Here is a 72,089-nt window from a genome sequence, read left to right as displayed (position 1 = left end):
ACTCCCAATGCCTGTTAATTTTGTCCTGAATTTGCGAAAACAAAAAAGTTCAGTAAGACTCACTTCAGTTGTCATATGGGGGGTTGTACCGTAAGCCAAAAGAAATTCCTGAGAACTGAACTGGGCCCCATTATCACTCACAAACCATGAGAAGCAAAACTGCGTTCCAGACCATCAATTATTGTCAATGAAGTTGCTTCAATAAGAACCACCATCTCTTGCCGCATTGAATAATAGTCTATGACAACTAAGAAATGATATCCAGATGGAATGTCACACAGATCAATAGCCACCTCTTTCCATGGTCCCTTTTCCCATGGCAGAACAGTGTGTTACTGTTTCTGGCTTAGGTTTTGTGCCCACCAAATGACAGACTCGACATGATGAAACCAATTATCCACATCCTTTTCCATTCTTGGCCACCAAACTTTCTCACGTAATCACTGTTTGGTGCTGCCAATTCCTTGATGGCCCTCTTAGGCTAAGTGCAAAGCTTGTTTCCCTAGTTCATCAAGATACGATTCCCATGTAACATTAGTTGTCCAGCAATACTCAGTTCATGTTTGATACTGTGCTATCCTGGGTCACAATCCTCCCAAGTTTCTTGTCTTGTGGTGTCAATGCTTGGGGAATGGCTTTAGCGGCAGCAAAGCGAAAGTACTCTTCTGCTACATTATGAGATGACAGTCTGGAAAGTGCATCTGCCATGTTAGTAGGTCCAGGTCTGTATTGCACTTTAAGGCTATGTTCACACTACGTTAAAGTACTATGCACATGTATGCACATTGCCTTTCCTTCTATGGGATCCCGGACGGAGCGTATACACATAGGGAGGCATTTATTAAGTCCGGCGTTTTTTACGCCGGACGTAAAAATGCCCCCGCAGCTCCGGCGCTACGGAGATTTATGTAGAGGCGGACTGCCTGTACATAAATCCTGTGCGCGCCGGTGCGCACCGCCGAAAACCTACGCCAGCTGAGGACTGGAGTAGGTTTTCGGCGTAGAATTGGGCGGAACGGATGATAAATCGCGCGGACTCTGAGTCCGCGCCCTCCGTTCCGCCCACTTCCCGCCTACTTTCCGCCCCCTTTCCGCCCCCTGGCGTACTCGGCGGAAAGTGGCGATTTGCGATTATTTTATTCGCAAATCGGCCATTTGCGTATAAAATAATACGCAAATCGGCACTTTCCGCCAAAAATCATCCGTCCGCCGGATGATACATGTGGCCCATAGTATACTGTCTGGCCGGGATCCCATGCGGCACCGCAAAGAACTGACATGTCAGACCTGTCAGTTCACAAAATGTAGCGAGCGGCTCTGTCCGCTTCCTTCATTGTGTGCTATAAGAGTTCTGATGTGGGCGCGCGGTGATGCGCCCGCATCAGAACACTGCTGCCGGAAAGATCATCCGGCCGGTACTTGATCTTACATCATGTGAACATAGCCTAAAACAGTATGGTAGCAGTCAAAGAACCCATCTTTTCATTCTGGCTAATTGGATCAAGGAGACTATATCACCTCCAGTGGCTTGTGATCTGTTACAATTTCAAAATCAAGTCCCCAGAGACAGATGTGAAACCTTCACATCCTGTAACAGCCAAAGCTTCTTTCTCTGTCTGAGAATAACGTCTCTCCACATCAGTGAGGGATCGGCTTGCACACTGAATAGGTCTATAGTCGCTGTGTGTTGCCTCTGCACTAAAATGGCCCCTAACCCCACAGGGCTGGCATCAACAATAATTTGAGTTTGTGCATTAGGATTAAAATAGGCTAAGGTTGTGGCAAAGGTAAGCCGCCTTTCTAGCTCAATAGATGTATCTTGTTGCACAAAGCCCCACTTCCAGGGGACTGCTTTGTAAGTTAACTGTCTCAGGGGTTCACTGATAGTTGCCGTATCTGGAATAAACTTAGTAAAGTAATTTACTAACCCAAGAAAGCTTTGTAGTTCCTCCAGGTTCTGAGGATACCCCAAACACCAGTCTCTTATATGTAAAAAGGCCTTTATGGCTTGAAAATGTTGTAATGACTCTAGATGCTGGGGTCTACTCAATAACCCCATTTCAACCCTAATTTACTGAAGACACTTACCCCATACATTTAATGTAAAACATCTTCAATAGTGGGTATTGGGTGTCTTTCTCCGAGAACGGCTTGGTTACAAATCTGAACGTCATTCCCCTTTGGCACAGTGACTTATGGTGCGTTTACACAGACAGATTTATCTGACAGATCTTTGAAGCCAAAACCAGGAACAGACTATAAACAGGGATCAGGTCATAAAGGAAAGACTGAGATCTATCCTCTTTTTAAATCCATTCCTGGCTTTGGCTTCAAAAATCTGTCAGATAAATCTTTCTGTGTAAACGCACCCTAAGAGCCAAATTACACAGGACGATTATCGATTGAAAAATCATTAGATTGTTCGGATTTAAACGATAATCGTTTTGTGTAGCTTGCAACGATTAAACGACCAACGAGAAATCGTTGATCTTTTGACAGAATCCAGACCTATTTTCATCGCAGATCATTCACAAATTGTTCGAACATGATCCGGTGTAATAACATGTCGTTCGGTCGTTCCCTGGTCTATCAGCCAGGAAAGAGTGAGCGAAAGAATGACCGTAAGTAACAATCATCGTCCCTTGTAATAAGGTGAATGATATAAGGTCATTGGTCATTGCATAGGTTGTTTGAGATCATTTATCGTTAATCGCCAAAAAAATCGTCCAGTGAAATACCACCCAAAGGGAGATACCCAGGTTCAATGATATCAAGTTCCAATAGTTTTGTAAGCTTGTGCTCTACAGGTGATCTCAGGCTGTCTTCATGTTGGCTGTGCAATAGGCTTCATGTGGGTCAATGTGCACCTCAAACTGAAAATCCTTTAACTTTTCAAACCCAGAGAAACCTTCCTTAGAAACAACATATTCACATTTGTACTGTCTGCATTAAGTCCAATCCTTAGTACCCCTAGTTCCTTAGCAGTCCGCCAGCTTAACAGAGGAGACACTGTGCCATCCACAACATAAAATTCAATCTACAATGGAGATCTGGTCCGATGTGTTTGGACAGAGGTGCAGAATTTGCCCTTAACTTGAAATGGCAGACTGGAGCCATATGTATAAATCTGTTTATTTAAGGTGATTTATTTCTGCTTTTTATAGTGTTCCAAGAAGCTGAGTTCATAGCATTGCAAGTAGCAGAGAGGTTGTAACAGGGAGACATAATTTTCATGTCTCTTTTCAGTTTGCATACATGTGTGTGTGTGTGTGTGTGTGTATATATATATATATATATATATATATATATATATATATATATATATATACACATGCATTTAGACCTACCTATACCTATTGATTACTGTGTTATATCTATGTCTGTGTATCGTTTTTGTATAGATTAGCTGGCCGTGTATGGCTATGTGTGTGTAACCCATTGTAGTTTTGTTCGTGTGACCCCATATGTAAACTCATTCCCTTTGTTGTCAATATGTTTGTGTAAACTACCCTACCTATTTCACTTGTTCAGCTGTGCGCCTCCCTGATAGCATTAACAATGGAGGATACAATTGGTGGTGTAACAACTGTTTAACCAGCTGGACCTATTCTGCCTTATTATCTAGCTGCTCAGTTCTGGGAAACTCTTAGCACTACCAGAAATGGTTATGTGTTAGTCCCCTCACCCCTAGTAAAATTAGTATAAAAACTCCTAGTTTGGTGCAGTCAGGAGCCTCAACTGGAACAGAACTGCTACCAGAGCGCTGTGTCCAGCCAGACTGCTGATTCGACTTCTGGGCCACATGACCTTGTGGAGGGGGCTCCCCACACTGACCTGAACTCATTTTCATCACCCAAGCTAAGTATAATAAACATTCTTTCTACTTTTTCATTAATTGTCTAGTCCTTCATTATATAGTATTTAGGTTAAAAATATCCAATTGGATACATAATGGTGTCAGAAGTGGGATACTGTATAATGAACCTTGCATAATTATCGTGTTTGTGGGAAAGTAGGGTTGTTAGTCCTAGCTATTGATTGTTGCTTTGTTTGTTGGGGGTCTTGTGCTATAGCATAGGTCCAGGTGAAGGGATTAAGGTTGTGGCTAGGATATGATGGCTGCTAGATTTGGTAAAAAGGGGAAGAATCAGCACACGGGTCCACTTCCCTTGTTGGTGCATAGTTCCGGACACTGGGCTCCCATCGCCCGTGAGTGCAACAAATATGTTGCGCCACAGTGCTTGGCTGACCCCTGTCAAGCAGCTGTGGGGTTAGATCTATCCCGATATAATTCTTCTGAGCAGAAGGCCGCAGCAAGTGTGGGGTGGATTTGCTTGCAGGCGCTACAGGAGGAGACAGCAAAGCGAGAAGCAGTTGAGAAGACAACTGACTCTCTTGTGGACCTGTTTAAGGGATATTGAAAAACATAATGGGGAATTAAGTACTCAATTTTCCAATTATGTTGTCCGTACTGTACAAACACGCAGACGGAGAAAACAAAGACCACCCCCGGGCAAAGGGAGTACATACAGAGTCAGAACTTTGATACAGCAAAGTAATTGGGATGCAGTGGGGGATTGGTCGGGCTCATCTTCATCTGATGAGGAAATAGAAGAGGAAGAAGTGCGTCCCATAGTAACAACAAAATCAAAAAGAGAAGTGTCTCAGAGGGCTGCAACTTCTGGGGAACATGATTATACTGAGGGAGCTCAGCAACATTATGTAGAGGAGACACGTACTTATACCGCAGGAGAGCTCACTGAGCTGGGTAATAAGTATAGACAGAAACCAGGAGAGGGATTATTGTCATGGCTCTTAGGGGTATGGGACCTAGGAGGGGATGGTGTTCAATTGAGTAACAGAGAAGCAGTCGGTTTGGGTAGTTTGTGCTTGGACGCTAGAGTTAGACTCCAAATGCGTAGGGCAAGGACTACTGGGAGAACCTTTTCTTTGTTACATCTGATAAGGGATTCCATAGTGCAAGTACATGAGACTCCTTCAGAGCTCATTGATGCTTCACCATGGCATACCCTATCTGAAGGAATCACTAGACTCAGAGAGATAGGCTGTATTGGGGGTCTGCTTACCGAGCCTTTGCCCGTTGATGGTGTGTATGCTGTGGTAGCTCAATGGAATGGGCCTGACATGGAAAGATTTACAAATTTAATGAAACAGAAAATTTTGATGAGTGCCCCTCCCCCCCTTAAAGCAGCTTTGTTTACTATGCTAAGTGCTATTGATGCTCGGAGAGAAACTGTGTATGAGGCAGCAGCACTGCTAGGACGGCTGGGGGAGCTGGAGAAAAGCAATAAAATGCAAAAATCTAGGAAGCTTGATTCAACTACAAATGCAACTGGGAAAGGGAGAACAATAATTACCAGAAAGCAAATGTTTTTTGATCTCTTGAACAGTGGGGTAAGCAAGGCAGACATCGATGGCATTTCCACACCTGACTTGCTTAAACGCTGGAAGGATCTAAAACAAAAGGGTAAATTGTACCAAGTGAGACCAAAAAATGGAATTAGGGACAATTCACATTTTATGCCTGGGAAGAATTCAAGCCCATATGATGCTGCACAAACCGCACTTTCTGAACATTTGAGGCAGGAAAAAGAGGGGGTGGGAAGTACCACAGCCACTAGATTGACATGAAGGCGAGTCCCCTGCCAGTATGAAGAGAGTGTGTGTGATGAAGCCAGGGGACAGACGCCCATATGCTTCAGCTGAGATATACTGGCAGGAGAAAGGCACACCACAAAGGGTTACAGCTTTACTTCATACAGGGGCTGAGGTTTCACTTTTTCAGGGACATCCTAGGGGGGAATCACAATCCTGGGTGGCCATTGAAGGGTTAGGAGGACAAAAAACTTGGGCTAAAAGGGTACAATGCAGGTTGAGAATAGGAAAGGGTCCTATATTTAAAGCAAAAGTTCTTGTTTCAGATTTACCTGATAATATCTTAGGCATGGACATACTTAAGGGACAGACTATACACACAATGTCTGGGACTTATGTTTTTGGTACCTCAGTCTGTTGTTTTTTCTATGTCTGCAGTTAAACCTATCGTGCGCGGCCATGCCAAATGGACCCCAGTGTACATCCCTCCGCCTGACACACCAGTGTACCTGAAACAGTATCGCCTTCCCGGAGGACACAAGGAGATTTCAGAGACTATACAAGCTTTGCTGTCTTCAGGAGTACTCCGACCAGCTGTTAGCCCTTTCAACGCCCCCTTGTGGCCAGTCAAAAAACCAGATGGCAGTTTCCGGATGACAATCGATTATCGAGGACTTAACAAGGTGGCCCCACCTTTGGCATCAGCTGTTCCAGACATGGTATCCCTTGTGGAACACATCACCCATACTGCAGGGGAATGGCATGCTGTATTGGACTTGGCAAATGCATTCTTCTCGATACCTATTGCCAAGGAATCGGAGGACCAGTTCGCTTTTACCTGGGATGGACGACAGTATACTTTGACAGTGGTGCCACAAGGATACCTGCATTCCCCAACTATCTGTCATGGACTAATAGCCAGAGACTTACAGCAATTGCCTGTGTTGACTTGTACCTTATACCATTACATCGATGACATCATGCTTTCAGGTGCCACCAAGGACGATGTTGCTAAAGACTTACACACTGTGATGAAACATATGCAACAGAGAGGATAGGCCATAAACCCCAATAAAGTGCAGGGACCTGCACAACAAGTAAAGTTCTTGGGGATGATATGGACAGGTCCACAGAAGGTCATACCCGAACCAGTGCTAGACACAATTGCCAATTTGAAAGTTCCATCGTCTGTCAAAGAAGCACAAAGCATTCTGGGTGTGCTGGGATTTTGGCGTTCATTTGTGCCACATTTGGGACTGATTTTGCGGCCTATCTACAATGTTACTAGAAAAAAGACTGTCTTCACATGGGGACCTGAACAAGACAAAGCATTGGAGCAAGCTAAAACTGCAGTGAGAGCTCCTAATGCTTTAGGTCCTCTCCTGCCTGATCAAGCGATGTGACTGTGACTGAACATGGCCTGTCCTGGGGCTTGTGGCAGAAGGCTGCAATGGCTGGAACTCACAAAACACCTATTGGGTTCTGGTCTAAGCAGTTTTCACCTGCACAGAGAAAGTATAGCCCTTTGGAGAAACAGCTTTTAGCTGCTTACACTGCGTTACAACATGTGGAGCCTACCACAAAGCAACAACCTGTCACTATAAGAACTGACCTATCTATTGCAGGATGGGTTCGACAGGAAGGACTAGGTGCTCGAACGGCTGTGGCGCAAAAACCAACGCTACAAAAGTGGAAGTGGTACCTAAGTGAACGTGGTGGACTATCAACTCAGGAACCATTATTGGTGAGTCAACAGCTGGCAGGCCATGTGACTTTCGAGGCCACAGAGGAGGAAGCACCACCTTTGCAGATAGGTGGAGGCCCCTGCCAAGAGGCCCCTCCATGGGAACAGCTTACCCCAGAAGAGAGAAAAGAGGCTTGGTTTACAGATGGGTCTGCTACAATCACCAGCCATGGCTGTGTCTGGGTAGCTGCAGCATATCAGCCTGCTACAGAAACAATCATTCATCAAACAGGAGAAGGAGGATCTAGCCAATATGCTGAACTACAAGCCGTGCGAATGGTGATAGAAGAAAATGAAGGATCTATCATTGTTTACACAGATAGCTGGGCTGTTTTTAAAGGTCTGACAGCATGGATGGCTACATGGCAAAAAGATGGCTGGACAGTCAATGGTAAAGAGATCTGGGGTGGCCCAAGTTTGTGGGCATTTGTCTGGGAACAAGCCCATCTAAGATCTATTCGAGTAGGGCATGTTGATGCTCACAAAAATGAACTTGACAGATGCCTTGACACATGTTTTTTCTTGTGAAGAATCCACTGAACTACAATGTTTGGGAGAGTGGGCTCATGCTCAGTGTGGCCATAGGAGTGCAGAAGGCACCTATCACTGGGCACAGAAGAAAGGGATTCCCATGGTGCAGAGAGGGACAGGGAGGGAAAAAAAGGGTTAGGGGCAAGAGGTACAGAGAGACACAGAGAGGGGCAGATAGTGACAGAAAGGGGCAGAGAGTAGCAAAAAGGGACAGAGAGGGGCCAAGAAGTACAGAGAGAAACAGAGAGGGGCTGAGAGGTACAGAGAGAAACAGAGAGGGGCAGAGAGAAACAGAGAGGGGTAGAGAGGGACAGAAAGGGGCAGAGAGGGACAGAAAGGGGCAGAGAGGGACAGAAAGGGGCAGAGAGGGACAGAAAGGGGCAGAGAGGGACAGAAAGGCACAGAGAGGGGCAGAGAGAAACAAAGAGTGACAGAAAGGGGCAGAGAGTAGCAAAAAGGGACAGAGAGGGGCCAAGAGGTACAGAGAGAAACAGAGAGGGTCCGAGAGGTACAGAGAGAAACAGAGAGGGACAGAGAGAAACAGAGAGGGGTAGAGAGGGAAAGAGAGGCACAGAGAGGGGCAGAGAGAAACAGAGAGGGGCACAGAGAAACAAAGAGTGACAGAAAGGGGCAGAAAGGGGCCAAGAGGTACAGAGAGGGTCAAGGAGGGGTAGAGAGAAACAGAGAGGGAAAGAGAAGGTCTGCCCCACTGGTCGCACAAAACCCTGCTATTTTGGGATTATTCAGCAGAAGTTGCCAAGAAACAGAGAGCGTTTGCTCCAATTTGTTCAGTTTTAATACGTCACCAAATATGCTTCTTACAATTCCCGGCTACCCTTCGTGTCTACAAAAGTGATGGCTGCAAATGGATGTCTTTCCAAAATCCAGAGGATGCGCAGACCTTCCTACAACTGCTCCAAGACAAGATGGACGAACAGGAGGACACTAGGAAACGAAAGCGCTGGGGAGATACTGATGCACCACCTATAGCGGTGGACTGAACCCGATGATTTTATTACTAACCTCACGTTTGTCCTTGGGATAGGCCAGAAACACCTAACTTGACGGGAACCTTCTGTACTAGGTGGTCTACAAGGAACTATATACAACCATTTGTGATTTTAAGGGGCAATCCGATTCTGAAACTCGGAAACCGAGATACTATTGCTCCTTTCTTCTCATCTCTTATTTTTTCTATTCAAATGTTTGAATCTCTATAGATGTCAGCCAACTTAGGTCATATTTGACTCTATTTTTCTATTATAATACCTAGCTTCTAACATAGGCTGATAAGTTCTCAGAAATATGTTATTCTATGTAGTAATACTGAAGCTTGCTTAGTTTCTACATTAGTTTATAGAGCTTCCTATGCAATACTTGTGGTGGGGGGGGGGGGGGGGTAGGCGGCAGTTTTGTTACTGTTTAAAGAAAAGATTTGTGAATGATTTCTGACCATGGGAGTAAGCAATGGCTCCTAACTTGCGTACATGAAAAAAGTGAAGTCCAGACATTTACTGCACTGACATTGCATATGGTTGCATGATTTGCCATTCAAAACTAGCGGTAGCTATATGGATTTCCATGTTAATACGACATATTGCTTTACAATAGATTATGAATATTATCACATGGAATGTAAAGGGGCTTAGATCCCCAAATAAAAGAAAGAAAATTCCACTTAAAGCGGCTAAACGCAGACTGTGCAATTTTGCAGGAAACCCAGCTAGAATTGCAAGATTTCTCTAGAATGAACAAACTATGGATAGCACATGTTGTCGGTTCCCCTGCAAAAAATGGCAAGGCGGGTGTGCTATTACTCCTACACAAACGTCTGAATTGCTCTATAATCTCTTATAACATATATGATGAGGGCAGTTATTTAAAGGTGGTGTTGGAAGGACAAATGGGACGACTTAGCTTATACTGTTTATATGGACCTAATGACTCTAATTTTTAGTTCTTCCAAAAGGTGGAACAAGACATCTTAACAGACCCGGAAAAGAACATTCTGGTCGGTGGCGACCGCAATACGGTCCTGGACACAAAGGATGATCGTAAGAGATCTAAAGACGTGGCGGCACTGCCAAACAACACGTGGCGCCTTATAAATCCGGCAGAGAGATCTTACACTTGTTACTCGCCTGCACATAATGCATGGTCTAGAATAGATTATTTTTTAGCTTCCTTACCCATGTTAGATAAAATTTCCAGGGTCCAGATATTAGATATTGTAATTTCAGACCATGCACCTCTCAAGTCCCTAACTAATCCTTACCCCAATGGGACAAATATTTTGTGGCGGTTCCCAACATACCTGTCAATTGATGAGACATTTGTGGCGCTAATGAAAGGTTGGTGGCTAGACTATAAGATGACCAATGCCCAAAAGGGGAACCCTAAATATACTGGGAAGCTGCCAAGGCTGTAATGAGAGGACGCATTATAGGTTATGTAGCATTGTTGAAAAATACCTTGAGGCAAACACTAACTTCTTACAAACCCCGACACCAACCATGAAAACTAAATGGTTGGAAGCAAAGGAACATTATGATTTATGGGCTGATCGGGGAGAAAGATTCAAGGGTGATGTTTGGAAAAATGAATTTTTCAGGCATGGCAACAAGGCTGGCACCTTGCTAGCAAAATTGGCTAAAGGTAGATATAATCCTCCATATATTAAGGGTGTTAATTCTGATGCTAAAGGCTTCATTTAACATCCCAAAGATATAGCTTTTGAGACTTATTACAGAACATTGTATAACCAAGCCCCCACAGACATGTCAGTTGGACAGGCTTTTCTAGAAACAATGGAAAGCAAAAAAATGGAGGTCAGCTCACCTTGTTGTTGTGTAGTTCGGATTTCAATGCATTGAGGGAGGGTGCACGGTTCCAGGCGGTGGCTAGCCGTCAATAGATAAATGGAATGGAAAGAAGGTGCGGATCCAGCACTCCAAGGTAAGTTAAAAATCTTATATTTTATTCAATCATGTTAAAATACAGCAGAGCTATGTGTGCTGTGTGGCCCAGTAGATTGACGCGTTTCGCGCATGCACGCTTAGTCATAATCTGGTGAATGATGTGCAAGTGTGAGTTTAAAAACAAGTTGAGGCCAATGGGAATATTCCCAGCGCTGGCACTAGCAGGTGGGATGGGTGCATGTAGTTAATGTATTAACCCTGTGTTAGCATCACTTCAGGTATTAGGCGGCTGGTAACATTGTGATATGTTATATATAGTAAAATATGTGTAAAAATATATATACTACATATGTAATGCCGCGATTTCCCTGATGGAGACAATGAGAAAGGATATGATGATCTAAAGAGCTGTATATGCTGTGAATTGGCGTGGAGTGGGTAAACTCGGAAAAACGCCTGTAAATGAATAATGTGTGGTGTGAACATGGTTGTATGTTCATGATGGTGTGATGCGTGTCAAGCTGGTAGTCTGCCTATATGAGCGCCTGAATGGTAAAGTCATATGGTGCTGCAAGTATCTGTGTGCAGACATAAATAAATTTTGCAAATATCTGTATGCAGACATGAATAAATTTTGCACTAAAAATGCATGCAATAATTATTAACCAGAAACAAAGGAATAACGATGAATATTAATGAAAGTCAAAAATCAGCGAGTAAATGAAATTAAGGTTAAATTAATGAATAGACTATAGTAATGCATATGAGGTGTGATGCCCGTATGTACACCGGGTGGCAGTGTGATACCCAGGCTGTAAATAATAATAACCAAAACTCCATTTTTTAGGGGGATAGCGATATCTGAATAATCTGTAGAGGAGCTATGAATTATTGTGTTCAGCTGATAAATGGAAAAAACAAGAGAAAAGAATGAAATTAAAATATGAAAAAATGTATGAAAAAACAATAATGAAAAAAGATAATAATGAAAATAGAAAAAATTATTCGAACTATGAAAAACATTCATACTGTAAATTAAATCATGTAATGATAAAGAAGGTCATTTTTATAATTAAGTCCATGTGGAATTCTTGTATCCAATTTGAAAATACATTCCGCTTCGTTGTTGAAGAGTTGTTTTGTCCTATCGCCTCCTCTTACTTCTATGAATTTGATGCCATAAAAAGAAAAGTAGGAAATGTCTCTATTGTGAACTTCAATGAAGTGTTTCGCTGCACCCGAGCAGCTGGATCTCGTATTGTTTTTAATGTCAGTGATATGCTCACTGATTCTCTTCTTTAATTTGCGGGATGTGCAGCCAACATACTTGAGATCGCACCTTCCACATTCGATTATGTACACTACGTGATCTGTTTCACAATTAATAAAGTCTGTGATGTTATATGTTTTGGTGTGATCGCTGTTGGTGTACTCTTTGATGTTTTTACAATAGTTACACATATTGCACCGTGACCCATTGCATTTGAAGTTACCTTTTGGTTTGTTTCTTGTTATTGCGGAGGTTTTCAGTGCAGGTAGAGTACTAGGTGATAAATCATCTCGCAAGGTGCGACCTCTGCGTGCCACGCAGCGCACTCCTTCATCTAGTATTTCATTTAGAATGGCATCTTGCCTCAGTATATTTATGTTGCGTTGTATCATTTTAGTGATTTCTTGGTATTCCAAGGAGAAGCGCGTGGAGAAAGTTATTGGTGTTGGTGATATTTGTTCTTTTTTCATTTTTTCTTAATAATTCTTCCCTGTTTTTGGTTTGTACAATTTTTACAGCTCGTTCCAGATGAAATTTCTTATACCCTCTCCTTTCCATTCTTGTACAGGCTTCCTTGGATTGTTTAGAGTATATGTCTGGTTGGGAGCATGCTCTTTTTATTCGAGTCAATTCCCCCACTGGTATTGCCTTAACAGTGTGCAGGGGGTGATTGCTTTGGGCATGTAGTATCGTGTTGCCCGCGGTGGGCTTGCGATACAAAGATGTATGGACCATATTTGTGTTTTTGTCCACCTCTAATTGGATATCCAGAAAGGAGACACATGTTGGATGTGTGAAATGGGTGAACCTGAGATTGTTGTCATTAGCATTACAATATTGCAGGAAGTCTGAGAGAGCGGAATCTTCCCCCTGCCATACGATGAGTACGTCGTCGATAAAACGACCGTACCACCGTATGGCAGGGGAGAATGGATTTGTGCATGAGAATATGTATCTCTCTTCCCACCATGCGACGAATAGCCCAGCTAGAGTGGGGGAAAATTTGGCCCCCATGGGGGCGCCCCTAATTTGTAGAAAATATTCACTGTTAAAAGAGAAATAATTATGTTTTAACAAAAAGGCTGTCACCTCCAAAATATATTCTCTCAGCTCACAGCTATAACTACTGTATCTATATAGATGGTAAGCTAGGGCTTCAAGGGCTTGATTGTGGGGGATAGAAGAATACAGTGCAGTTATATCGCAACTAAGCCACTTATTTTCATTGGACCATTCAAATTCCTTAAAAGCTCTCAAGACTGCTCTTTAGATCATCATATCTTTTCTAGAAACACTCTCTCTTCCCACTAATTACTAAAAAAAATATGAGAATTAACTCATTGGTCTGATTTGCCCCTTTCTCTTCTGGAAAGAGCTAATCTCTTGAAGATGGGCTTCGATCGCCTGTTGTATCTGCTACAAACGATACTCCTTTTGTGAGGGGACTTTATGGGTTGCCTTATAGTCTAAATTCTAAATTCATGCCACTCTGGGATAATCACTTATTGCCTCAGCACAGTCGCAACAAATGGGGATACTAATATTGGGGGACTTACTACAAAAGGATAAGGGACAATATGAGAGGTGGGAAGTCATATCTTCAAAATTTGGGCTAGGATCCCAACATTTTCTAGCATTTGCACATATCAAAGATTTTGGGGGAGATTTATCAAAGGGGGTAAAATTTAGACTGGTGCAAACTGCCCACAGCAACCAATCACAGCTCAGATTTAAGCTCTGTTGAAAGGAAAGAGGAGCTGTGATTGGTTGCAGTGGGCAGTTTGCACCAGTCTAAATTTTACACCCTAACCCGATAAATTACCCCCTTTGTCTTTCCAGGGTTAGACTCTCGCCAAAGCGGAAAGCCCAGGAGACTTTGATAGCCTATTCGGCTTGAAAGACATACAACTTTGTAATGTATATTATGTTAGTGAATGGCCCCCTTCCCTTTCCCCCCACACACACCACCTCCGGAAGTGTAGTGCTCTATACTCACCTGATTCGTGTCGACCCCCGTCCTCCATCTTGAGACAATTATGTCTCGTGCCGACCGCCCACTGCCGCGTCATCAGCTGCTCAGCCGCGATTGGCTGAGCCAAAGTCCATAGGCTGCCCCACTGTCCTAGTAAAGAAGAAAGACGGGACTATACATTTCTGCGTGGACTACGGAAAATTTTACATCATCCACAAAGATGCGTACCCTCTTCCATGTATAGAGGAATTATTGACTTATTTGGGCTTAGCATCCTACTTCTCCACTTTTGAGTTAACCAGCAGATACTGGCAAGTTCCTGTGGCACCAGAAGACTGTGAAAAAAAGCCTTCACCACTCCTATGGGTCTGTATGAGTTCACAGGTATGCCATTCAGACTCTGTAACGCTCCTGCCATGTTCCAGCTATTCATAGAAAGAAGCCTGGGTAATGTCAACTTCCAAAGCAAGTTCTTTGCTCTTGTTTGGGTCGTCACTGAAAAGTTTAAAGACTTTGTCTGACTGCATCTTCCTTTGTGGTGTACTTGGACAATAACCCTTTGGCACATTTGCATATCACTTGACTAGGCACCTTGGAACAAAAGTAGGCCTCAAGGTTTGCTAACTATACCTTCACATTCAAGTATCGTAGTGGTAAGGCTAACGTCAATACTGATGCCCTATCCTGCGATCCTTGTGAAGACATCTGAGATATCACCCTTCCAGATCTCTGTGTCAGAGGCTGAACATTCTCCTAAGTCTGACCAATTTCAGGACGGATCCAGATGGAAGATTCTTCAGAATGAGAGCCGTGTTCTTGGTGATCTCCAAGAATACATCCAAACTGGGAAGACCCCTATCTGACTGCGCAAGGCTCACACCAGATTCTAATCCCAAGACGTGATGCCAAACTCATCTTGGATGCCTATTACGACCAGTGTGGATGCTCTGGTATGCACAAGGCTGAAGCCACTATCAGAAGGTGTTTCTTCTGGCTTGGTATGAGGATTGATATTGAAAACTGGTTTTCCAACTGTTTAGCGTTTAACCTGGCCTAGGTTGGCAAGGAAGATGCCAAAGCTACTCTTTATTCCATCTGTACTCACAAGCCCAATGAAATTGTGGCCTTGGATCACATGAAACTTGCACCCACTGGTTATTCTGATTATTCATATGCCCTCACCCATGGTAGACCACTACAGCAAGTGGACTGTTGTTGTATCAGTCAGAGATCTCAGAGCCAGAACAACTGCCATTATGTTCTACAGCCACTACATTTAAAACTTTAGTTGTCCTGAAGCTGTCCTGTCAGACCAAGGCTTTGCGTTTGAATCCCAGCAGTTCCAGGAAGTATAGCAATTCGACGAATGAAAAAGCTGAGGACAACAGCCTACCACGCCTAAGAGTGGCAGAGTGGCCTGAACACCTAAGTCAACTAGTGGAGATCTATAACAATATGACTCACTGTTCAACTGGCTACTCGCCATTATACCTCATGTTCGGAAGACAAGGTCAACTACCCAAGGGCCATGCGCTTGGGATCCAGGTACCTGTCTCCATTAACCCCTTGCCAAAATCATTATTCAGGAAAGTTGGATCCTTTATGGCAGGGGTGGGGAACCTTTTCCATGTCGAGGGCCGGTCGGGCATTAATAAAATCATTTGAGGGCCGCATACCGTGTGCGGCAGTTAGTAGCGTGGGTTTGCAGCACCCGGGGCAAGGCAAAGTATTGTTCCCCTAGTGCCCCTGCTATTGTAGTTAACCCCCAGTGATGCCCCTGCTATTGTAGTTAACCCCCCCCAGTGATCCCCTTGTAGTCTAGTTAACCCCCAAGTCATGTCCCTGGTAGCCTAGTTAACCCCCCCAGTGATGCCTCTGGTAGGCCTAGTTAACCCCCATCAGTCATGTCCCTGGTAGCCTAGTTAACCCCCATCAGTCATGTCCCTGGTGGCCTAGTTAACCCCCATCAGGCATGTCCCTGGTGGCCTAGTTAACCCCCATCAGGCATGTCCCTGGTGGCCTAGTTAACCCCCAAATAATAAAAATAAACATCCCACTCACCTTACCTCGGCTCCCACGCTGCCCATGTCCTCTTCTGTCCCAGGTCCTCTGTGCCGGTCTTCTCCTGCAGGCGGCATGCGATGAAATGACGTCATCGCGCGCGGCCCGCAGGAGACTGAAGACACGCGCCGCTCTGCTGGGGAAGAAGCCGGCACAGACAGCATCCTCCTGTGTCCGGCAGCTGTCACAGACACCGGAGGATGCTGTGTATTCCGGCTCCTTCCTCCTCCAGAGCGGCGCACATCACAGGGGAGCTGCGGTTTCAGGGGCCGGATGCGGCCCGCGGGCCGGAGGTTCCCCACCCCTGCTTTATGGGAAGTGAAGCCATACACAATTTTGCCATTCCATAACCATCAGCAGACGTGTATGAGATCCAGAAGTCTGAAAGGACTCCTCAAGCTGTGCAATGCAACAGTCTAAAACTCTGCACTAGTGATGGGCCATTTCAAAACCAGTTCCTCAGCAACAGGAAGTGCTATCTTGTACTCCATTGCACAGAAGATTACCTACTATTGGCGAGGCTCTGCTCAGATCAAGATTTAAAACTCCAGGCAGGTACCAACTCTTCTATTTACCTGCTGCTGTACCCTGTCCAGAGCTTTTATCTGCACCAGAGTGTCCTTAAAGTGACTGTACCACCAGGCCCAGGCTGAAGCACTGGAGGCGGGCCGACCCACCCTTAGTGGGAGGAAACCCAAGCCCCTCTATGATAGGGTTCCATTGATTTAAATGCAGTCACGTCATGGAGGGGCTGGGGTTTCTTCCCACTAAGGGTGGGTCGGCCCGCCTCCAGTGCTTCTCCCTGGGCCTGGTGGTACAGTCACTTTAACCTGTCTCAGCTCCAGTTCCTGTTGTCATGGACTCCTTTTGTCAGGGCCCCTGCCCCTGTTCTTGTACAAGAAGAGCAATTGCTGAGACGCTCTGAGAAAAGCACCAGAGGTCAACTTCTTGCCCGCCATCGCGGGTAGCACTCTCATATGCTTTATGGTGTTAGCTATTATTGTTTATTGTGTACATGAGCACTTATATTGCTAACCTTAGTTTCCTTACCACTGTTTCATGTATGGACATTCTTGTATAAGTTACACACTCACAGACTTTCCAGAGAGATACTCAGTATAACAATGTTCACATGCATATGGACTGATGCACCATATGCAAGTATTGTGCCGCACTATGCACAATGTGCTGATAGGTCTCTATGTGTACATGCCAATTGACTTCATTGGACATTTCCCAGTTTGTACTTTTATAAAAGGTTTGCTTCTATTGCTGTTCATACTTTTACAATGTGAAAGTGATATTTGTATTCCATTCTGTGCCTAACCTAGCCTTTCCTTTTATAGTATATTTTGCAGATACTCCCCTATAAGTATGTGGGGGTCGGCTTCTTTTCAGTGGGGGAGTATGCAGAGTCCCGGAGCAGGTGTCCACTGCTCCTTTCTAAGTATAGGTTGGTACTATGTATGTATATTTTCTGAGACTTAGGACTGTAGTATGCTACTCCTTCCACTTGGTGTCACTGTTCCACAGTACACTATTTAGGTATTCAGGACTCAATGGTTGGTTTTCCCCAAATCCCAGTGCTCCCTGGGGATAAGGGGTTAGGTAAGTTTCATTTAGTCAGAACTGCCTAGTCTGAGGAGAGAGTGTGAGGTTTAAGTGAGTGAGTTATCTAGTTATAAAAAAAAGAGTTCCAGAACTAGCTATATCTGGCTAGAGATATCCTAGTGAAGAAAAAGAGATAGAGAATAATTTTATTCACACAGTGGGGCTCGGACTCAGAGGAGTCTAAAGGACCATTGTCTAAGAAACTGTAAAGTCAAGCCAGCAGTTAGCTTAGTGCACTATTCAAGCCGAGACTCTGCTGCAAATCGCAAATATTCCTAAAGGGTCACATGATGGCTAGCTTACCCGGATTTGGGGCCTGCATCCCTGATTATGTGTCACTTAGTGCCCACAGGATAGCCAAGGCAGATGTTCATCCCAGTGGAAGCAGGTATTTTTTCTATCGCCACTCCCTAGATATACCTAACAGCGTCCAGCTGCCACTTACTCTGCAAACCTATTCAAGTATACATAAAGATCAACCCCCAAGGGATCTCTTATAGCAAGTGAACTATCTACTGTGCCGTTTACACTTGTATTCAAGAGATTAATAAGCTGTATTGCACTACAATGTTTTCTTCAGTAAAGACTTTAACTGCCTAAACTCTGTGCTCATTACAACACTTTGCCTTTTGCCATACAAATCTGTCCTACCTAACCAAGAAGCCGCATGTCAGTGAATCCAGTGCCTCATTTGGTACTACAACAACCAGCCCTGCCACACAAAACCTGTCCCCTCTGGGTCGCTGCACTGCCCCTAGGTGATGTAAAAAGTGATGTAAAAAGTTGGTGTTGTATTAAAAAAAAAATTATATTGTTACGGTTTGACTTTGATTATAAGGGAAGTTACCTCCAGTAGGAGGCACTGTATAGCTAAGCCATTAGCTGCTTTGCACTTCTAATCTTGAAATCTTCACGAGGCTGAAGTTGGTTTCTTATTCGGCCAGTTTCTTATTCGGGGCTGAAGTTGGTTTCTTATTCGGCAGTTTCTTATTCAGAGGATTTTTCTTTTTCCTGTTTTAGCTATTATTCTTACAGAAAATGTATAATATTCATACCCTACCGTAAGTGAGGGGCCCTGAGAGGACTGGTGATAAAAATGGCAAAAAAGACCCCACGGTTGGCATAAAAATGGGCATGAAAGTCAAACCACAAAATTATTATTTAAAAATAAAATTGACTTTGGGCCACTGATCTCACACTGATAATACACAGAGAGGGATGCCCCGCATCACATCCAAGAGAGTCCAGCCTGGCCCAAAGTGGTTCTGGGTATAAAAACTGGCATCAAAGTGGGCACATAGCCATTTTTCATGATTTGAATAAGTAACAGCTATTTTCAAAGGGTTAAATGAGTTTGGGCCACTGATCTCACACTGATAATACACAGAGGGGGATCCCCCGCATCACATCCAAGAGAGTCCAGCCTGGCCCAAAGTGGTTCTGGGTATAAAAACTGGCATCAAAGTGGGCACATAGCCATTTTTTTTCCAAATTTGAATAAGTAACAGCTGTTTTCAAAGGGTTAAATGAGTTTGGGCCACTGATCTCACACTGATACTACACAGAGAGGGATGCCCTGTGGGTCCTTACCAGACTTTGGAGCAAATGCCAAACTTTACTGAAACGGTAATGAGGATTAAGGTAAAACACACCTTTATCCATGGTGTTTTTGGTGCAATAAGGAGCTATCAGCAGTTTAGATTAATCTAACTGGCTGACAGTTCCCCTGTAATAATGGTCATTATTTGCCCTTATTTTTACTTTGTTTAAACATAGCCTAAAGGGGTATTCCTGGAAAAATTGAAAAAAAAAAGAACCAAAATTAACCCTTAACTAAAGAACTTATATATTCCTTGTTGGCTTTACTCGGAGATTGCTGGTCCAGTCACATGATGCAACCTTTCTTACAGTGATGTCCTACTTCCTATCATCTTCTTGGGTATGGTGACGTCAGCACTTGGGGGCAAAGCCATCTCTCGTACCCAGAACGGCCTTCCTACACGTGCGCAGTGCGATCATTAGTATTGCAGCATGCATCTGCTAATCCCACTGGGTACAGGGACATCAATGCTCCCGTAATCAGGTTCTGCTGGCTACAAGGGCGGTCTTACTGGCTACAAAGGGGTCCTATATGGCTACAAGGGGACCCTGACATTGCAGGCAACACATAGGACAAATATATTTCAATGGCCCTGTTCACACATCTGTACAAGTGTTCAGGTCCACGTCCACGTCCCGCGCTACAAAAAAAAAAAAGAAGGATAGATTATAGTGCGGACTTGGATTTGCGGCACGAATCATTGTCTTCTACATAGTGCTCCGTAAACTGCATAGCACTGTTACTGCACATTCATAGTGCGGTCCACCATTACAGGTCCGTATTCACTGACTGAACTATGGATGTGTGAATGAGGCCTAACATAGCCTAAAGCAGACCTGTCAGCAGAAAACATTGCTGCAGGTATTGTTATTATAGAAATGTATTCAGGGTTAGCCGAGAAATGTTTAATAAGACGAGATGGGACAGCGAATTCTGGGATCCTGTTATGCTGACAAATGCCTCCTGAGTACTTTAGCCCTGTTTGCTTAAAGGGGTAGTGCGGCGCTAAACATTTATTCACAAAATACCCAGAACCACTTTGGGCCAGGCTGGACTCTCTTGGGTATGATGCGGGGCATCCCTCTCTGTGTAGTATCAGTGTGAGATCAGTGGCCCAAACTCATTTAACCCTTTGAAAATAGCTGTTACTTATTCAAATCATGAAAAATGGCTATGTGCCCACTTTGATGCCAGTTTTTATACCCAGAACCACTTTGGGCCAGGCTGGACTCTCTTGGGTATGATGCGGGGCATCCCTCTCTGTGTATTATCAGTGTGAGATCAGTGGCCCAAACTCATTTAACCCTTTGAAAACACCTGTTACTTATTCAAAATAGGACAAAAATGCCCATCTGCCCACTTTGATGCCAGTTTTTATACCCAGAACCACTTTGGGCCAGGCTGGACTCTCTTGGATGTGATGCGGGGCATGCCTATCTGTGTGTACGTAGTGTGAGATCAGTGGCCCAAACTCATTTAACCCTTTGAAAACAGCTGTTACTTATTCAAATCATGAAAAATGGCTATGTGCCCACTTTGATGCCAGTTTTTATACCCAGAACCACTTTGGGCCAGGCTGGACTCTCTTGGGTATGATGCGGGGCATCCCTCTCTGTGTCTTATCAGTGTGAGATCAGTGGCCCAAAGTCAATTTTATTTTTAAATAATAATTTTGTGGTTTGACTTTCATGCCCATTTTTATGCCAACCGTGGGGTCTTTTTTGCCATTTTTATCACCAGTCCCCTCAGGGCCCCTCACTTACGGTAGGGTATGAATATTATACATTTTCTGTAAGAATAATAGCTAAAACAGGAAAAAGAAAAATCCTCTGAATAAGAAACTGGCCGAATAAGAAACCAACTTCAGCCTCGTGAAATCTTCTTACTTTGCTGCATTTTCCCACACCTGCCTCAGGCCTCATGCACATGTTCTGTGCAGCTGGATCAGTACAGTCTCACAAAGATGTAAAACCTCTCCTGACATCATACATGGTTGATATATATTATACGTATATTGATACATGATGTCAGGAGATGTTGAGTCCACTGTGCAGCTTCATGGTCCGCTTGTTCCGTGATTCATGGAAGGTGTGGGTTGAATAGATGATGTCAAGTGTCAGCAGATTGTGAAAGTGATCCCTGCAATTGCCTGGTAATGAAGGGGTTACCACAGAACTGAGAGTTTTGTGCCCAGATTGGGGGACATTCATCAAGACTGGTGTATGAGGACGCCTCGCCCCCTTTTCCCGACAGGATTTACTAAGGGGTGCACGCCTCTAAGTAAATCCGGCTGACCCTGACCTGGTCCAGGCATTGCGAAACAAATATAATCTACCGCTCCAGTCTGTCACACTTAAAGCCTATGGACACATTTGCACTTCTGACTTTTTGCTCACTCAGTGTCAGTAATAGGGAGAGGAGCCGGGTTACACCAGCTCAGTTTGTAGCTGGAGAGAGCAGATGCAGGGCGGTTATATAGGCTGTGTACACACGTGGAGAGTGTATAGGGCTGTACAAGCCTCAGATGGCTGCGGTGTATAAGCGGAGCTCACAAGGTAGCGGGGGAACCAGAACAAAAGGAAGACAAATCACATGCGGTTTTAATAGAAAGGATGCTGACTACCTAGAATAATATATGATCTCTGACCACTGTGCACAATATTTACAGCAAAAGAATCATGTATATTCCCTTTTAATTAGACATCACAGACAGCAATACATTTACAATAGACACCGTATACACATGACTGAGGCGCAGGAGCTGACACATTGACTTCCACTGGAGCGTCACTTCCTGAGGACAAGACTTGTAGATGTCAGACTGGAGGTAAATGAGTTCATTGTTAATTCTGCTTCTCACTGAAAACCATTTCTTCCCAGTGGCGGCTTCCTGGGAAATGCGGAGTACTCGTACCCAAACTCTAGAGATTTACGAATAAGATCTTTGTTCCTATAACATGGAAAATATGGGGTAGAACACTCATTGGGTCTGTGGCCCATCTCATTGTTCTCAGGGTAAGAGTCCGGGGATCCTCTGTATTTGGAAATCCAGGTTTCAAAAATCCTGTGTACAATATGGAAGAAAAATACCACAGGTTAGTTTTAGTGAAGTGGTGAAAAAGGCAACTCTGCAAAATTATATTCTCCATCAATTGCAGCAGTGACTCAAGTTCTGGGGTTCAAGGTCAAGATGGGGTCCAACTGGTTCTCATTGTAATGTAAGAAATATCCTAGTGATTTATATATGTTACAGGAGGAAGAAGGGAAAGGGAGGACATGATGGAAACCTTTATATATGTTACAGGGGGAAGAAGGGAAAGGGGGGACATGATGGAAACCTTTATATATGTTACAGGAGGAAGAAGGGAAAGGGAGGACATGATGGAAACCTTTATATATGTTACAGGAGGAAGAAGGGAAAGGGGGGACATGATGGAAACCTTTATATATGTTACAGGAGGAAGAAGGGAAAGGGGGGACATGATGGAAACCTTTATATATGTTACAGGAGGAAGAAGGGAAAGGGGGGACATGATGGAAACCTTTATATATGTTACAGGAGGAAGAAGGGAAAGGGAAGACATGATGGAAACCTTTATATATGTTACAGGAGGAAGAAGGGAAAGGGAGGACATGATGGAAACCTTTATTTATGTTACAGGAGGAAGAAGGGAAAGGGAGGACATGATGGAAACCTTTATATATTTTACAGGAGGGAAGAAGGGAAAGGGAGGACATGATGGAAACCTTTATATATGTTATAGGAGGAAGAAGGGAAAGGGGGGACATGATGGAGACCTATATATATGGTACAGGAGGAAGAAGGGAAAGGGAGGACATGATGGAAACCTTTATATATGTTACAGGAGGAAGAAGGGAAAGGGGGAACATGATGGAAACCTTTATATATGTTACAGGAGGAAGAAGGGGTAAGATATATTATTATTATTATTATTTGTAATCCTGTGTGGGATAAACAGGTTGTAGTCAGTAGCAGTATGGTAGTAATATTTATGGTGATATCTCCTCCTTGCTTACTGGTATTATTGGTCAGTATGTTGGATTGATCAGTAACAGTATGGCAGTAATATGTATGGTGATAATATTACTACTTGCCAATATAATTTGCCTGGCATACACACTGACTAAAAGCTGGTCTGATGGGTGGACAGGGGACTTGTCTAGTATATTGTGTGGTCCCTGGTGAGGAGTACACAGTCCTTGTCTAGTATAATATGTGGTCCCTGGTTAGTATTATAGGGTATTATCTTCAGTCAGTGTATAACAGAACCTGCCACAGTGATCAACCACCTCTTGTATTTTATGCCAGGGGAGAGCTGCGCTGTGATTGGTTACTAAAGGCAATTTACACACTTTAATAAATCTGCACCATTTATTGGGTGTAGATGTGTAAGAACTTCCTAATCGTAGTTTTCCTTGGACCACTCACTTGTCTATGAAGCCGTGATGCAGGATAAATATTGGGTCATTGGCGGAAATCGGGATCTGGGACATGGTGCCTCCCATGTAGATATGGACCAGGTTGTGTATGCTCCTCTTTAGGGTTATCCCATCTGGCGCCAAGAAACCTGAAAAAAAAATGTTGTCTTAGGGTTAGTGAAATAACAAGTTACGAAGACACATCCAAACCATCTCCAGAGACAGAGAGATATGGGATAGAGAGGGTTGAGATCCAGGTATATATAGATATATAGAGAGAGGACGAGGCATGGACAGGGTAGTCATCAGCTCCTTACACACCCAGTCAGTCTCTCCTGTCTGGAAGGCCCCCCCCACCACCACCACGCACATGTAGTGCCACGTCTCTCTAAAATCACAACCCGACCTTCACCCCACACACAGAAATGTGTACCTCTAACTTTCAGTCATACAGTTACCAAATAATAGCAGAAAACCAGGAACAAATAATCTCACAATACATAAACCAAAGAATGACACAGAGCACCGACCCCCCTCCCCAGTATACAGGGAAAAAATACACTCACTATAAATATACCACCAAACCAGGGGGCGAGTGCTAGGAAGAAGCAGTGTGTGTATTATGTCTTAGAGCAGTGTTGCTCAACCTTTTCCACCCCGGGGCACCCCTTCCCAATGTTCTTCAAAATACAAAAAACTTCATTCAGTGACTCATAGGTGACGTCTTCTTTGATCTGAGGCGTCATTTTTCTTTTCCAATACAGTAGTAATTCTGCTGTTTTGTGTTATGTGCAGTAAAGTGAGTAGGTATGTTGGTTGCCCCCTATATATAGGATACCCTGCTGTACCCCCATATAGTAGTAATGCCCCCTGTCCTGCTGTCTCTCCATATAGTAATAATGCCCCCTGCTGTGCTCCCATATAGATATAATGCCTCCTGCTGTTCCCCATATAGTAATAATGTCCCCTGCTGTGCCCCCATAGTTATAGTGCCTCCTGCTGTGCCCCATATAGTAATAATGCCCCCTGCTGTGCCCCCATACAGTAATGTCTCCTGCTGTGCCCCCATATAGTAACGCCTCCTGCTGTGTCCCCCATATAGTAATAATGCCAACTGCTGTGCCTCCATATAGTAACGCCTCCTGCTGTGTCCCCCATATAGTAATAATGCCAACTGCTGTGCCTCCATATAGTAATAATGCCTCCCGCTGTGCCCCCATATAGTAATAAAGTCTCCTGCTGTGCCTCCAAATACTAATAATGTCCCCTGCTGTGCCCCCATATAGTAATGTCCCCTGCTGTGCCTCCATATAGTAACACCTCCTGCTAAGTCCTAAATAGTAATAATGCCTCCTGCTGTGCCTCCATATAGTAACACCTCCTGCTGTGTCCTAAATAGTAATAATGCCTCCTGCTGTGCCCCCATATAGTAATAATGCCACCTGCTGTGCCTCCATATAGTAATAATGCCTCCTGCTGTGCCTCCATATAGTAATAATGCCTCCTGCTGTGTCTCCATATAGTAACACCTTCTGCTGTGTCCTAAATAGTAATAATGCCTTCTGCTGTGCCCCCATATAGTAATAATGAAAACTGCTGTGCCTCCATATAGTAATAATGCCTCCTGCTGTGCCTCCATATAGTAATAATGTCTCCTGCTGTGCCCTCCATACAGTAATAATGTCTCCTGCTGTGCCCTCCATATAGTAATAATGCCCCCTGCTGTGCCCCCATATAGTAACGCCTCCTGCTGTGTCCCCCATATAGTAATAATTTCTCCTGATGTGCCCCCATATAGTAATAATGCCAACTGCTGTGCCTCCATATAATAATAATGTCCCCTGCTGTGCCCTTCATATAGTAATAATGTCTCCTGCTGTGCCCTCCATATAGTAATGTCTCCTGCTGTGCCCCCATATAGTAATAATGTCTCCCGTTGTGCCCTATATATTGTAATAATGTCCCCTGCTGTGCCCCATATAGTAATAATGCCTCCTGCTGCTCCCCCATAATAATAATGTCCCTGCTGTGCTGTCCATATAGTAATAATGCCCCCCTGCTGTGTCCCCAGAGAATAATGTCTCCACTCCCAGCTGTCTGTACCTACTGTACCTATAGTAATAATGTCCCCTGTTGTGCCTCCATATAGTAATAATGCCCCTGCTGTACCCCCCATATAGTTATAATGCCCCCCCGGGTGTCCCCCCATATAATAAATTATTACAGTGGTACCTTGGTTTAAGAGTAACTTGGATTGAGAGTGTTTTGCAAGAAGAGCTTACAGTTTTTCACAATTGTAACTTGGTTTAGGAGCATTGCTTTGGTTTAAGAGCTCCCTGGGTGGGATGGGGAGGGGCATGGTCTGCATAGCTGGGTCTACAGCACTGTACTCACCTTCCAAATCATAGCAGATCCACTTCAGGCTGGGGCTTACATCAGGGTACAGGACTGTGGAGGTAATCTCTCCATAGCTTTAACCCCTCTCTCTCCGCTTCCTGCTGTCTGTACCTGTGGAGTGGCCATTGTCTCCGCTCTCCGCTGTCTGTACCTATAGTAATAATGCCCCTGCTGTGCCCCCCATATAGTTATAATGCCCCCGGCTGTGCCCCCATATAGTTATAATGCTCCCGACTGTGCCCCCATATAAAAATGATTACAGTGTTACCTTGGTTTAAGAGTAACTTGGATTGAGAGTGTTTTGCAAGAAGAGCTCACAATTTTTCAAAATTGTGACTTGGTTTAAGAGCATTGCTTTGGTTTAAGAGCTCCTGGTATTGGGTGGAAGGGGGAGTAGAGGAGGGGCATGGTCTGCATAGCGGGGTCTACAGCCCTGTACTCTGACCCAGGAAGTCTTCATCACCTTCCAAATCATAGCAGATCCACTTCAGGCTGGGGCTTACATCAGGGGACGGGACTGTGGAGGTAATCTCTCCATAGCTGTAACCCCTCTCTCCCCGGACAGAGAGTGCTGCATGTATGTGTCCACATCTGTCCTGCTCATTCCTTCCTGCTCCCTGCAGTCTTTGTCAGCCCTTGTGTTTCCCATCCTCTCCATTCCTGTACAATAAATTATATCACAGATTCTGCTGTTTCTGAATGTTTGTTTCATTTGTCTTACATGCTATTCAGAGTAAAAAAATATTATTTTTGGGGTGTGGAACCAATTGTCTGCATTTCAATTATTTCTTAAGGAAAAATTTGCTTTGCTTTATTAGTGATTTGGATTACAAGCACAGTCCCGGAACGAATTATGCTGGTAACCCAAAGCACCACTGTATATAACAATGGGGAGTGGCCCAAACAATCTCTAGCTGACTGCATTATGGCAAGTGAAGTGAACGGGTCCTGCTGCACTACACCACACTATATGTCAGCATCTCTTTGGTGGTGGGATGCTGAAAGTGTACCTGTCATTATAAAAAAAAAAAAAAAAAATTTACATGTCATAGAGACACCATAGAGCAGGGGTCCTCAACTGGTGGAGGCCAGCTGTCTGGACCCCTGCTGCAGCTCAGTATACCTGTATACTGAGCTGTGCTGCTCCCCTCTGCACAGTAACTATGAGCGCTCGTAACGCATTCTCATAGCTACCGTGCAGCAGCACTGACAGAGAGGGAGCCCCCTCTCTGGCTCCCTCCCTGTCAGTCACCCCTCACTGGCCGCAGCGGTCACAAGAGTGAAGAGGGCCCATGGTAAAGTTAATCCACCCCTGTAAGCACCATTGTCTCAGCTCCCTGCTGTCTGTACCTGTGGAGGGGCCATTGTCTCAGCTCCCTGCTGTCTGTACCTGTGGAGGCCATTGTCTCTGCTCCCTGCTGTCTGTACCTGTGGAGGCCATTGTCTCTGCTCCCTGCTGTCTGTACCTGTGGAGGCCATTGTCTCCACTCCTTGCTGTCTGTACCTGTGGAAAAACCATTGTCTCAGCTCCCTGCTGTCTGTACCTGTGGAGGGGCCATTGTCTCAGCTCCCTGCTGTCTGTACCTGTGGAGGGGCCATTGTCTCAGCTCCCTGCTGTCTGTACCTGTGGAGGGGCCATTGTCTCAGCTCCCTGCTGTCTGTACCTGTGGAGGGGCCATTGTCTCCGCTCCCTGCTGTCTATAGCTGTGGAGGGGCCATTGTCTCAGCTCCCTGCTGTCTGTACCTGTGGAGGCCATTGTCTCCACTCCCTGCTGACTGTCTGGAAGCACAGATGGATATATGAAAGATACCATGTGTCTCCATGACCTAACAGCATTTAACAGTGTCAGCAGTTTGGAACAAGAATTAACATTTTCCCCTGTAAGGTCTGCTTCTCCATTGTCCAGATTCCAACAGATCATTCTCCATTTACGCCAACACTCTTTCGTTGAGATTTTCTTCAACAGGCTAAAGGGAACAAATGCCATCCATGTGGCCGCTTCTCCAAAAGGTGTTCCCCATGCTACAACTACTCTACGCAGGATTGTGATATCCCAACTGGGAAGCTTGCTATGAAATAATGGCATCAGCTCTTTCAAGGAGGTAGCTTTCTAGTGGAGATGAGCGACCCTGGAGCAGCTGGAGTCCATTCGAACCCGATCGTTCGGCATGTGATTAGCGGTGGCGGCTGAACTTGAATAAAGCCCTAAGGCTATGTGGAAATCATGGATATAGTCATTGGCTGCATCCATGTTTTCCAGACAACCTTAGAGCTTTATCCAACTTCAGCCGCCCCCGCTAATCACATGCCGAACGATCGGGATCGGATGGACTGGAGCATGCTGGAGGTTCGCTCATCTCTACTTCCTAGCGTAGAACATAGAATAACTTCTGTAAAAAGTAGGATAGTGTGGCCCTAGGCTGAAACCACTCCACTGCCCCTACCTGCTCCACCCCAACCAGCGGCGATGGTCTCTATGGGGACTAAACGCACAGGACTTCAACTACACACAGATAGTCAGACAGACCAGGTCAAAGCTAGGAGAGGCTGAATGGTCTCGCCGACATATAATTTACCGCAAGGGCATATAATGATATAAATCACTCTCTCCCCCAGTGCCTCTATCTTACCAATGCATTATGTAAGAGCAGATAGAGGCACTGGGGGTGAGAGGGACGACCAAAGGACACTTACACAAAGAAAACAAGGTACTTTCCCGTGTCTTAGATGTGCCCAATGCACTAATGTTCAGAAAGGGAGCTCATTTACCCATCCCCCTCACAGGTAAGAGTTATCACATCAGGGACAGTTCGCCTGTGACAGTAAGAACGGGATTTATATCATCATATGCCCTTGCGGTAAATTATATGTCGGCGAGACCATTCAGCCCATTAAAGACAGAGTTTCCAAACATAAACTATCAGGTGCGGTAACTGGTTTTTACCCATACCCCATCATTTCAGAGAAGCCGCCATAACATTGCACAGTTACGATTTCAAGTGACAGAAAAAGTGCAGATACCTAGGCGAGGCGGGAATATTAAAAAACTATTACGCCGTCGGGAAGCGTTTTGGATCCATACCCTGCAAACCCTCAAACCTATGGGTCTTAACAGAGACTATGATTTATCTATACTCACTTAGGCTATGTTCACACTACGTAAAATAATGGCCGTTGTCTGCACCACAAAACTACGGCCGTTGTTTTGAGGTTCCCTATAATGACTGCAATGCAATGTAACTACATCCGTTGAATTCACACTACGTATCAGATAACGGCCGTTGTTTATATGGCCCCTTATAAAATGAACATGTCAATTATTTCCGGCCGGTAATCCTGCAACAACGGCCGTGGATTCCAATGCGGCCGCGAACGTAAAACTTATATCTGCCGAATTAAACTTGATTTTGATGTAATTAATTGGTTAAAGTGGTTTCTTGGGCTGGGCGCAGTATTTAAAGTAAATGACCTGTTTCATCCCGTTTATAATCATGCTAGGAATCAAAATTAAACAACGGCCGTAGTTTCACAACTAGCCCGTATGATCGTAATTCTACAGCCGTTGTTTTGGCCTCAAAATAACGGCTGTTGAAAACAACGGCCGTTATTTATTGTAGTGTGAACATAGCCTTAAGCTGTATTTTATATGATCTGTTAATTGTTTTTTATCTAATTTTATGTCTTGTCTTTTCCAGATATGTCTTATTGAAAATAATGAAAACGAGACGGTGGAAGGTTAATGTAAATTCATGTGATACTAATTCCACCATTTAGATCTGGTGTTACTAACACAATGTGTATGATGTCTATTTTGTGTTTGTAAATGTCTAGCTAATGTCTCTTTATAGTCTATGGGGGGCATTTATTAAGTCTGACGTTTTTTACGCCGGACTTATAAATGCCCCCGCAGCTCCAGCGCTACGGGGATTTATGTAGAGGCGGACTGCCTCTACATAAATCCCGTGCGCGGCGGTGCGCACCGCCGAAAACCTACGCCAGCTGAGGACTGGAGTAGGTTTTCGGCGTACATTTGGGCGGAACGGATGGTAAATCGCGCGGACTCTGAGTCCGCACCCTCCGTTCCGCCCACTACACACCCCCTTTCTGCCCCCCTGGCGTACTCGGCGGAAAGTGCCGATTTGCGAATATTTTATTCTTCACATAGTTACCATGGTAGTGATGTGTCCGCTCACGGGACGCCCAGCTGATCGCTCATCCACGCCCGCCATGATGACGTAGGAGGGAGTGTCTTAGTGCTGGCCGAGATGACGTCTGGATTGAGCGCCCCAGTGGTAGTTAGGCACCTGGGTCAGGTCCAAATCTCAGCAACAAAGGTACAAGGACTCCACCGAGGCAATGAAAGCTAATCCCAGGACTCTATGGCCAGCAGACACCTGTGTACATAGTGCAGTAGAGAAAGCACCAATTGGCCTGGTGTTCCTGCTTTCTGGTTAACCCCTTGAGGACCAGGCCCAAAATGACCCAGTGGACTGCGCCAATTTTAATTTTTGCTCTTTTGTTTTTTCCTCCTCCCCTTCTAAGAGCTCTAGCACTTTCAGTTTTCTATCTACAGGGCCATGTAAGGACTTGTTTTTTTCAGGAACAGGTATTCTTTGGCGGCTTTTATTATACAATAACATGTATGACAGCCCCCCCCCCAAAAAAATATTATTTATGAAAATATAAATAAAGAAAAAATAATGCAATATTGTAACTTTGGGGGGTTCCTGTGTCTACTTAATGCACTATATGGTAAATGCGACAAATATTCTATAGGTCAGTCTGAACACAACAACCGTATGTAGATTTACATAGATTTTCTATTTTTTATTTTTAATGAAATCCTTTTGTTATTTGCAATTATTAATAAAACGGCCCTATTGTGACTCCTATAACGGTTTTAGTTTTTCACCTACAGGTCTGTATGGGGGCATTTTTTGCACTATGATCTCTAGTTTTTATTAATACCATATTTGTGTACGTCCGATGTTTTGATCACTTTTTATTTTTTATATAATGTAATGTAACAAAAAATGTGTAATCCTGGCACTTTTTTCCCCTCTTTTCGTTTACGCAGTTCGCTGTACGGGATGGCGATTGTTATATTGTAATAGATCGGATAATTATGCACACTACGGTATATAATATGTTTATTTATTTAATTATTTTTATACGTTTTATTTATATTATGGGAAAGGGGGTGATTTAAACTTTTATTGGGGGAGGGGCTTTGGGGTATTTTTAAAAACATTTTTACTTTTTTTTTACACACTTTAAGTCACCTAGCGAGACTTTTACATGCAATACTTAGAATGCATACACTGTACAATGCTATGCCATAGGCCTAGCATTGATCAGTGTAATAGGCGCTCTGCTCATTGAGCCTGTCTGTGGCCATAGGCCTAGCATTGATCAGTGTAATAGGCGCTCTGCTCATTGAGCCTGTCTGTGGCCATAGGCCTAGCATTGATCAGTGTAATAGGCGCTCTGCTCATTGAGCCTGCCTGTGGCCATAGGCCTAGCATTGATCAGTGTTATCGGCGATCTGCTCATTGAGCCTGTCTGTGGCCATAGGCAAAGCATTGATCAGTGTGATAGGCACTCTGCTCATTAAGCCTGCCTGTGGCCATAGGCCTAGCATTGATCAGTGTGATAGGTGCTCTGCTCATTGAGCCTGCCTGTGGCCATAGGCAAAGCATTGATCAGTGTGATAGGTGATCTGCTCATTAAGCCTGCCTGTGGCCATAGGCCTAGCATTGATCAGTGTAATAGGCGCTCTGCTCATTGAGCCTGTCTGTGGCCATAGGCCTAGCATTGATCAGTGTAATAGGTGATCTGCTCATTGAGCCTGCCTGTGGCCATAGGCCTAGCATTGATCAGTGTTATCGGCGATCTGCTCATTGAGCCTGTCTGTGGCCATAGGCAAAGCATTGATCAGTGTGATAGGCGCTCTGCTCATTGATATACACAGTTCCAAGAGTTCTGCGGCACTACAGGTCCCAGCTTGGAGGTATATAAAAGGACTCTTCTCTCTCCCTCTTAGGTGTAGGTGGTGCTCAGCTGTACAGTGGTTCAGGTAAATCCAAGCATAGAAAGAGGATATTCCAGCGGCACTTCACCATAAAATTTCACATTTTCTTGAGAAAGCGCCAGACAGGCGTAAAAAGTCAGGATAGAGGGGTAACCCCATCATATATAATATAGTATATACCTGTAGGGATCAGGATACAGGGGTAACCCCATCATATATAATATAGTATATACCTGTAGGGATCAGGATAGAGGGGGATTCCCATCATATATAATATAGTATATACCTGTAGGGATCAGGATACAGGGGTAACCCCATCATATATAATATAGTATATACCTGTAGGGATCAGGATACAGGGGATTCCCATCATATATAATATAGTATATACCTGTAGGGATCAGGATAGAGGGGTAACCCCATCATATATAATATAGTATATACCTGTAGGGATCAGGATACAGGGGTAACCCCATCATATATAATATAGTATATACCTGTAGGGATCAGGATACAGGGGTAACCCCATCATATATAATATAGTATATACCTGTAGGGATCAGGATACAGGGGGAGTCCCATCATATATAATATAGTATATACCTGTAGGGATCAGGATACAGGGGGAACCCCATCATATATAATATAGTATATACCTGTAGGGATCAGGATACAGGGGTAACCCCATCATATATAATATAGTATATACCTGTAGGGATCAGGATACAGGGGTAACCCCATCATATATAATATAGTATATACCTGTAGGGATCAGGATACAGGGGGAGTCCCATCATATATAATATAGTATATACCTGTAGGGATCAGGATACAGGGGGAACCCCATCATATATAATATAGTATATACCTGTAGGGATCAGGATACAGGGGTAACCCCATCATATATAATATAGTATATACCTGTAGGGATCAGGATAGAGGGGGATTCCCATCATATATAATATAGTATATACCTGTAGGGATCAGGATACAGGGGGAGTCCCATCATATATAATATAGTATATACCTGTAGGGATCAGGATACAGGGGGAGTCCCCTATAATGCACACCTATAAACTCCTTCCCCACTTCTATCAGTGACCAGATTGGAGAGTGTGCCTAATAGGGTGTCTCCTGTGGCTGTAACCCCATGGCTCCCCCCTTCTTAGCTTTTGGGGTTGAGCTCTTTTCTATGTAGATTCACAAGCTGCTGCCATCCGTTGTCTCTGGGTTTTGTATGTAGAAGAACATAGACAATTTAGGATTTCCTGACTGGGAGACACCATGGGGGGGATTTATGAAGACCGGTCTTATAATAGGCTCCGCCCCTTTTTCCCAGGCAGGGAAAGCTCCCCAGCCCGCCCATCGGGTGATCGGGGCATGCGGCAGGCGTCCGTTTCATTAATCTCCCCCCTAGTGTATCCGCTGCCCTGTATACGCTGTGCAGGGTGACGCCCACTCCGCTCTCCGCCAACCATTGCCTATTCCTACCTGCTGGATGGAGAGATCACTAGATTTCAGGACAGATTTGCCTTCACCATTTGGTCCCGTCTGACTTTGTTCCCATCTGTTCTTCAGCCGTCTCAGACTCCGCACTGTTATAGTCAGGTACATAACTTCATACAGACCACAATACTCCCCAAGTCTCCATGACACGGTGCCGTAACCATCACTGATTGTGGAGACGTCACACTAGACCTCCAGCAGCTTGGATTGTGTCCGCTCTCCCCCCAGCAGCTTGGATTGTGTCCGCTCTCCCCCCAGCAGCTTGGATTGTGTCCGCTCTCCCCCCAGCAGCTTGGATTGTGTCCGCTCTCCCCCCAGCAGCTTGGATTGTGTCCGCTCTCCCCCCAGCAGCCTGGATTGTGTCCGCTCTTCCTCCAGCAGCCTGGATTGTGTCCGCTCTCCCCCCAGCAGCTTGGATTGTGTCCGCTCTCCCCCCAGCAGCTTGGATTGTGTCCGCTCTCCCTCCAGCAGCTTGGATTGTGTCCGCTCTCCCCCCAGCAGCTTGGATTGTCTCCGCTCTTCCTCCAGCAGCTTGGATTGTGTCCGCTCTCCCCCCAGCAGCTTGGATTGTCTCCGCTCTTCCTCCAGCAGCTTGGATTGTCTCCGCTCTCCCCCCAGCAGCTTGGATTGTGTCCGCTCTCCCCCCAGCAGCTTGGAATGTGTCCGCTCTTCCTCCAGCAGCTTGGATTGTCTCCGCTCTTCCTCCAGCAGCTTGGATTGTGTCCGCTCTTCCTCCAGCAGCTTGGATTGTGTCCGCTCTCCCCCCAGCAGCTTGGATTGTGTCCGCTCTCCCCCCAGCAGCTTGGATTGTCTCCGCTCTCCCCCCAGCAGCTTGGATTGTCTCCGCTCTCCCCCCAGCAGCTTGGATTGTGTCCGCTCTTCCTCCAGCAGCTTGGATTGTCTCCGCTCTCCCCCCAGCAGCTTGGATTGTGTCCGCTCTCCCCCCAGCAGCTTGGATTGTCTCTGCTCTTCCTCCAGCAGCTTGGATTGTGTCCGCTCTCCTCCCAGCAGCTTGGATTGTGTCCGCTCTTCCTCCAGCAGCTTGGATTGTGTCCGCTCTTCCTCCAGCAGCTTGGATTGTGTCCGCTCTTCCCCCAGCAGCTTGGATTGTCTCCGCTCTCCCCCCAGCAGCTTGGATTGTCTCCGCTCTCCCCCCAGCAGCTTGGATTGTCTCCGCTCTCCCCCCAGCATCTTGGATTGTCTCCGCTCTTCCTCTAGCAGCTTGGATTGTGTCCGCTCTCCCTCCAGCAGCTTGGATTGTGTCCGCTCTCCCCCCAGCAGCTTGGATTGTCTCCGCTCTTCCTCCAGCAGCTTGGATTGTGTCCGCTCTCCCCCCAGCAGCTTGGATTGTCTCCGCTCTTCCTCCAGCAGCTTGGATTGTCTCCGCTCTCCCCCCAGCAGCTTGGATTGTGTCCGCTCTCCCCCCAGCAGCTTGGATTGTGTCCGCTCTTCCTCCAGCAGCTTGGATTGTGTCCGCTCTCCCTCCAGCAGCTTGGATTGTGTCCGCTCTTCCTCCAGCAGCTTGGATTGTGTCCGCTCTCCCCCCAGCAGCTTGGATTGTCTCCGCTCTCCCCCCAGCAGCTTGGATTGTCTCCGCTCTCCCCCCAGCAGCTTGGATTGTCTCCGCTCTCCCCCCAGCAGCTTGGATTGTGTCCGCTCTCCCCCCAGCAGCTTGGATTGTGTCCGCTCTCCCCCCAGCAGCTTGGATTGTCTCCGCTCTCCCCCCAGCAGCTTGGATTGTGTCCGCTCTCCCCCCAGCAGCTTGGATTGTCTCTGCTCTTCCTCCAGCAGCTTGGATTGTGTCCGCTCTCCTCCCAGCAGCTTGGATTGTGTCCGCTCTTCCTCCAGCAGCTTGGATTGTGTCCGCTCTTCCTCCAGCAGCTTGGATTGTGTCCGCTCTTCCCCCAGCAGCTTGGATTGTCTCCGCTCTCCCCCCAGCAGCTTGGATTGTCTCCACTCTCCCCCCAGCAGCTTGGATTGTCTCCGCTCTCCCCCCAGCATCTTGGATTGTCTCCGCTCTTCCTCCAGCAGCTTGGATTGTGTCCGCTCTTCCCCCAGCAGCTTGGATTGTGTCCGCTCTTCCTCCAGCAGCTTGGATTGTGTCCGCTCTCCCCCCAGCAGCCTGGATTGTGTCCGCTCTTCCTCCAGCAGCTTGGATTGTGTCCGCTCTCCCCCCAGCAGCTTGGATTGTGTCCGCTCTTCCTCCAGCAGCTTGGATTGTGTCCGCTCTCCCCCCAGCAGCTTGGACTGTGTCTGCTCTTCCTCCAGACTCTGGGACCTTGATTTCCGAAAGAAATGCAAAATTTACTTTAATCTGAAACCCCCTGTGACCACTGAGCAGCGTTCTTTTTCCTCCTTGACCCAGGTAAGAGGCTTCTGGCATTGTCTATTGGCCATCTTCCTCTCCAACCGTTATACTGACGTCTCCCCACTGTGCCAGTCACTGCACTGGTTACCCATTAAGTGCAGAATTCAGGTCCAACTCCTCACCCAGAGCGACTGACTTTCTGGCAGAGGAAGTGATTACGTTGCTCTCCCGGTCCCTGTGCAGTAGTGTGCATAAACCCCACAATACATATATTATATCTACAACTATACATATACCCCACCATACATACAATATACATATAGTATACACTCCACAATACATATACTATAATATATACTAGAAAATGTACCCGGCGCTGCCCGGGTATAAAGTGTCGGTGTATTAATTAGATTTGTTCTAAGGTGCCCAGGAGGCCAAGCTAAAGGTATTGTTTCATCTGAGTTAATCAGTGGAATTAGTGTATACCTGTAGTGCATAGTTGGAGGGGTTCTGTATACCCACAATGTATAGTTCTTAGGGGTCTCGCATATCTGTAGTGCATAGTTGGGGGGGCTGTATACCTATAGTGTATAGTTGGGGGGGTCCTGTATACCTGTAGTGTGTAGTTGGGGGGGGCTGTATACCTGTAGTGTATAGTTGAGGAAGGTCCTGTATACCTGCAGTGTACAGTTGTTGAAGGTCCTGTATACCTGTACTGTATAGTTCGGGGGTCCTGTATACCTGTAGTATATAGTTGGTGCTGTATACCTGTAATGTATAGTTGGTGGAGGTCTTGTATACCTGTAGTTTATAGTTTGAGGGTCCTGGATACCTGTAGTGTAGAATTGGTAGAGGTCTTGTATACCTGTAGTATATAGTTCGGGGGTCCTGTATACCTGTAGTGTATAGTTTGGGGTCCTATATACCTGTAGTATATAGCTGGTGGAGTTCCTGTATACCTGTAGTATATAGCTTGGGGTCCTGTATACTTGTAGTATAGACATACACTTACAGTACAGCATACACTACATACAGCATATACTATATACACTACATGCAGCATATACTATATACACTACATACAGCATATACTACATACAGCATACAGTACAGCATATACTATATACACTACTTACAGCATATACCATATACACAGCATACAGTACAGCATATACTATATACACTACATACAGCATACAGTACAGCATATACTATATACACTACATACAGCATATACTATATACACTACATACAGCATACAGTACAGCATATACTATATACACTACATACAGCATATACCATATACACTACATGCAGCATATACTATATACACTACATACAGCATATACCATATACACTACATACAGCATATACTATATACACTACATGCAGCATATACTATATACACTACATACAGCATATACTACATACAGCATACAGTACAGCATATACTATATACACTACATGCAGCATATACTATATACACTACATGCAGCATAAACTATATACACTACATGCAGCATATACTATATACACTACATACAGCATATACTATATACACTACATACAGCATACAGTACAGCATATACTATATACACTACTTACAGCATACAGTACAGCATATACTATATACACTACATACAGTACAGCATATACCATATACACTACATACAGCATATACTATATACACTACATACAGCATATACTATATACACTACATACAGCATACAGTACAGCATATACTAAATACACTACCTACAGCATACAGTACAGCATATACTATATACACTACCTACAGCATACAGTACAGCATATACTATATACACTATATACAGCATATACTATATACACTACATGCAGCATATACTATATACACTACATACAGCATATACTATATACACTACATACAGCACCGCATATACCATATACACTACATACAGTACAGCATATACTATATACACTACATACAGCATATACCATATACACTACATACAGCATATACTATATACACTACATACAGCATATACACTACATGCAGCATATACTATATACACTACATGCAGCATATACTATATACACTACATACAGCATACAGTACAGCATATACCATATACACTACATACAGCATACAGAACAGCATATACTATACACACTACATACAGCATACTATATACACTACATGCAGCATATACTATATACAGCATACAGTACAGCATATACTATATACACTACATACAGCATATACTATATACACTACATACAGTACAGCATATACTATATACACTACATACAGCATATACTATATACAGCATATACTATGTACACTACATGCAGCATATACTATATACACTACATACAGCATATACTATATACACTACATACAGCATACACTACATACAGCATATACTATATACACTACATACAGCATACAGTACAGCATATACTATATACACTACATGCAGCATATACTATATACACTACATACAGCATATACTACATACAGCATACAGTACAGCATATACTATATACACTACATACAGCATATACTATATACACTACATACAGCATATACTATATACACTACATGCAGCATATACTATATAAACTACATGCAGCATATACTATATAAACTACATGCAGCATATACTATATACACTACATGCAGCATATACTATATACACTACATACAGCATATACTATATACACTACATGCAGCATATACTATATACACTACATGCAGCATATACTATATACACTACATGCAGCATATACTATATACACTACATACAGCATATACTATATACACTACATACAGTATATACTATACTACATGCAGCATATACTATATACACTACATGCAGCATATACTATATACACTACATGCAGCATATACTATATACACTACATACAGCATATACTACATACAGTACAGCATATACTATATACACTACTTACAGCATACAGTACAGCATATACTATATACACTACATACAGTTACAGCATATACCTATATACACTACATGCAGCATATACTATATTACAACTACATACAGCATATACTATATACACTACATACAGCATATACTATATACACTACATACAGCATATACTATATACACTACATAACAGCACACAGTACAGCATATACTATATAACACTACATACAGCATATACTATATACACTACATACAGCATACAGTACAATATATATACACTACATACAGCACACAGTACAGCATATACTATATACACTACATACAGCATATACTAGTACTAGCAATACTATACAGCATACCGTACAGATATACTATATTACACTACATCATCAGTACAGCATATACTATATACACTACATACAGCATATACTATATACAGCATATACTATGTACACTACATGCAGCATATACTATATACACTACATACAGCACACAGTACAGCATATACTATATACACTACATACAGCATATACTATATACAACATATACTATGTACACTACATGCAGCATATACTATATACACTACATACAGCATATACTACATACACTACATACAGCATATACTATATACACTACATACACTACATACAGCATATACTATATACACTACATACAGCATACACTACATACAGCATATACTATATACACTACATACAGCATACAGTACAGCATATACTATATACACTACATGCAGCATATACTATATACACTACATACAGCATATACTACATACAGCATACAGTACAGCATATACTATATACACTACATACAGCATATACTATATACACTACATACAGCATATACTATATACACTACATACAGCATATACTATATATACTATATACACTACATGCAGCATATACTATATAAACTACATGCAGCATATACTATATAAACTACATGCAGCATATACTATATACACTACATACAGCATATACTATATACACTACATGCAGCATATACTATATACACTACATGCAGCATATACTATATACACTACATGCAGCATATACTACATACACTACATACAGCATATACTATATACACTACATACAGCATATACTATACTACATGCAGCATATACTATATACACTACATGCAGCATATACTATATACACTACATGCAGCATATACTACATACAGCATATACTACATACAGTACAGCATATACTATATACACTACTTACAGCATACAGTACAGCATATACTATATACACTACATACAGTACAGCATATACTATATACACTACATGCAGCATATACTATATACACTACATACAGCATATACTATATACACTACATACAGCATATACTATATACACTACATACAGCATATACTATATACACTACATACAGCACACAGTACAGCATATACTATATACACTACATACAGCATATACTATATACACTACATACAGCATATACTATATACACTACATACAGCACACAGTACAGCATATACTATATACACTACATACAGCATATACTATATACACTACATACAGCATACAGTACAGAATATACTATATACACTACATACAGCATACAGTACAGCATATACTATATACACTACCTACAGCATACAGTACAGCATATACTATATACACTACATACAGCATATAATATATACACTACATACAGCATACAGTACAGCATATACCATATACACTACATACAGCATATACTATATACACTACATGCAGCATATACTATATACACTACATACAGCATATACTATATACACTACATACAGCATACAGTACAGCATATACTATATACACTACATGCAGCATATACTATATACACTACATACAGTACAGTATATACTATATACACAACATGCAGCATATACTATATACACTACATACAGTACAGCATATACTATATACACTACATACAGCATATACTATATACACTACATACAGCATATACTATATACACTACATGCAGCATATACTATGTACACTACATACAGCATATACTATATACACTACATGCAGCATATACTATATACACTACATACAGCATATACTACATACAGCATACAGTACAGCATATACTATATATACTACATACAGCATATACTATATACACTACATACAGCATATACTATATACACTACATGCAGCATATACTATATAAACTACATGCAGCATATACTATATACACTACATACAGCATATACTATATACACTACATGCAGCATATACTATATACACTACATGCAGCATATACTATATACACTACATGCAGCATATACTATATACACTACATACAGCATATACTATATACACTACATACTATACTACATGCAGCATATACTATATACACTACATGCAGCATATACTATATACACTACATGCAGCATATACTATATACACTACATACAGCATATACTACATACAGTACAGCATATACTATATACACTACTTACAGCATACAGTACAGCATATACTATATACACTACATACAGTACAGCATATACTATATACACTACATGCAGCATATACTATATACACTACATACAGCATATACTATATACCACTACATACAGCACTATACTAATATACTACATACAGCCATATACTATATACACTACATACAGCACACAGTACAGCATATACTATATACACTACATACAGCATATACTATATACACTACATACAGCATACAGTACAGAATATACTATATACACTTAATACCAGCATACAGGACAGCATTATACTATATACACTACTACAGCTACATACATGCATATACTACTTATACACTACATACAGCATATACTATATACCACTACCTACAGCATACACTACATGAGCAATACCTATATCACACTACATACAGCATATACTACTATACACTCATCAGCAGCAATACTATATACACTACATACAGCATTAATATATATACACTACATACAGCACACAGTACAGCATATACTATATACACTACATACAGCATATACTATATACACTACATACAGCATACAGTACAGAATATACTATATACACTACATACAGCATACAGTACAGCATATACTATATACACTACCTACAGCATACAGTACAGCATATACTATATACACTACATACAGCATATACTATATACACTACATGCAGCATATACTATATACACTACATGCAGCATATACTATATACACTACATGCAGCATATACTATATACACTACATACAGCATATACTATATACACTACATACTATACTACATGCAGCATATACTATATACACTACATACAGCATATACTACATACACTACATACAGCATATACTATATACACTACATACAGCATACACTACATACAGCATATACTATATACACTACATACAGCATACAGTACAGCATATACTATATACACTACATGCAGCATATACTATATACACTACATACAGCATATACTACATACAGCATACAGTACAGCATATACTATATACACTACATACAGCATATACTATATACACTACATACAGCATATACTATATACACTACATACAGCATATACTATATACACTACATGCAGCATATACTATATAAACTACATGCAGCATATACTATATACACTACATACAGCATATACTATATACACTACATGCAGCATATACTATATACACTACATGCAGCATATACTATATACACTACATGCAGCATATACTATATACACTACATACAGCATATACTATACTACATGCAGCATATACTATATACACTACATGCAGCATATACTATATACACTACATGCAGCATATACTACATACAGCATATACTACATACAGTACAGCATATACTATATACACTACTTACAGCATACAGTACAGCATATACTATATACACTACATACAGTACAGCATATACTATATACACTACATGCAGCATATACTATATACACTACATACAGCATATACTATATACACTACATACAGCATATACCTATATACTACTACATACAGCATATACTATATACACTACATACAGCACACAGTACAGCATATACTATATACACTACATACAGCATATACTATATACACTACATACAGCATACAGTACAGAATATACTATATACACTACACACAGCATACAGTACAGCATATACTATATACACTACCTACAGCATACAGTACAGCATATACTATATACACTACATACAGCATATACTATATACACTACATACAGCATACAGTACAGCATATACCATATACACTACATACAGCATATACTATATACACTACATACAGCATATACTATATACACTACATACAGCATATACTATATACACTACATACAGCATACAGTACAGCATATACTATATACACTACAATGCAGCATATACTATATACACTACATACAGTACAGTATATACTATATACACAACATGCAGCATATACTATATACACTACATACAGTACAGCATATACTATATACACTACATACAGCATATACTATATACACTACATACAGCATATACTATATACACTACATGCAGCATATACTATGTACACTACATACAGCATATACTATATACACTACATGCAGCATATACTATATACACTACATACAGCATATACTATATACACTACATGCAGCATATACTATATACACTACATACAGCATATACTATATACACTACATACAGTATATACTATATACACTACATGCAGCATATACTATATACACTACATGCAGCATATACTATATACACTACATACAGCATATACTACATACAGTACAGCATATACTATATACACTACTTACAGCATACAGTACAGCATATACTATATACACTACATACAGTACAGCATATACCATATACACTACATGCAGCATATACTATATACACTACATACAGCATATACTATATACACTACATACAGCATATACTATATACACTACATACAGCATATACTATATACACTACATACAGCACACAGTACAGCATATACTATATACACTACATGCAGCATATACTATATACACTACATACAGCATACAGTACAGCATATACTATATACACTACATACAGCATACAGTACAGCATATACTATATACACTACATACAGCATATACTATATACACTACATACAGCATACAGTACAGAATATACTATATACACTACATACAGCATACAGTACAGCATATACTATATACACTACCTACAGCATACAGTACAGCATATACTATATACACTACATACAGCATATACTATATACACTACACACAGTACAGCATATACTATATACACTACATACAGCATATACTATATACAGCATATACTATGTACACTACATGCAGCATATACTATATACACTACATACAGCATATACTACATACACTACATACAGCATATACTATATACACTACATACAGCATACACTACATACAGCATATACTATATACACTACATACAGCATACAGTACAGCATATACTATATACACTACATGCAGCATATACTATATACACTACATACACATAGTACTACATACAGCATACAGTACAGCAATATACTATATACACTACATACAGCCTATAACTATATACACTACATACAGCACACAGTACAGCATATACTATATACACTACATACAGCATATACTATATACACTACATACAGCATACAGTACAGAATATACTATATACACTACATACAGCATACAGTACAGCATATACTATATACACTACCTACAGCATACAGTACAGCATATACTATATACACTACATACAGCATATACTATATACACTACATACAGCATATACTATATACACTACATACAGCATATACTATATACACTACATACAGCATATACTATATACACTACATACAGCACACAGTACAGCATATACTATATACACTACATACAGCATATACTATATACACTACATACAGCATACAGTACAGAATATACTATATACACTACATACAGCATACAGTACAGCATATACTATATACACTACCTACAGCATACAGTACAGCATATACTATATACACTACATACAGCATATACTATATACACTACATACAGCATACAGTACAGCATATACCATATACACTACATACAGCATATACTATATACACTACATGCAGCATATACTATATACACTACATACAGCATATACTATATACACTACATACAGCATACAGTACAGCATATACTATATACACAACATGCAGCATATACTATATACACTACATACAGTACAGCATATACTATATACACTACATACAGCATATACTATATACACTACATACAGCATATACTATATACACTACATGCAGCATATACTATGTACACTACATACAGCATATACTATATACACTACATACAGCATATACTATATACACTACATACAGCATATACTATATACACTACATACAGCACACAGTACAGCATATACTATATACACTACATACAGCATATACTATATACACTACATACAGCATACAGTACAGAATATACTATATACACTACATACAGCATACAGTACAGCATATACTATATACACTACCTACAGCATACAGTACAGCATATACTATATACACTACATACAGCATATACTATATACACTACATACAGCATACAGTACAGCATATACCATATACACTACATACAGCATATACTATATACACTACATGCAGCATATACTATATACACTACATACAGCATATACTATATACACTACATACAGCATACAGTACAGCATATACTATATACACTACATGCAGCATATACTATATACACTACATACAGTACAGTATATACTATATACACAACATGCAGCATATACTATATACACTACATACAGTACAGCATATACTATATACACTACATGCAGCATATACTATATACACTACATACAGCATATACTATATACACTACATACAGCATATACTATATACACTACATACAGCATATACTATATACACTACATACAGCACACAGTACAGCATATACTATATACACTACATGCAGCATATACTATATACACTACATACAGCATACAGTACAGCATATACTATATACACTACATACAGCATACAGTACAGCATATACTATATACACTACATACAGCATATACTATATACACTACATACAGCATACAGTACAGAATATACTATATACACTACATACAGCATACAGTACAGCATATACTATATACACTACCTACAGCATACAGTACAGCATATACTATATACACTACATACGCATATACTATATACACTACACACAGTACAGCATATACTATATACACTACATACAGCATATACTATATACAGCATATACTATGTACACTACATGCAGCATATACTATATACACTACATACAGCATATACTACATACACTACATACAGCATATACTATATACACTACATACAGCATACACTACATACAGCATATACTATATACCTACATACAGCATACAGTACAAGCATATACTATATACACTACATTGCACAGCATATACTATATACACTACATACAGCATATACTACATACAGCATACAGTACAAGCATAATACATATACACTACATTACAGCATAATACTATATACAGCGACACTACAGCATAACTACTAGATACAATCTACATACAGCACACGTACAGCATAATACTATATCACACTACATACAGCAATATACTATATACACTACATACGGCATAACAGGAACAAGAATATACTATATACACTACATACCAGCAATACAGTACAGCATATACTAATACACTACCGAAAGCATACAGTACAGCATATACTATATACATACATACAGCATATACTATATACAATAAATATCAGCATATACTATGTAAAACTACATACAGCATATCCTATATACACTACATACAGCATATACTATATACACTACATACAGCACACACGTACAGCATATACTACTATACACTACATACAGCATATACTATATACACTACATACAGCATACAGTACAGAATATACTATATACATACATACAGCATACAGTACAGCATATACTATATACACTACCTACAGCATACAGTACAGCATATACTATATACACTACATACAGCATATACTATATACACTACATACAGCATACAGTACAGCATATACTATATACACTACATACAGCATATACTATATACACTACATGCAGCATATACTATATACACTACATACAAGCATATACTACTATACACTACATACAGCATACAGTACAGCATATACTATATACACAACATGCAGCATATACTATATACACTACATACAGTACAGCATATACTATATACACTACATACAGCATATACTATATACACTACATACAGCATATACTATATACACTACATGCAGCATATACTATGTACACTACATACAGCATATACTATATACACTACATACAGCATATACTATATACACTACATACAGCATATACTATATACACTACATACAGCATACAGTACAGCATATACTATATACACTACATACAGCATATACTATATACACTACATACAGCATACAGTACAGAATATACTATATACACTACATACAGCATACAGTACAGCATATACTATATACACTACCTACAGCATACAGTACAGCATATACTATATACACTACATACAGCATATACTATATACACTACATACAGCATACAGTACAGCATATACCATATACACTACATACAGCATATACTATATAAACTACATGCAGCATATACTATATACACTACATACAGCATATACTATATACACTACATACAGCATACAGTACAGCATATACTATATACACTACATGCAGCATATACTATATACACTACATACAGTACAGTATATACTATATACACAACATGCAGCATATACTATATACACTACATACAGTACAGCATATACTATATACACTACATACAGCATATACTATATACACTACATACAGCATACAGTACAGCATATACTATGTACACTACATACAGCATATACTATATACACTACATACAGTACAGCATATACTATATACACTACATGCAGCATACAGTACAGCATATACTATATACACTACATACAGTACAGCATATACTATATACACTACATGCAGCATATACTATATACACTACATACAGCATATACTATATACACTACATACAGCATATACTATATACACTACATACAGCATATACTATATACACTACATACAGCACACAGTACAGCATATACTATATACACTACATACAGCATATACTATATACACTACATACAACATATACTATATACACTACATGCAGCATATACTATGTACACTACATGCAGCATATACTATATACACTACATGCAGCATACAGTACAGCATATACTATATACACTACATACAGCATAGAATACAGCACATACTATATACACAGGGCCGTATTTGCCACTAGGCACCCGCAGGAAACATTTTTTATTATTACTATTTTATTTGTTAACCCCCTCCACCGCCCCGCCCTGTCAGAAAACAGGAAGTGCCGTGTTCTCCATGATAACTAAAATAAATGTATGTTGCAAACTTGCTTTATATCACATCTACTGTTGGTTTAGTTTTTAATAGTTATAACGATAGGTACACTTTAAAAAATATATTTAACATAAATACTTAATTTAAACAATAAGTCATTAGCTCATGACACATTCCCTTTAAATACAGCCCTACTTGCCTGGACTTCTCCATCCATCCTCCTGGTAGAGGTCATTGTGCCATGTTACCTTATGGATGTGTGCTGTCGTGGGGACTGCCATGTCACAGAGACATCGAGGTCAGTCGGGATCGGAGTGTTCAGACACGGAGCAGGGACTGGACTTCACACCGCTCGTACTCCTGATCGGTCACAGTCTGAACACTCAGATCCTGAGATCTAATGAAGGGTTCATGATATAATGAGATATGGAGAAAAGAGTGTGCAGAGAAAGGCAGATGGATAGAGCGTACAGGGATCACAGGCCACTGGATTACAGCAGATATTCCACAGGTTCCTGTCATGTAAGTCCAGTGCTGTCACCTGACTTTTTTGTACCACGCACCTTCTATACCGTTCCGGAAGCTACGTAGGGATGTCTCATTAAATGGGGGAGTATCGAAGTCTCTCAGTTTGAGCAGATTTTCAACATCTTCCAGTGTGGGCAGATTTGGAGCGTAGGGTGTTGTGCCAGGTCTCCGGTGTAGTCTTTCCATTTTATATTCCGCATCAGCCAAAGGGCAATATTCATCTTGAAAATTGAAACCACTGCATATGGCCTAAAGAAGAAAGAGAAACACAATAAGCAAATGAAACATCCTCAATTTCCCTGTCCGCTACCCATCCTAGTCATCAGTGTCAATGTCCTGTCAATCTACCTGCACTGCATGCACAAAGTACGCTCCTCAAGTCCTCACCATTAGCGGCACACATAGGAGGGCTCCCCAAGAGCCATGGGCTCCATATATAAGAAGCATCACTGTGGAAACCTTAAGACTTCTGAAGATGACCAGATGTATACAGTAATAGTGTTATAATAGTATGAAACTATTACTTCTCTACTAAGTGTAGAAAAGGGAAACAGTCATAGCCCTAATCCTTACCCAAAAGACATAAACCTAACCCCTCCGACACAGAGTCCCATCCCTAACCCCTCCGACACAGAGTCCCATCCCTAACCCCTCCGACACAGAGTCCCATCCCTAACCCCTCCGACACAGAGTCCCATCCCTAACCCCTCCGACACAGAGTCCCATCCCTAACCTCTCCGACACAGAGTCCCATCCCTAACCCTGCAACACCAGTCCCATGCTAACCCAAGCGCCATCCCTAACCCCTCCGACACAGAGTCCCATTCCCCCCCCACCCCTACCCCCCCACCCCCCCCCCCGATCACAGAGTCCCATCCCTAACCCCTGCAACACCAAGTCCCATCCCTAACCCCTCCGACACAGAGTCCCATCCCTAACCCCTGCAACACCAAGTCCCATCCCTAACCCCTCCGACACTGAGGCACGTCCCTAACCTCTGCAACACCAAGTCCCATCCCTAACCTCTCCAACACAGAGTCCCATCCCTAACCCCTGCAACACCAAGTCCCATCCCTTACCCCTCCGGCACTGAGGCACGTCCCTAACCCCTCCGACACAGAGTCCCATCCCTAACCCCTCCGACACAGAGTCCCATCCCTAACCCCTCCGACACAGAGTCCCATCCCTAACCCCTCCGACACTGAGGCACGTCCCTAACCTCTGCAACACCAAGTCCCATCCCTAACCCCTCCGACACAGAGTCCCATCCCTAACCTCTCCGACACTGAGGCACGTCCCTAACCTCTGCAACACCAAGTCCCATCCCTAACCCCTCCGACACAGAGTCCCATCCCTAACCTCTCCGACACAGAGTCCCATCCCTAACCCCTGCAACACCAAGTCCCATCCCTAACCCCTGCAACACCAACACCAAGTCCCATCCCTAACCCCTCCGACACTGAGTCCCATCCCTAACCCCTCCGACACTGAGTCCCATCCCTAACCCTTCCGACACTGAGGCACGTCCCTAACCCCTCCGACACTGAGTCCCATCCCTAACCCCTCCGACACTGAGTCCCATCCCTAACCCCTCCGACACAGAGTCCCATCCCTAACCCCTCCGACACAGAGTCCGATCCCTAACCCCTCCGACACTGAGGCACGTCCCTAACCTCTGCAACACCAAGTCCCATCCCTAACCCCTGCAACACCAAGTCCCATCCCTAACCTCTCCGACACAGAATCCCATCCCTAACCCCTGCAACACCAAGTCCCATCCCTAACCCCTCCGACACTGAGGCACGTCCCTAACCCCTCCGACACTGAGTCCCATCCCTAACCCCTCCGACACTGAGTCCCATCCCTAACCCCTCCGACACTGAGACACGTCCCTAACCCCTCCGACACTGAGGCACGTCCCTTACCTCTGCAACACCGAGTCCCATCCCTTACCCCTCCGACACCGAGTCCCATCCCTAACCCCTGCAACACCAAGTCCCATCCCTAACCCCTCCGACACAGAGTCCCATCCCTAACCCCTCCGACACCGAGTCCCACCCCTAACCCCTCCGACACAGAGTCCCATCCCTAACCCCTCCGACACAGAGTCCCATCCCTAACCCCTCCGACACAGAGTCCCATCCCTAACCCCTCCGACACTGAGGCACGTCCCTAATCTCTGCAACACCAAGTCCCATCCCTAACCTCTCCAACACAGAGTCCCATCCCTAACCCCTGCAACACCAAGTCCCATCCCTAACCCCTCCGACACTGAGGCACGTCCCTAACCCCTCCGACACAGAGTCCCATCCCTAACCCCTCCGACACTGAGGCACGTCCCTAACCCCTCCGACACAGAGTCCCATCCCTAACCCCTCCGACACTGAGGCACGTCCCTAACCTCTGCAACACCAAGTCCCATCCCTAACCCCTCCGACACAGAGTCCGATCCCTAACCCCTCCGACACTGAGGCACGTCCCTAACCTCTGCAACACCAAGTCCCATCCCTAACCCCTGCAACACCAAGTCCCATCCCTAACCTCTCCGACACAGAATCCCATCCCTAACCCCTGCAACACCAAGTCCCATCCCTAACCCCTCCGACACTGAGGCACGTCCCTAACCCCTCCGACACTGAGTCCCATCCCTAACCCCTCCGACACTGAGTCCCATCCCTAACCCCTCCGACACTGAGACACGTCCCTAACCCCTCCGACACTGAGGCACGTCCCTTACCTCTGCAACACCGAGTCCCATCCCTTACCCCTCCGACACCGAGTCCCATCCCTAACCCCTGCAACACCAAGTCCCATCCCTAACCCCTCCGACACTGAGTCCCATCCCTAACCCCTCCGACACAAAGTCCCATCCCTAACCCCTCCGACACAGAGTCCCATCCCTAACCCCTCCGACACAGAGTCCCATCCCTAACCCCTCCGACACTGAGGCACGTCCCTAATCTCTGCAACACCAAGTCCCATCCCTAACCTCTCCAACACAGAGTCCCATCCCTAACCCCTGCAACACCAAGTCCCATCCCTAACCCCTCCGACACTGAGGCACGTCCCTAACCCCTCCGACACAGAGTCCCATCCCTAACCCCTCCGACACTGAGGCACGTCCCTAACCCCTCCGACACAGAGTCCCATCCCTAACCCCTCCGACACTGAGGCACGTCCCTAACCTCTGCAACACCAAGTCCCATCCCTAACCCCTCCGACACAGAGTCCCATCCCTAACCCCTCCGACACAAAGTCCCATCCCTAACCCCTCCGACACAGAGTCCCATCCCTAACCCCTCCGACACAGAGTCCCATCCCTAACCCCTCCGACACAGAGTCCCATCCCTAACCCCTCCGACACAGAGTCCCATCCCTAACCCCTCCGACACTGAGGCACGTCCCTAACCTCTGCAACACCGAGTCCCATCCCTAACCCCTCCGACACAGAGTCCCATCCCTAACCCCTGCATGACCAAGTCCCACCCCTAACCCCTCCGACACAGAGTCCCACCCCTAACCCCTCCGACACAGAGTCCCATCCCTAACCCCTCCGACACTGAGGCACGTCCCTAACCCCTCCGACACTGAGTCCCATCCCTAACCCCTCCGACACTGAGTCCCATCCCTAACACCTCTGACACAGAGTCTCATCCCTAACCCCTCCGACACAGAGTCCCATCCCTAACACCTCTGACACAGAGTCTCATCCCTAACCCCTCCGACACAGAGTCCCATCCCTAACCCCTCCGACACAGAGTCCCATCCCTAACCCCTCCGACACAGAGTCCCATCCCTAACCCCTCCGACACAGAGTCCCATCCTTAACCCCTCCGACACTGAGGCACATCCCTAACCCCTCCGACACTGAGGCACATCCCTAACCCCCCCGACACAAAGTCCCATCCCTAACCCCTGCATGACCAAGTCCCATCCCTAACCCCTCCGACACAGAGTCCCATCCCTAACCCCTACGACACTGAGGCACGTCCCTAACCCCTCTGACACAGAGTCCCATCCCTAACCCCTGCATGACCAAGTCCCATCCCTAACCCCTCCGACACAGAGTCCCATCCCTAACCCCTCCGACACAGAGTCCCATCCCTAACCCCTCCGACACTGAGTCCCATCCCTAACCCCTCCGACACAGAGTCCCATCCCTAACCCCTGCATGACCAAGTCCCATCCCTAACCCCTCCGACACAGAGTCCCATCCCTAACCCCTCCGACACAGAGTCCCATCCCTAACCCCTCCGACACTGAGTCCCATCCCTAACCCCTCCGACACCGAGTCCCATCCCTAACCTCTCCGACACCGAGTCCCATCCCTAACCCCTCCGACACAGAGTCCCATCCCTAACCCCTGCAACACCAAGTCCCATCCCTAACCCCTCCGACACAGAGTCCCATCCCTAACCCCTGCAACACCGAGTCCCATCCCTAACCCCTCCGACACAGAGTCCCATCCCTAACCCCTGCAACACCAAGTCCCATCCCTAACCCCTCCGACACAGAGTCCCATCCCTAACCCCTGCAACACCAAGTCCCATCCCTAACCCCTCCGACACTGAGGCACGTCCCTAACCCCTCCGACACAGAGTCCCATCCCTAACCCCTGCATGACCAAGTCCCATCCCTAACCCCTCCGACAACTAGTCCCATCCCTAACCTCTCCGACACAGAGTCCCATCCCTAACCCCTGCAACACCAAGTCCCATCCCTAACCCCTGCAACACCGAGTCCCATACCTAACCCCTCCGACACCGAGTCCCACCCCTAACCCCTGCATGACCAAGTCCCATCCCTAACCTCTCCGACACTGAGTCCCATCCCTAACCCCTCCGACACTGAGTCCCATCCCTAACCTCTCCGACACTGAGTCCCATCCCTAACCTCTGCAACAGCAAGTCCCATACCTAACCCCTCCGACACCGAGTCCCATCCCTAACCCCTCCGACACCGAGGCACATCCCTTACCCCTCCGACACCGAGGCACATCCCTAACCCCTGCAACACCAAGTCCCATTCCTAACCTCTCCGACACCAAGTCCCATCCCTAATCCCTCCGACACTGAGGCACATCCCTAACCTCTCCGACACCAAGTCCCATACCTAACCCCTCCGACACCGAGTCCCATCCCTAACCCCTCCGACAACTATTCCCATCCCTAACCCCTGCATGACCAAGTCCCATACCTAACCCCTCCGACACCGGGTCCCATCACTAACCCCTCCGACACCGAGGCACATCCCTAACCCCTGCAACAGCAAGTACCATACCTAACCCCTGCAACACCAAGTCCCATCCCTAACCTCTCCGACACCAAGTCCCATCCCTAACCCCTCCGACACTGAGGCACATCCTTAACCCCTGCATGACCAAGTCCCATCCCTAACCTCTCCGACACAGAGTCCCATACCTAACCCCTGCAACACCAAGTCCCATCCCTAACCCCTCCAATGAGCTGTGATTAGAAGGATAGGAGATGGAGGATAAGAAGTAGTTGTAGGGGGTGTAGAAATATAGAGAAAGAAGTAACACCTGGGCCTTGGGGCCTGGTATTGAGCTGGGTGAAGGCTCAATAAATGAGAGCCAAGATGACGAGGCTTTGTGTCTTTAGTTGACAGAATGAGTTAGAGGCTATCCTCGGGAGCTTCTAGTTACACCTCTGACCTCCACTATGTATTATTACCCATAGGGTCGTTTAATGTTTGTCTCAAGCTTTAGTTAAAAAAAATCTGTCGCCATTCATATATACAGCTGTGTTTCTAGAATGTTTAAAAAGGTTTTTATTCTCTGGTACAAAGAGTCAGAGAGGCGTTCCTGAGCTCCTGTTCTGATATTCTAGCTTGCAGTTTTTTACAAGCTTGGGAACCCCCCCTCTTTGACTCTTTGTACCAAAGGATAAAAGGATTTTTCTATGTTCTGGAAACACAGCTCGATATATGAAAGGTCCTCTGTCTCTTTGACCTGTCAGCATCTAACAATTTGGAACATGAATTACAACAATGAGATGTACCGTAATAATACCTTCCAGAAGGAAAAGTGGGAGTAAGGATTGAGGACCCCCTGGGCATCATTAGTTCCCATCAGATCATCGGTACAGATGGTGCAGTTCTTCTCCGACCTCCAGTCAAAATAAGGAAGAGCAAAATCTTCATCTCCAGTTAGGCGTTGCATCTCTCGTTCCAAGAACAATAGGCCCAGGCGATGCCACCCGGGAAATACAGGGCCTTGATGAGCAAAGTTTTTTTCAGGGATAAATGTGCTATTTATCATGATTGGTTTCATGGAGTAATAATGCAACCATGCAAAAATGTCATAGAGAGAAGCATCCACAAAGCGGTAAGTCTCTCGATGGTGTCGGTCTCCTGTGCTCAGGACAACAAAATCTTGACTTTTTGTGGTCTTTGCTAAAGCCAAATAACTAAAAAATCTTCTCTGCTCCAGAGCTGACAGTTCCCGGATCTCTCTCCTTACAATTATTTTCTTCCTGTCACACTTCTCACCATGGTAGCCAAATTTGCAGTCGCCACAATTGAAGCCACTGTAGTTTCCGAAGCACTCGCAGGTATTCTCATAGTAGTGTCTAGGCCAGTCCAGCCGATCATCATTATACTGGGGAATCTTTTTTGCAGTTGAAGCTGCCCAGGCTATACACTTCCCACGACCAGACAGGGAACCACATGGGCTTTTGTCTTTCCAAAGTGGACAGCAAGTCTTGGTGCGAAAAGAAGCTTCAGATGTGCAGACTCTGGGGAACTGGCTGTCCACAAAGCAAAGGCCGAATGCAAGGAAGATGACAATGCTGAACATGACGTCCTGAAGCTGTTGGGCACCTGCTGACGGAAAAATGGGAAACAATGTTTAACCACTTTCAGATTGGAGCAGCGTCCATCACACCAGACTGGACATTCCCACTCTTTCCACCAGTTTGTTTGTTGATTTAGCTCCTTGTGTTCCTTGTCTTGACTACTGTAACTCCCTACTAATCGCTCTTCCTTTCTCTAAGCTCTCCCCTCTCCAGTTTATCCTGAACGCAGCAGCCAGACTCATCTTCCTCTCCAGTTTATCCTGAACGCAGCAGCCAGACTCATCTTCCTCTCCAGTCTATCCTGAACGCAGCAGCCAGACTCATCTTCCTCTCCAGTCTATCCTGAACGCAGCAGCCAGACTCATCTTCCTCTCCAGTCTATCCTGAGCGCAGCAGCCAGACTCATCTTCCTCTCCAGCTGCTATACCGACGTCTCCCCTCTGTGCCAGTCACTGCACTGGTTACCCATTAAATCTAGAATTAACTTCAAGCTCCTCACCCTCACCCATAAAGCTCTCCACAACTCTGCCCTCCATACATCTCCTCCCTCATCTCCACAACTCTGCCCTCCATACATCTCCTCCCTCATCTCCACAACTCGGCCCTCCATACATCTCCTCCCTCATCTCCACCTATCATCCTACCTGTGCTCTGTGTTCTGCTAATGATCTAACCTTAAAGGAGAAGTCCGGTGAAAATTTTTATTACAGTATTGTATTGCCCCCCAAAAGTTATACAAATCACCAATATACACTCATTACGGGAAATGCTTATAAAGTGCTTTTTCCCTGCACTTAACACTGCATAAAGGAAAAAGCACTTTATAAGCATTTCCCGTAATAAGTGTATATTGGGGATTTGTATAACTTTTGGGGGTGCAATACAATACTTTAATAAAATTTTTTGCTGTACTTTTCCTTTAACATCTTCCATAATCAGAACCTCTCATTCCCGCCTCCAAGACTTCTCTCGTGCTGCACCAGTTCTCTGGAACACCCTACCTAAAGAGCTCAGACTTACCCAATACTCACAGTTTCAAACGTGCCCTGAAGACTCATCTCTTCAGGTGTGCTTATAACCTTCCCTAAACTTGTTTCCCCCTTCTGTTTCCCTCGCTCTATATCTGACGGTTCCTGCACTCTATATGTTTACTTGCAATCAGACATTGGCGCTGTTACTGGCTCATCCTGTATTTCTAACTATGTACAATGGCCGGACCATAGACAAATAAAGCCCTTATGCCTGGTGTCACCCAAGTTTTAGTCTGTAAGCTCCAACAAGCAGGTCTCCTTTATATTTGTTTTGTTTTTTTGTATCTTTGTATTTTTTATTTATTCTAATTATTTAACTTTGTATTATGTACCTCTGTACTGTATGCATAGAAAAAGCGCTGCGGAATCTGTTGGCGCTATACAAATAAATGTATTATTATTATTATTATTATTATTGTGTTGCCAGTGGTCTCTGTTCACACATCTCCCCAATGTCTAGAGCTGTTCTTAAGTCTTGCAATGAGAACGGTGTTCTTGCGTCATATTATCAAGCAGGCTTAGTAAAAAAAAAAAAAAATAATTAAGGCCTCTTTCACACATCCGCATATTGGACAGATAGTGGACCTATTGATTTCCATGGCCCCATACACACATCTGTATACTGTCAGGCCCTGGTACAGATCAACCATTTCAATCAATGGGTCATTGCAAATTACGGACAGTTACGAGTGTGTAAAATTCAGACTGATGTAAAGTGCACATAGCAACCAATCACAGCGCAGCTTCCATTTCACCACAGCTAATTAAGATATGAAAACTCTGCTGTGATTGGTTGTTATGAGCAGTTTACACTGGAAGAAGCCGGAACTCAGGTCAGGCCTGATCCCTGATGACCCATCAATAACGGAGGATGAGACCGCACTACAATAAAGGGTTAACTAATCCATACCGACCCATCAATAACGGAGGATGAGACCGCACTACAATAAAGGGTTAACTAATCCATACCGACCCATCAATAACGGAGGATGAGACCGCACTACAACAAAGGGTTAACTAGTCCATACCGACCCATTAATAACAGGATGAGACCGCACTACAATAAAGGGTTAACTAATCCATACCGACCCATTAATAACAGGATGAGACCGCACTACAATAAAGGGTTAATTGACTTCTCCACCTCATAGTTCGGCTCCTCCCATACTTCACTACAACAACATTAGGATAAAAGTTAAAGGGATTTTTCAGGATTAGAAGAAAGTGGCGGCTATTAAAGTGATGGATCCAAGTTGTTATTCCCAATGGACAATAATATGGCCGACCCCTGCACCCCACCCCTGACCCCTGCACCCCACCCCTGCCCCCCACCCCTGCACCCGACCCCTGCACCCGACCCCTGACCCCTGCACCCGACCTCTGACCCCTGAATCCGACCCCTGCACCCCACCCCTGACCCCTGCACCCCACCCCTGCACCCCACCCCAGCACCCGACCCCTGCACCCGACCTCTGACCCCTGCATCCGACCTCTGCACCCCACCCCTGCACCCCACCCCTGCACCCGACGCCTGCACCCGACCCCTGCACCCGACCCCTGCACCTGACAGAGATAGAGAGCTGTTCAGTAATTGGTGGGAATACCTGGGTGCTGCTGGGTGTCTGCTCCGGTCACACTGTCAGCTCCTGAGTGGGTGGGGGTGCCGCTTTATAGGGTCCGGGACTGGGAGGGGACAGGTGTGTCTGCGGGGAGAGGACGGCCCTGAGGTGACTGGAAATCTTGGTTTCTCCCTCTAATTCCTGGGATTAGTCACTGACAAGGGAAGCACATTAATGAGTCAGAATCCTGAGCGCAGCTCCTGAGCACCCAAAGCTGATGGCACTGGAGGATGGGAGTGATTGCTCTCTCCATTCTTCTTATTATTACTAGCCGCCCTATTAAAAAACAAAAAGCGAGTTGGGGAAAGACCAAGAAAACATCAAAATAGAAAACACCCCACAAACATCTAGTAGCTTAGCCCCACGGCACCAAATACAATGGTAAAAAGTCTACAAAGCCGCACACCAAATAGGGGGGCACTCCGGGACCTAAAGGCACCGAGAGCGCTGTCTGTGGTAGATAGATAATACAAGGTGCGCTCTCCCACTCTCTCTAATGCACCTCAATATGTATGTGTGTCTCTACCCCTGCTCGCCCAGGGTCTGTCGGGGCACTCACCCTAATAAGGGGGACCCCTGCCCCCAACTACCCCTTTGGGATACACTCCCTATTATGACCCTATATCTATCATCCGGGCATAGCATGAAAAGAAAAAATATTAGGCGGTGCGATAAGGTGAGAGAACCTACTAACAATAGATGACAATGGGGATCAGAAAGAAAATCCCCCAATAGCTAAAGTAGCTGATCAATCCAATCAATTCGCCCACAATTTTACAATCAATTCGATTTTGTGTGAAAATTGTAAATTTGATTTTCACAAAAAATCATTGCGGGTGGTGAGGTGCGCGGTGGCGGCGAGCGGTCCGGAGCAGGGGGTGAGGTGCGCGGTGGCGGCGAGCGGTCCGGAGCAGGGGGTGAGGTGCGCGGTGGCGGCGAGCGGTCCGGAGCAGGGGGTGAGGTGAGCGGTGGCGGCGAGCGGTCCGGAGCAGGGGGTGAGGTGAGCGGTGGTGGCGAGCGGTCCGGAGCAGGGGGGTGAGGTGAGCGGTGGCGGCGAGCGGTCCAGAGCAGGAGGTGAGGTGAGCGGTGGCGGCGAGCGGTCCGGAGCAGGGGGGTGAGGTGCGCGGTGGCGGCCAGTGGTCCGAAGCAGGGGGGTGAGGTGCGCGGTGGCGGCGGGGAGCAGACAGGGAAAGAGGAGCCTGTCCGCCAGGTATTACATAGGGAGAGAGGAGCCTGCCCGCCAGGGATTACATAGGGAGAGAGGAGCGTGCCCGCCAGGTATTACATAGGGAGAGAGGAGCCTGCCCGCCAGGTATTACATAGGGAGAGAGGAGCCTGCCCGCCAGGTATTACATAGGGAGAGAGGAGCCTGCCCGCCATGTATTACATAGGGAGAGAGGAGCCTGCCCGCCAGGTATTACATAGGGAAATAGGAGCCTGCCCACCAGGGATTACATAGGAAGAGAGGAGCCTGCCCGCCAGGTATTACATAGGGAGAGAGGAGCCTGCCCGCCAGGTATTACATAGGGAAATAGGAGCCTGCCCACCAGGGATTACATAGGAAGAGAGGAGCCTGCCCGCCAGTTATTACATAGGGAAATAGGAGCCTGCCCACCAGGGATTACATAGGAAGAGAGGAGCCTGCCCGCCAGGTATTACATAGGGAAATAGGAGCCTGCCCACCAGGGATTACATAGGAAGAGAGGAGCCTGCCCGCCAGTTATTACATAGGGAAATAGGAGCCTGCCCGCCAGGGATTACATAGGGAGAGAGGAGCATGCCCGCCAGGTATTACATAGGGAGAGAGGAGCATGCCCGCCAGGTATTACATAGGGAGAGAGGAGCCTGCCCGCCAGGTATTACATAGGGAAATAGGAGCCTGCCCACCAGGGATTACATAGGAAGAGAGGAGCCTGCCCGCCAGGTATTACATAGGGAAATAGGAGCCTGCCCACCAGGGATTACATAGGAAGAGAGGAGCCTGCCCGCCAGTTATTACATAGGGAAATAGGAGCCTGCCCGCCAGGGATTACATAGGGAGAGAGGAGCATGCCCGCCAGGTATTACATAGGGAGAGAGGAGCATGCCCGCCAGGTATTACATAGGGAGAGAGGAGCCTGCCCGCCAGGTATTACATAGGGAGAGAGGAGCCTGCCCGACAGGTATTACATAGGGAGAGAGGAGCCTGTCCGCCAGGCCTTACATAGGGAGAGAGGAGCCTGCCAGCCAGGCCTTACATAGGGAGAGAGGAGCCTGTCCGCCAGGTATTACATAGGCAGAGAGGAGCCTGCCCGCCAGGTATTACATAGGGAGAGAGGAGCCTGCCCGCCAGGCCTTACATAGGGAGAGAGGAGCCTGTCCGCCAGGTATTACATAGGGAGAGAGGAGCCTGCCGGCCAGGTATTACATAGGGAAAGAGGAGCCTGCCCGCCAGGGATTACATAGGGAGAGAGGAGCCTGCCCGACAGGTATTACATAGGGACAGAGGAGCCTGCCCGTGAGGTATTACATAGGGACAGAGGAGCCTGCCGGCCAGGTATTACATAGGGAGAGAGGAGCCTGCCGGCCAGGTATTACATAGGGAAAGAGGAGCCTGCCCGCCAGGGATTACATAGGGAGAGAGGAGCCTGCCCGCCAGGCCTTACATAGGGAGAGAGGAGCCTGCCCGCCAGGTATTACATAGGGAGAGAGGAGCCTGCCCGCCAGGTATTACATAGGGAGAGAGGAGCCTGCCCGCCAGGTATTACATAGGGGGAGAGGAGCCTGCCCGCCAGGTATTACATAGGGAGAGAGGAGCCTGCCCGCCAGGTATTACATAGGGAGTGAGGACCCTGCCCACCAGGCCTTACATAGGGAGAGAGGAGCCTGCCCGCCAGGCCTTACATAGGGAGAGAGGAGCCTGCCCGCCAGGTATAACATAGGGATGAAGCACCCTGCCCGCCATGTATTACATAGGGAGAGAGCACCCTGCCCGCCAGGGATTACATAGGGAGAGAGGAGCCTGCCCGCCAGGTATTACATAGGGAGAGAGGAGCCTGCCCGCCAGGGATTACATAGGGAGAGAGGAGCCTGCCCGCCAGGTATTACATAGGGAGAGAGGAGCCTGTCTGCCAGGTATTACATAGAGAGAGAGGAGCCTGCCCGCCAGGTATTATATAGGGAGAAAGGACCCTGCCCGCCAGGCCTTACATAGGGAGAGAGGAGCCTGTCTGCCAGGTATTACATAGAGAGAGAGGAGCCTGCCCGCCAGGTATTATATAGGGAGAAAGGACCCTGCCCGCCAGGCCTTACATAGGGAGAGAGGAGCCTGTCTGCCAGGTATTACATAGGGAGAGAGGAGCCTGTCCGCCAGGTTTTACATAGGCAGAGAGGAGCCTGCCAGCCAGGTATTACATAGGGAGAGAGGAGCCTGCCCGCCAGGGATTACATAGGGAGAGAGGAGTCTGTCCGCCAGGCCTTACATAGGGAGAGAGGAGCCTGCCCGCCAGGTATTACATAGGCAGAGAGGAGCCTGCCCGCCAGGTATTACATAAGGAGAGAGGAGCCTGCCCGCCAGGTATTACATAGGCAGAGAGGAGCCTGCCCGCCAGGTATTACAAAGGGAGAGAGGAGCCTGCCCGCCAGGTATTACATAGGGAGAGAGGAGCCTGCCCGTGAGGTATTACATAGGGAGAGAGGAGCCTGTCCGCCAGGTATTACATAGGGAGAGAGGAGCCTGTCCGCCAGGTAGTACATAGGGAGAGAGGAGCCTGCCCGTGAGGTTTTACATAGGGAGAGAGGAGCCTGCCCGTGAGGTATTACATAGGGAGAGAGGAGCCTGCCCGCCAGGTATTACATAGGGAGAGAGGAGCCTGCCCGCCAGGTTTTACATAGGGAGAGAGGAGCCTGCCCGTGAGGTATTACATAGGGAGAGAGGAGCCTGCCCGCCAGGTATTACATAGGGAGAGAGGAGCCTGCCCGTGAGGTATTACATAGGGAGAGAGGAGCCTGCCCGCCAGGAATTACATAGGGAGAGAGGAGCCTGCCCCCCAGGTATTACATAGGGAGAGAGGAGCCTGCCCGCCAGGCCTTACATAGGGAGAGAGGAGCCTGCCCGCCAGGGATTACATAGGGAGAGAGGAGCCTGCCCGCCAGGTAATACATAGAGAGAGAGGAGCCTACCCGCTAGGTATTACATAGGGAGAGAGGAGCCTGCCCGCCAGGTATTACATAGAGAGAGAGGAGCCTGCCCGCCAGGTATTACATAGGGAGAGAGGAGCCTGCCCGCCAGGTATTACATAGGGAAAGAGGAGCCTGCCCGCCAGGGATTACATAGGGAGAGAGGAGCCTGCCCGCCAGGTATAACATAGGGATGAAGCACCCTGCCCGCCATGTATTACATAGGGAGAGAGCACCCTGCCCGCCAGGGATTACATAGGGAGAGAGGAGCCTGCCCGCCAGGTATTACATAGGGAGAGAGGAGCCTGTCCGCCAGGTTTTACATAGGGAGAGAGGAGCCTGCCCGCCAGGTATAACATAGGGATGAAGCACCCTGCCCGCCATGTATTACATAGGGAGAGAGCACCCTGCCCGCCAGGGATTACATAGGGAGAGAGGAGCCTGCCCGCCAGGTATTACATAGGGAGAGAGGAGCCTGCCCGCCAGGGATTACATAGGGAGAGAGGAGCCTGCCCGCCAGGTATTACATAGGGAGAGAGGAGCCTGCCCGCCAGGTATTATATAGGGAGAAAGGACCCTGCCCGCCAGGCCTTACATAGGGAGAGAGGAGCCTGTCTGCCAGGTATTACATAGGGAGAGAGGAGCCTGCCCGCCAGGCCTTACATAGGAAGAGAGGAGCCTGTCCGCCAGGCCTTACATAGGGAGAGAGGAGCCTGTCCGCCAGGTTTTACATAGGCAGAGAGGAGCCTGCCAGCCAGGTATTACATAGGGAGAGAGGAGCCTGCCCGCCAGGGATTACATAGGGAGAGAGGAGTCTGTCCGCCAGGCCTTACATAGGGAGAGAGGAGCCTGCCCGCCAGGTATTACATAGGCAGAGAGGAGCCTGCCCGCCAGGTATTACATAAGGAGAGAGGAGCCTGCCCGCCAGGTATTACATAGGCAGAGAGGAGCCTGCCCGCCAGGTATTACAAAGGGAGAGAGGAGCCTACCCGCCAGGTATTACATAGGGAGAGAGGAGCCTGCCCGCCAGGCCTTACATAGGGAGAGAGGAGCCTGTCCGCCAGGTATTACATAGGGAGAGAGGAGCCTGTCCGCCAGGTAGTACATAGGGAGAGAGGAGCCTGCCCGTGAGGTTTTACATAGGGAGAGAGGAGCCTGCCCGTGAGGTATTACATAGGGAGAGAGGAGCCTGCCCGCCAGGTATTACATAGGGAAAGAGGAGCCTGCCCGCCAGGTTTTACATAGGGAGAGAGGAGCCTGCCCGTGAGGTATTACATAGGGAGAGAGGAGCCTGCCCGCCAGGTATTACATAGGGAGAGAGGAGCCTGCCCGTGAGGTATTACATAGGGAGAGAGGAGCCTGCCCGCCAGGAATTACATAGGGAGAGAGGAGCCTGCCCACCAGGTATTACATAGGGAGAGAGGAGCCTGCCCGCCAGGCCTTACATAGGGAGAGAGGAGCCTGCCCGCCAGGGATTACATAGGGAGAGAGGAGCCTGCCCGCCAGGTAATACATAGAGAGAGAGGAGCCTACCCGCTAGGTATTACATAGGGAGAGAGGAGCCTGCCCGCCAGGTATTATATAGAGAGAGAGGAGCCTGCCCGCTAGGTATTACATAGGGAGAGAGGAGCCTGCCCGCCAGGTATTACATAGTGAAAGAGGAGCCTGCCCGCCAGGGATTACATAGGGAGAGAGGAGCCTGCCCGCCAGGCCTTACATAGGGAGAGAGGAGCCTGTCCGCCAGGTATTACATAGGGAGAGAGGAGCCTGCCCGCCAGGTATTACATAGGGAGAGAGGAGCCTGCCCGCCAGGCCTTACATAGGGAGAGAGGAGCCTGCCCGCCAGGTATTACATAGGGAGAGAGGAGCCTGCCCGCCAGGTATTACATAGGCAGAGAGGAGCCTGCCCGCCAGGTATTACATAGGGAGTGAGGACCCTGCCCACCAGGCCTTACATAGAGAGAGAGGAGCCTGCCCGAAATGTATTACATAGGGACGAAGCACCCTGCCCGCAAGGTATTACATAGGGAGAGAGCACCCTGCGCGCCAGGTATTACATAGGGAGATAGGAGCCTGCCCACCAGGTATAACATACGGAGAGAGGAGCCTGCCCGCCAGGTATTACATAGGGAGAGAGGAGCCTGTCCACCAGGTATTACATAGGGAGAGAGGAGCCTGCCCGCCAGGCCTTACATAGGGAGAGAGGAGCCTGTCCGCCAGGTATTACATAGGGAGAGAGGAGCCTTCCCGCCAGGGATTACATAGGGAGAGAGGAGCCTGCCGCCAGGTATTACATAGGGAGAGAGGAGCCTGCCCGCCAGGCCTTACATAGGGAGAGAGGAGCCTGTCCGCCAGGTATTACATAGGGAGAGAGGAGCCTTCCCGCCAGGGATTACATAGGGAGAGAGGAGCCTGCCGCCAGGTATTACATAGGGAGAGAGGAGCCTGCCCGCCAGGTATTACATAGGGACAGAGGAGCCTGCCCGCCAGGTATTACATAGGGAGAGAGGAGCCTGCCCGCCAGGTATTACATAGGGAGAGAGGAGCCTGCCCGCCAGGTATTACAGAGGGAGAGAGCACCCTGCACGCCAGGTATTACATAGGGAGAGAGGAGCCTGCCTGCCAGGTATTACATAGGGAGAGAGGAGCCTGCCTGCCAGGTATTACATAGGGAGAGAGGAGCCTGCCCGCCAGGTATTACTTAGGGACGAAGCACCCTGCCCGCCAGGTATTACATAGGGAGAGAGCACCCTGCCCGCCAGGTATTACATAGGGAGAGAGGAGCCTGCCCGCCAGGTATAACATAGGGAGAGAGGAGCCTGCCCGCCAGGCATTACTTAGGGAGAGAGGAGCCTGCCCGCCAGGCCTTACATAGGAAGAGAGGAGCCTGCCCGCCAGGTATTACATAGGGAGAGAGCACCCTGCCCGCCAGGTATTACATAGGGAGAGAGGAGCCTGCCCATCAGGTATAACATAGGGAGAGAGGAGCCTGCCCGCCAGGTATTACATAGGGAGAGAGGAGCCTGTCCGCCAGGTATTACATAGGGAGAGAGGAGCCTGCCCACCAGGGATTACATAGGAAAGAGGAGCCTGCCTGCCAGGTATTACATAGGGAGAGAGGAGCCTGCCCGCCAGGGATTACATAGGGAGAGAGGAGCCTGCCCGCCAGGCCTTACATAGGGAGAGAGTAGCCTGTCCGCCAGGTATTACATAGGGAGAGAGGAGCCTGCCCGCCAGGTATTACATAGGGAGAGAGGAGCCTGCCCGCCAGGTACTACATAGGGAGAGAGGAGCCTGCCCGCCAGGGATTACATAGGGAGAGAGGAGCCTGCCCACCAGGTATTACATAGGGAGAGAAGAGCCTGCCCGCCAGGTACTACATAGGGAGAGAGGAGCCTGCCCGCCAGGGATTACATAGGGAGAGAGGAGCCTGCCCGCCAGGGATTACATAGGGAGAGAGGAGCCTGCCCGCCAGGTATTACATAGGGAGAGAGGAGCCTGCCCGCCAGGTATTACATAGGGAGAGAGGAGCCTGCCCGCCAGGTATTACATAGGCAGAGAGGAGCCTGCACGCCAGGGATTACATAGGGAGAGAGGAGCCTGCCAGCCAGGGATTACATAGGGAGAGAGGAGCCTGCCCGACAGGTATTACATAGGGAGAGAGGAGCCTGTCCGCCAGGCCTTACATAGGGAGAGAGGAGCCTGCCAGCCAGGCCTTACATAGGGAGAGAGGAGCCTGTCCGCCAGGTATTACATAGGCAGAGAGGAGCCTGCCCCCCAGGTATTACATAGGGAGAGAGGAGCCTGCCCGCCAGGCCTTACATAGGGAGAGAGGAGCCTGTCCGCCAGGTATTACATAGGGAGAGAGGAGCCTGCCGGCCAGGTATTACATAGGGACAGAGGAGCCTGCCCGCCAGGGATTACATAGGGAGAGAGGAGCCTGCCCGACAGGTATTACATAGGGACAGAGGAGCCTGCCCGTGAGGTATTACATAGGGACAGAGGAGCCTGCCGGCCAGGTATTACATAGGGAGAGAGGAGCCTGCCGGCCAGGTATTACATAGGGAAAGAGGAGCCTGCCCGCCAGGGATTACATAGGGAGAGAGGAGCCTGCCCGCCAGGCCTTACATAGGGAGAGAGGAGCCTGCCCGCCAGGTATTACATAGGGAGAGAGGAGCCTGCCCGCCAGGTATTACATAGGGAGAGAGGAGCCTGCCCGCCAGGTATTACATAGGGGGAGAGGAGCCTGCCCGCCAGGTATTACATAGGGAGAGAGGAGCCTGCCCGCCAGGTATTACATAGGGAGTGAGGACCCTGCCCACCAGGCCTTACATAGGGAGAGAGGAGCCTGCCCGCCAGGCCTTACATAGGGAGAGAGGAGCCTGCCCGCCAGGTATAACATAGGGATGAAGCACCCTGCCCGCCATGTATTACATAGGGAGAGAGCACCCTGCCCGCCAGGGATTACATAGGGAGAGAGGAGCCTGCCCGCCAGGTATTACATAGGGAGAGAGGAGCCTGCCCGCCAGGGATTACATAGGGAGAGAGGAGCCTGCCCGCCAGGTATTACATAGGGAGAGAGGAGCCTGCCCGCCAGGTATTATATAGGGAGAAAGGACCCTGCCCGCCAGGCCTTACATAGGGAGAGAGGAGCCTGTCTGCCAGGTATTACATAGGGAGAGAGGAGCCTGCCCGCCAGGTATTATATAGGGAGAAAGGACCCTGCCCGCCAGGCCTTACATAGGGAGAGAGGAGCCTGTCTGCCAGGTATTACATAGGGAGAGAGGAGCCTGTCCGCCAGGTTTTACATAGGCAGAGAGGAGCCTGCCAGCCAGGTATTACATAGGGAGAGAGGAGCCTGCCCGCCAGGGATTACATAGGGAGAGAGGAGTCTGTCCGCCAGGCCTTACATAGGGAGAGAGGAGCCTGCCCGCCAGGTATTACATAGGCAGAGAGGAGCCTGCCCGCCAGGTATTACATAAGGAGAGAGGAGCCTGCCCGCCAGGTATTACATAGGCAGAGAGGAGCCTGCCCGCCAGGTATTACATAGGGAGAGAGGAGCCTGCCCGCCAGGTATTATATAGGGAGAAAGGACCCTGCCCGCCAGGCCTTACATAGGGAGAGAGGAGCCTGTCTGCCAGGTATTACATAGGGAGAGAGGAGCCTGTCCGCCAGGTTTTACATAGGCAGAGAGGAGCCTGCCAGCCAGGTATTACATAGGGAGAGAGGAGCCTGCCCGCCAGGGATTACATAGGGAGAGAGGAGTCTGTCCGCCAGGCCTTACATAGGGAGAGAGGAGCCTGCCCGCCAGGTATTACATAGGCAGAGAGGAGCCTGCCCGCCAGGTATTACATACGGAGAGAGGAGCCTGCCCGCCAGGTATTACATAGGCAGAGAGGAGCCTGCCCGCCAGGTATTACAAAGGGAGAGAGGAGCCTGCCCGCCAGGTATTACATAGGGAGAGAGGAGCCTGCCCGCCAGGCCTTACATAGGGAGAGAAGAGCCTGTCCGCCAGGTATTACATAGGGAGAGAGGAGCCTGTCCGCCAGGTAGTACATAGGGAGAGAGGAGCCTGCCCGTGAGGTTTTACATAGGGAGAGAGGAGCCTGCCCGCCAGGTATTACATAGGGAGAGAGGAGCCTGCCCGCCAGGTATTACATAGGGAAAGAGGAGCCTGCCCGCCAGGTTTTACATAGGGAGAGAGGAGCCTGCCCGTGAGGTATTACATAGGGAGAGAGGAGCCTGCCCGCCAGGTATTACATAGGGAGAGAGGAGCCTGCCCGTGAGGTATTACATAGGGAGAGAGGAGCCTGCCCGCCAGGAATTACATAGGGAGAGAGGAGCCTGCCCCCCAGGTATTACATAGGGAGAGAGGAGCCTGCCCGCCAGGCCTTACATAGGGAGAGAGGAGCCTGCCCGCCAGGGATTACATAGGGAGAGAGGAGCCTGCCCGCCAGGTAATACATAGAGAGAGAGGAGCCTACCCGCTAGGTATTACATAGGGAGAGAGGAGCCTGCCCGCCAGGTATTACATAGAGAGAGAGGAGCCTGCCCGCTAGGTATTACATAGGGAGAGAGGAGCCTGCCCGCCAGGTATTACATCGGGAAAGAGGAGCCTGCCCGCCAGGGATTACATAGGGAGAGAGGAGCCTGCCCGCCAGGCCTTACATAGGGAGAGAGGAGCCTGTCCGCCAGGTATTACATAGGGAGAGAGGAGCCTGCCCGCCAGGTATTACATAGGGAGAGAGGAGCCTGCCCGCCAGGCCTTACATAGGGAGAGAGGAGCCTGCCCGCCAGGTATTACATAGGGAGAGAGGAGCCTGCCCGCCAGGTATTACATAGGCAGAGAGGAGCCTGCCCGCCAGGTATTACATAGGGAGTGAGGACCCTGCCCACCAGGCCTTACATAGAGAGAGAGGAGCCTGCCCGAAAGGTATTACATAGGGACGAAGCACCCTGCCCGCAAGGTATTACATAGGGAGAGAGCACCCTGCGCGCCAGGTATTACATAGGGAGATAGGAGCCTGCCCACCAGGTATAACATACGGAGAGAGGAGCCTGCCCGCCAGGTATTACATAGGGAGAGAGGAGCCTGTCCACCAGGTATTACATAGGGAGAGAGGAGCCTGCCCGCCAGGCCTTACATAGGGAGAGAGGAGCCTGTCCGCCAGGTATTACATAGGGAGAGAGGAGCCTTCCCGCCAGGGATTACATAGGGAGAGAGGAGCCTGCCGCCAGGTATTACATAGGGAGAGAGGAGCCTGCCCGCCAGGCCTTACATAGGGAGAGAGGAGCCTGTCCGCCAGGTATTACATATGGAGAGAGGAGCCTTCCCGCCAGGGATTACATAGGGAGAGAGGAGCCTGCCGCCAGGTATTACATAGGGAGAGAGGAGCCTGCCCGCCAGGTATTACATAGGGACAGAGGAGCCTGCCCGCCAGGTATTACATAGGCAGAGAGGAGCCTGCCCGCCAGGTATTACATAGGGAGAGAGGAGCCTGCCCGCCAGGTATTACAGAGGGAGAGAGCACCCTGCACGCCAGGTATTACATAGGGAGAGAGGAGCCTGCCTGCCAGGTATTACATAGGGAGAGAGGAGCCTGCCTGCCAGGTATTACATAGGGAGAGAGGAGCCTGCCCGCCAGGTATTACTTAGGGACGAAGCACCCTGCCCGCCAGGTATTACATAGGGAGAGAGGAGCCTGTCCGCCAGGTATTACATAGGGAGAGAGGAGCCTTCCCGCCAGGGATTACATAGGGAGAGAGGAGCCTGCCGCCAGGTATTACATAGGGAGAGAGGAGCCTGCCCGCCAGGTATTACATAGGGACAGAGGAGCCTGCCCGCCAGGTATTACATAGGCAGAGAGGAGCCTGCCCGCCAGGTATTACATAGGGAGAGAGGAGCCTGCCCGCCAGGTATTACAGAGGGAGAGAGCACCCTTCCCGCCAGGGATTACATAGGGAGAGAGGAGCCTGCCCGCCAGGGATTACATAGGGAGAGAGGAGCCTGCCCGCCAGGCCTTACATAGGGAGAGAGTAGCCTGTCCGCCAGGTATTACATAGGGAGAGAGGAGCCTGCCCACCAGGGATTACATAGGGAGAGAGGAGCCTGCCCGCCAGGTATTACATAGGGAGAGAGGAGCCTGCCCGCCAGGTATTACATAGGGAGAGAGAAGCCTGCCCGCCAGGTATTACATAGGGAGAGAGGAGCCTGCCCGCCAGGTATTACATAGGGAGAGAGAAGCCTGTCCGCCAGTCCTTACATAGGGAGAGAGGAGCCTGCTCGCCAGGTATTACATAGGGAGAGAGGAGCCTGCTCGCCAGGTATTACGTAGGGAGAGAGGAGCCTGCCCACCAGGGATTACATAGGGAGAGAGGAGCCTGCCTGCCAGGGATTACATAGGGAGAGAGAAGCCTGCCCGCCAGGTATTACATAGGGAGAGAGGAGCCTGCCCGCCAGGTATTACATAGGGAGAGAGGAGCCTGCCCGCCAGGTATTACATAGGGAGAGAGGAGCCTGCGCGCCAGGTATTACATAGGGAGAGAGGAGCCTGCCCGCCAGGTATTACATAGGGAGAGAGGAGCCTGCCCGCCAGGTATTACATAGGGAGAGAGGAGCCTGCCCGCCAGGGATTACATAGGGAGAGAGAAGCCTGCCCGCCAGGCCTTACATAGGGAGAGAGGAGCCTACCCGCCAGGTATTACATAGGGAAAAAGGAGCCTGCCCGCCAGGTATTACATAGGGAGAGAGGAGCCCTCCCACCAGGTATTACATAGGGAGAGAGGAGCCTGCCCGCCAGGTATTACATAGGGAGAGAGCACCCTGCCAGCCAGGCCTTACATAGGGAGAGAGGAGCCTGCCCGCCAGGTATTACATAGGGAGAGAGGAGCCTGCCCGCCAGGTATTACATAGGGAAAAAGGAGCCTGCCCGCCAGGGATTACATAGGGAGAGAGTAGCCTGCCCGCCAGGCCTTACATAGGGAGAGAGGAGCCTGCCCGCCAGGTATTACATAGGGAAAAAGGAGCCTGCCCGCCAGGGATTACATAGGGAGAGAGAAGCCTGCCCGCCAGGCCTTACATAGGGAGAGAGGAGCCTGCCCGCCAGGTATTACATCGAAAAAGAGGAGCCTGCCCGCCAGGTATTACATAGGGAGAGAGGAGCCTGCCCGCCAGGTATTACATAGGGAGAGAGGAGCCTGCCCGCCAGGGATTACATAGGGAGAGAGCAGCCTGCCCGCCAGGTATTACATAGGGAGAGAAGAGCCTGCCCGCCAGGTATTACATAGGGAGAGAGGAGCCTGCCCGCTAGGCCTTACATAGGGAGAGAGGAGCCGGCCCGCCAGGTATTACATAGGGAGAGAGGAGCCTGCCCACCAGGGATTACATAGGGAGAGAGGAGCCTGCCCGCCAGGTATTACATAGGGACGAAGCACCCTGCCCGCCAGGTATTACATAAGGAGAGAGGAGCCTGCCCGCCAGGTATTACACAGGGAGAGAGGAGCCTGCCCGCCAGGTATTACATAGGCAGAGAGGGACCTGCCCGCCAGGTATTACATAGGGAGAGAGGAGCCTGCCCGCCAGGGATTACATAGGGAGAGAGAAGCCTGCCCGCCAGGCCTTACATAGGGAGAGAGGAGCCTGCCCGCCAGGCATTACATAGGGAAAAAGGAGCCTGCCCGCCAGGTATTACATAGGGAGAGAGGAGCCCTCCCACCAGGTATTACATAGGGAGAGAGGAGCCTGCCCGCTAGGCCTTACATAGGGAGAGAGGAGCCGGCCCGCCAGGCCTTACATAGGAAGAGAGGAGCCTGCCCGCCAGGCCTTGCATAGGGAGAGAGGAGCCTGCCCGCCAGGTATTACATAGGGAGAGAGCACCCTGCCCGCCAGGTATTACATAGGGAGAGAGGAGCCTGCCCACCAGGTATAACATAGGGAGAGAGGAGCCTGCCCGCCAGGT

At 46.4% G+C, this 72,089-nt stretch overlaps 1 protein-coding gene across 2 annotated transcripts; it reads right to left on the bottom strand.

Annotated features, from left to right (window-relative positions):
- Positions 1 to 22,018: 22,018 nt before the first annotated feature.
- On the bottom strand, positions 22,019 to 58,589 carry LOC138784961 (tyrosinase-like). Of its 2 annotated transcripts, none has more exons than XM_069960672.1 (5): positions 58,459 to 58,589; positions 55,040 to 55,851; positions 49,044 to 49,257; positions 23,774 to 23,912; positions 22,019 to 22,387 (listed from the first exon to the last, which is right to left on the bottom strand). In XM_069960672.1, exons 2-5 carry the CDS (start codon positions 55,823 to 55,825, stop codon positions 22,180 to 22,182), a joined length of 1,347 nt encoding a protein of 448 aa, XP_069816773.1. In that variant the 5' UTR covers positions 55,826 to 55,851; positions 58,459 to 58,589; the 3' UTR covers positions 22,019 to 22,179. The 2 variants fall into 2 exon arrangements, with proteins under 2 accessions (XP_069816773.1, XP_069816774.1); XM_069960673.1 differs by having other exon boundaries at positions 55,040 to 55,848; positions 58,459 to 58,479.
- Between the last annotated feature and the right edge of the window lie 13,500 nt (positions 58,590 to 72,089).

The sequence above is a fragment of the Dendropsophus ebraccatus genome, chromosome 2 (assembly GCF_027789765.1).
Source record: "Dendropsophus ebraccatus isolate aDenEbr1 chromosome 2, aDenEbr1.pat, whole genome shotgun sequence".
NCBI lineage: Eukaryota > Metazoa > Chordata > Amphibia > Anura > Hylidae > Dendropsophus > Dendropsophus ebraccatus.
Note: the sequence above shows the minus strand (reverse complement) of the source record. Positions and strands in the feature narration are given on the sequence as shown.

What these genes read in the sequence shown, in the direction of transcription:
- LOC138784961 (XM_069960672.1), bottom strand. Translation starts at nt 55,825, where the DNA reads ATGTTCAGCATTGTCATCTTCCTTGCATTCGGCCTTTGCTTTGTGGAC. An exon ending in CCCACTTTTCCTTCTGGAAG is followed by an intron (nt 49,258 to 55,039) that starts GTATTATTACGG and finishes TTTCTTCTTTAG; the next exon opens with GCCATATGCAGTGGTTTCAA. An exon ending in CATCACGGCTTCATAGACAA is followed by an intron (nt 22,388 to 23,773) that starts GTGAGTGGTCCA and finishes TATTGTACACAG; the next exon opens with GATTTTTGAAACCTGGATTT.